Source organism: Kogia breviceps, chromosome 14 (assembly GCF_026419965.1).
Source record: "Kogia breviceps isolate mKogBre1 chromosome 14, mKogBre1 haplotype 1, whole genome shotgun sequence".
Lineage (NCBI taxonomy): Eukaryota > Metazoa > Chordata > Mammalia > Artiodactyla > Physeteridae > Kogia > Kogia breviceps.
Genome location: NC_081323.1, coordinates 14072736 through 14125011, shown reverse-complemented (window position 1 = coordinate 14125011; position 52276 = coordinate 14072736). Strand labels below are relative to the sequence as shown.

Below are 52276 nucleotides of genomic sequence, written 5' to 3'. Positions count from 1 at the left end.
AAGCTGAATGTTATCATTATACGAACCCAGCACAGTGTCTGGCAGCTGGTATGGCAAAATAGTTACGATCCCTAGGCCTTGTAATTATACAGAGCCCTTTGTAACTGTTGGACTGCTCCTCGCAGGCCCCTAAGACCGAAGAAATTGTCTGGAGACAGAGACAGAGACATCTATGGCTTATTGGGCAGGGGTCTCTTACACAAAGCGTCCCAGAGTGACACCCCACTGTGTGTGGCAGATGGTGGGCAAGACATGGCATTAGTCTCCCTCTGCAACCTGGGGGAGAAGGAGGGTACCATTTATAGGGGGAATTGGCACATCAGTTACCAGGGACTAATTAAGCCCTATAATTAGGAGAATTGGATAGTCATGTGAGTGAAGCAGGACCTGGTTGAGCAGGTCCAGGGATGTAGAGAGAGCAAGAAAACAGCGATCTTGAATGGCCTAACCATACAGTTACTTACCAGCTGTGCGTTCTTGGGTAAGTTACTAGATCTCTCTGAGGCTCAGTCTCCTCATCTGTGCAATGGGGATAATAACAGTACCAACCTTGATGCATTGTCATGAAATTAAATGAGATACAGTGAATGTCCAATACTTAGCAGGGTGCCAGGCACATAATAAGTGCTCAATAAATTGTATGTAGTTTTAATAATTATAGCAGGCCTTCAATAAGTATTCATTGTATTTTTTTTAGTTCCTCTAAAATCACATCTGAAACTGGGGCATATCAAAATACTTCTCCCAGTTCTCTAATCCTTTGACTTCCACATTTGTGTAGTCTGCCTTTTGTGGCCTCACTTCCCCCCTTACCCAGCTCACCGCCTTCCCCTGTTTTTCACTATCATCACGCCCTTGTGTTCACCCTCAACTTCCGTGCCCCCTTCTCTCTCCATCTGCTCACCTGCAGAATCCCAACTCTGCTTAAACCTACATCACCACCTGTCACACCTGTGCCCAGCAATTAACTGGGGCCAGAGAAAAATACAGACCCTCAAATGGGTCCTCCCCATCATGGGGAAATCCTGGCCGATTCACTCTCACTCACCCAGAGGCTATCTTGCATCTTCTCTCTTCTGCCCTCAACTCCTTACTCTTAATTGATGACCTTCTTATCTCTCTGACAAAAAAAAAAAAGAAAGAAAGAAAGAAAGAAAAAGAAAAAAGAAAGGAACAGAAACAATAAGAAGAAAACAATCTCATCTTCTCATTGCAAATCCACCAATCTACCTGCATCAGAGCCTGAGTGTTCTGCGTCTCCTCCTCTTACAAATGCACCTTCTCTGATCCTCCGTAAGGGCAATCCTATAGGTGCAGGTGTATTTGATCTCCTCTCACCTACCTAGAAATTTTGCTTCTGCAGTCATCCCCTCTCCCCTACAAATCGATGCTTTGGTTATTCCTATCAGCATCCACCTATGCCGTACTGTGGTCCATCTTTAGAGTGCTGGGGGGCTTAGACAAAATTGTCACCATCATCTAAAAGACTTCAGATGATCTGGCACTTGACTACTTTCCACTCTCCCGTAGCTCACTCTGCTTGAGTCTTACAGGTCTAATTTCCCATTCTTTGAACACAGTTTCTTCCCACCTCTGTGCCTTTGCACTTCTGTTCCCTCTCCTGGAATGCTCTTTCCCCAGTCATCACATGGCTTACTTCTTCACTTTATTCAATAGGTCATGCTCTAATACCTCCTCGGGCAAGTCTTCCCTGACCACCCTATCTTCTCTGATCCAGCCCCTCCAACCCCACTCTGTTTCCTTATCCTGCTCCAATCTCCTTTATTGCACTTGATGTCATATTACTACTTTGTTTTCTGACTTCCACATTACTTATAGACTCCATGACAGCAGGGATGTTGATAGTCTTGTTCCTGGCTATATTCCCAGCACCTAGAGCATATCTAGTACATAGTACATGGTCAATATCTTATGTATTGCACCATCAAATAAACGAAAAGACATCATGGATAACTAGTCTCTATGAACTTGACTCATGCTATGTTTGAATCTTCCTAAACACTCATAAGTTAAGCTTATCCCTTCTCACAAACAATTATTGTTGAAATACAATTCCTGCCACCGTATCAGAAGGATTTCTGGTATGGTGGCTCATAAAAATCGAAACCTACATTTATCTGCCAAAAGAAATAGAACCCATATTTATTATGGGTCTACTATGTGCCAAGACTTATGTTGGGGACTGTTACATACATGATCTCATTTAAAACTACCAATTTTAGGGACTTCCCTGGTGGCACAGTGGTTAAGAATCTGCCTGCCAATGCAGGGGACACAGGTTCAAGCCCTGGTGCAGGAAGATCCCACATGGTATGGAACTACTAAGCCCATGAGCCACAACTACTAAAGCCAGTGGGCCTAGAGCCCGTGCTCCGCAAGAAGAGAAGCCACCGCAACGAGAAGCCCATGCACCACAACGAAGAGTAGCCCACTTGCTGCAACTAGAGAAAGACCGCGTGCAGGAGTGAAGACCCAACACAGCCAAAAATAAATACATAAATAAATTTATTAAAAAAAAAACTGCCGATTTTCAATGGAGCTCTAGGGTGTCCTTTTATTTATTATTATTATTTTTTAAATTTCATTTTTGGCTGCGTTGGGTCTTCGTTGCGGTGTGCAGGCTTCTCATTGCGGTCGCTTCTCTTGTTGCAGAGCACGGGCTCCAGGCGCAGGCTTCAGTAGTTGTGGCATACAGCCTCAGTAGTTGTGGCTCGCAGGCTCAGTAGTTGTGGTACACGGGCTTAGTTGCTCCACAGCATGTGGGATCTTCCCGGACCAGGGATCGAACCCGTGTCCCCTGCATTGGCAGGTGGATTCTTAACTACTGCGCCACCAAGGAAGCCCCAGGGTGCCCATTTTACAGATGAGGAAGACTGAGGTTTAGAGATGCAAAGAAACTTGCCACACAGCCTGTTTTGTACCCAAGTCAGTCTGACCTCACAGTACATGACCTTCTCTTTATACTCATCACTGAAAACAATACACCCGGGCATTTCACTCTTTGTCAAACACTTGTTAGGCCGGGATACTTATGAGACTTTGCGCTAAGGTCTTTACATGATTTATCTCCTTCGATCCTCACATTCCTATGAGGTACATACTCTTATTACCTTTATTATACAAATGAAGAAACCGAGGCACAGAGAGTTAGCCATTTGCCCGGGGTTATTTGGTGGAGTGGTGAAGCCAATATTAAAATCCAATTCTAATTTCAAGACGTGGGTCTCTCCTGCAACATTGCGCTGTCTCCCTTAAGACATCTCTCTGCCTCAGAAAGAGAAGAAAAATGACTAAACCAGGCGACTAAAGCGTCATTAAGAGAAGTCATGGTGACTTGGTTCTTTCAGTGGGAAGCAAAGGGCAGGAGGCAGACAGCAAGTCTAGCTTCAGCTCTTGCAGGTTGGGGGTTCACATAACTCATGATAACTTAATTTGCAAAGATCGTTCTTCCAGGAACTGGGGGCTTACCTTGTATGTGTGTGAGCGGAAGTGGAGTAGGGCGTGGGAGGTGGAGGCCCTGGTGAGCCGTCAGCTGTCAGCCCCAGCAGGGACCTGCTCCAGCCACTTGTGTGAGCCCGGAGCCCTCTGCTGGCGTAGAAAATCATCTACCAGCAGCCGTAGCTCCGTCTGTGTGTGTGTGCGCGCGCGTGTTGCGGCAGGGCATCAGGGGAGCGTATTCAGTGAGATTTGCAAAATGGCTAGTACACCTATAAACAGAACTAATAGCTACCACTTACCAATATAGCATTAGGGTAGGGACACGCACTGTTTTAAGGATTTTACATTAATTTTATTTACTCTTAGGGACTTTTACATACTGCATCTTATTGAACCTTCACCCCAACCTGCCGAAGTCAGAATTATTATTATTATTGCTCCCATTTTTCACCAGAGGAAACTGAAGCACAGAGAGGTTAAGTCATTTGTTCTATGGCTCTTAAGTGGCAGGTCTGGGGCTTGAGCAAGTGGACTGTAACCTTGGCGTCCATGCCCTGGAAACCACCAAGTGGCCATTCTTTAGACCCGGAGCGCCCTCCCCGCCCCGGCAAGTACCCTGTAAATGGCTTCATTGAGAGCAGACACAGAGCAATGGCTCAATAACTTCTTAGAAAATGGTAAGCATACTAGGATTTGGTGGTGAATCTGCTGCTTTCTGGACTCAAGCGGGGCCGGGGAAGGGGGCGGGGGACTGCTCTTACAGCCCACTGCATCCCTCCGAACCGGAGATAAGCCCCCTGGCCAACGCGAAGCTGGGCTCCCTGAATCTACTTCTCCAGCGGGAAGATCTTAGTTACAAAAGAAGCAGAGCATCCTAAATAATTATGGGAAATACTTAGCAGCCAGTGAGGCAGGACTACTGATGGATCAGAACAGACAGCTCCTGGAGAAGATTCCTAGAGGATTTCTCTGCCCCTTCCAGGGCCGCTTTGCTTTAACCCTTTAGTTACTGGAATGTGGGGAGGTGAAGGGGTTAGACGTGGCAGGAGAGGTCAGGGCTGCTGAGGGAGTGGAGAACACGCTCAGGGGTTTGAGGCATCTACTGTTTACCAGCTAATGCGTGGGAATTTCACTACTTCAACGATTGCTATGGCTATGCAGGCTGAGTATTGCCATCTTTACCGTGGGTCCTCAGGCAGTTTGCTTGACCTCTCTGAAATGTATTATCCTCATCTGTAAAATAGGGATAATACTAGAAATTGATTCGTGGGGCTGGTGATGGAGTTATATGAGGTAAAACCAAGTAAAGTTTCTGCTTGTACCTCTGAGTAGGCGTTCAGTCATTGGGGGTTGTTATTAATGGCCAAACAGATGTGGGGTGTGTGTGTGTGTGTGTGTGTGTTGGGTGTGGGGGGAGAGTGAGGTAGTCTTGCTGACCCACGGCCCCCTTTGCTCCCTAAACAACTCCATGAGTGTTATTGAACTGGCCTGGTGTGTCTGGAGCAGGTGCCTGTTTCTGGAGAAGCTGAGGTGACCACGGTAGAAGAAATGAAGACCCACTCTTGGGACTTCCCTAGAGGTCCAGTGGTTAAGACTCCATGCTTCCACTACAGAGGTCGCAGGTTTGATCCCTGGTCGGGGAGCTAAGATCCCACATGCCATGGCCAGAAAATTAATCTTGCTAGAGGGCCTTGCCATGGAGGTCTGGCTGGGGGAGGAGACCATGTGGAGGGGCTCCTGTTTATTGTAGGAAGACTCTCCTACTTGAGAGTTTATCTGTTCTTTCCACAAATATTTGCTGAGTGCTTGGTGTACGCCAGCCACTGGTTGTATAGTGGCGAGCAAAACAAACGCGGTCTCTGCCCTCAGAGCATTCATAGCCCTGCAGGGGAGATAGACAGCAAATAAACAAGCAAATAACTAGCTAAATTAATTAATTAATTTAAAAATGTGTTATTATAAACAGGGATAAATGTTATAGGAGAATGATTAGGTTCATTTCCCCACATTTCAGCAACTAAAGCAGGAGGACTGGACAGTCATGGAGGTCCTCTCTGAGGAGGTGATGATTATATTGAGACTTGATGGATGAATAGGAGTTTTCCAGGTGAAGGGTGAAGGGGAGAGTGTTCCAGGCAGAAGGGCCAGCAACGTGGGAAGACCTGTTGGTAGGAGAGATCCTGACTTGAACTGGGTCGTTAGATCAAACAAAGGGAAGAGAAGGGCAGAGAGAAGCCAGCTAATGCAGGTCTTGTCAGCTCTGCTGTGGAGAGTTTCAGTGTTGTTCTACGTGCAACAGGAATCCACGAGAGGGTTGGAAGCAGGGGAATGACACGATCCAATCTGAGTTTTGCAAAAAGATCTCCTGGGTGCTGTGATCAGATTGTGTTGAGAATGGCTGGTAGGATTCAAAGATGGAAGCAGGAGGACCAAATGGGATGTGAATATTAAAAAGCCTGCGCACTCCTAGGAAAAGACTGATTTTTCTATAGTCCTAGTAATAAATAAACAACAGAACTGGTCTTAAACCTGTCTAACAGGTTAAGGGCAACTCATGTCACTGATCCTGCCTCTGAAACCAACCAGTCAGTGACAGTCTGTGCTTTGAAAACCAGCCAATCTGCACTGGATTCACTGAAATGAACATGCTTCTAAGGCTGGCATCACCCCACTCCCGCTTTTGGAACCAACGTAATCCCGAGGCAAACTCTTCCCCAAACCTATGTAAGATGAACCGTTTGCTTTGCTCATGAGGCTATGCTGAGCAGCCAGGTGCTCCTGCACGTAAGGAAACACTAAATCTAGCTGGTTGCCGTGCTGAGTGGTGGTCTCATCCTCCAACAGAGCTCTTTACAGTCATCCAGGCTACAGATGACGATGGTTTGTCCTCTTGTCACTGCTGAGGATGTCCTGCTGGGGTTTGTGCTGCTGGCTCTTGCTGGTCCAGTCTTCAATGGCTGACCAGTCCTCTTTTGAAGTTCACCCACTTCCACTGGAGATTTTATGTCTTCATTTAGGTGTACGGTCGCATCTTGGCCTGGGGGATGGTCCCCCCCTTCCAGGCTATGTATGAGTCAGGGTCTATCGAGTCAGGAGTTAGGAACCACACCAGTTATTTAAAAGAGATCAATCAATATAAAGCATTGTTAACTAGGTATAAAGTTGTTAAGTAGATAACTAAAAAAGGATCAAAAGAACTCAAAGTTCTCACAGAGGCAGTGACTGCAGGAAGCATCTACCACCTCTAAGGCTCAGGGAACAAAGGAAAGATGTTGGCGTTATATTAAAACTTAGACGTGGTTTCAGAAACCTCTGAGGAGGGGTTCCTGGCCAGCTTGTGCTGGTGTCTGAGCTCAGAGGAGGGGCTATGAGGGTGGGATGCAGACCTTTGACGACAGCGTGCTGCACAGCAGGTGCTGGTGTCTGCAGGGGCATGAGAAGCCTTCTGTAAGTGTTTAAAAACCTGCAAACTGGATTCAACTGGTGTTACAGGAAGAAATGGCCACTGCCAAGGTCAATGAGTGATGCTGGAGTGATGCTCACAGGAATCCCAAGAAAGAAAATGGCAGGGCTCCCCTGGTGGCACAGTGGTTAGGAATCCGCCTGCCGATGCAGGGGACATGGGTTCAAGCCCTGGTCCGGGAAGATCCCACATGCCGCGGAGCAGCTAAGCCCATGCGCCACAACTACTGAGCCTGCGTTCTAGAGCCTGTGAGCCACAACTAATGAGCCTGTGTGCTACAACTACTGAAGCCTGCGTGCCTAGAGCACATGCTCTGCAACAAGAGAAGCCACTGCAATGAGAAGACTGCGCACCGCAACGAAGAGTAGCCCCCGTTCGCTGCAGCTGGAGAAAGACCATGCAGCTATGAAGATCCAGTGCAGCCAAAAATAAATAAATTTAAATAAATACATTTTTAAAAAAAGTTAAAGCATTTAAATCTCTTTGGGGCTTGGGAAGCATGATGTAAAATAATTACAATCGGTCATCTTAATGTGAAGAAATAGATGGTGTTTTTCATATAATGGAAGATTATATAATTGTGATTATGTATTTTTTTTTCTGAATATGAAAAAGAAAAGGTAATTGCTAGCTCTATAGAACACCAAAATCTAAAAGAAAAACAGAGGGAATTCCCTGGCTGTCCAGTGGTTAGGACTCCATGTTCTCACTGCCAAGGGCCCGCGTTCAATCCCTGGCTGGGGAACTAAGATTCCACAAGCCGTGAGGCCCAGCCAAAGAAACCCCAAACAACAACTACGAAAAACCCTCATTAAACTGTATACCTAATATGTGTGCAATTTGTTGTATGTAAATTATACTTAAAAAAAAAAAGAAAAACATAATAAATGGCCATATTATCAAGCCAGCAAAAAACAAGAAAAAGGAATAACAAAGTAAATAAATAGTAAAGTCGAATTAAAATGGAAGGAATAAAATAAAATAAATCCATTTTTACATTAATCTCAAAGGGAATGAATCGTCCTATTAAAACGCAAGGTGTGCTAAATAGGATTAAAGAACAAAACCCAGGCATATGCTATTGTTAGGACTACTGTATCAGCCAGAAATGCATGTAACAGAAACCTGAATCACAGTGGTTTGAACATATGAGAAATTTGTTTTTCCTTGTGTAACAAGAGGTAGGTGCAGAGCTGGGGCAGCTGCTCAGAAAAGCTCTAATCTGTACTGTCAATTCTAGATTCCCCTCACCCTTGACACCTCTGCTGGATATGGTGGCTTACCTGGTGGGGTGACCTTCAACCCTCATTCCTAAGGGATCTGAGCCCTTCCTGGTAACTGTGCTGTTCTCAGTTTGAGGCCATGATGGATGGATATGTCTATCTACCGTCAAAATTGGGCACCTCCTCCATATACCAAGCTCAGGTTTCTTCCTCCTCTGTCAACTGGTCATAAAGGACCCACATCCCACTGCATGCAGCCATAGGTTGTTTTTTTTTTTTTCTTTTGGCAGTGCCAAGTGGCTTGCGGGACCTTAGTTCCCTGACCAGGGATTGAACCCGGGCCCCCAGCACTGGAAGCTTGGAGTCCTAACCACTGGACCGCCAGGGAATTCCCTCAAGCCATAGGTTTAAGCCAAGGAGCAGGCAACAGGTGGATGAAATGGGGGTCAGGGTTGCTTACTCACTCAGCTTGCTTGTGCCCTCTGGCCCTCCTCTGCTCAATCTTGGCAACTCTGGTGGGAGGGTGAGGGCATGCGGCATCTCTGAAGAAGCCCTCCCAGGAGAGACTCCTTTTGAATCACTGAAAGTGGTGTCTCTCAGAGGAGTCGGAAAGGGACAGAGGAACATTCTGAACAATGACAAGACCTCCAGCTAGGAATTGCTGCGGTTGGACACTGCCATGGCAGTCCCCAAATTACAGGAGAAAGAATTATGCTACGTGTCCCTAACTTCAGGTGTGGTACAATGATGGCATCTTCTCTTGATTCATCTCCCCTTATTCCAGTGTTTCCCAACCTGTTTTTTTAAGTTATAGCTCCTCCAAGGGCACTTTTTAGATATTATTTTTCCTAATTGTCCTCCCCATAAAAATTTAATACCACAGATATATTGCATATCTGTTTATGTAATATGGTCCTTTGAGGGCCACAAACCATTGTAATAGCTAAGAATTTTTTCAGGCTCCAAGAACAAACTTTCACGCCCTTGGGGGCAATACTGCCCCTGTTGAGAATGCATGTCTATTCCATTAAGAAAAAAATTAAAGCAGGCAGGAAAAAAGCAGTATTATAATTTAAATTATCTGATATGTTTCTTTGACAGAAACGCAGTGTACACACGTAACTGTGAAAAATGTCTCCCCAGCACTGTGCATTAATATGGGTTAATGAAAATGGGTGGCTGAAAAGAGGAGAGTGGGGATTGGAAGGCAAACCGCTTTCGGCGGGAGCAGAGACGTGGTGGAGTCTTTCATGTGCGACTAGAGCCCTCTGCTGGCCATTTTGGGAACATACCCTAGTAAATTAAATGTAGCCCATTCATTTATACCTTCTATTTCCCCAGCATCCCTAACGTGTCATTGATGAGCTCTAGGCTTGGGTTTGAGGCTCAGCAAGGTTTAATAACCTTATGAGAAAAGGTTATTAAAGCCAGAACCACACAGTGGTGAGTGGTAAAGCTGGCATTCAAAGTCAGGTTTGTCTGAATCCAAAGCCCATACTCTCCTCCTCAAGAGGTTGAGGTTCATTTACTCACCTATAGCTGTCCCACTGCTCCAGCATCATTTGTTGAAAAGTCTATTCTCCTCCACTGAATTCCTTCTGCACCTCTGTAAAAAACCAGTTGGGCATATTTGTGTGGGTCTATTTCTGGGTTCTCTATTATGTTCCATTGATCTATATGTCTATCCACCCACAAAAACCACACGGTCCTGATCATTGTAGCTATATAATAAATCATTAAATCAATAGACTGATCATTCCATTTCATTCTTATTTTTCAAAATTGTTTTAGCTATTTCAGTTCCTTTCTCGTTCCACATAAACTTTAGAATAATCTTGCTTATATTTACAAAAACATTCCTGCTGGAATTTACATCGGGATTGCATTAAACCTATATATCAATATGGGGAGAATTGGCATCTTTACTGTGTTGAGTTTTCCAATCCATGAACATGGTATGTTTATCCACTTTTTAAGATATTCTTCAATTAGCATTTTGTAGTTTTCAGCATGCAGGTGTGGACATGTTTTGTTAGGTTTACACCTAACTATATAATTTTGGGGGCAATTAAAAGATGATATTGTATTTTAAATTTTGATACCTATGTGTTCATTTCTGGCATATAGACATGCATGTTTACCTTGTAACCTGAACTCACTTGTTAGTTCTAGGAGGTTTTCTGTTTTGTTTTGTTTTTTGGTAGATTCCTTGGGATTTTCTTCTTAGACAATCATGTCATCTGTAAATAGGACAGTTTTATTCTTTCTTTTCTGATCTGTATGCCTTTTATTTCCTTTTCTTGCCTTACTGTGGTGGCTAGAACTTCCAGCACTATGTTAAATAAGACTGGTGAGAGCAGATATCTTTCCCTTGTTCCTGAACTTAGGGGGGAGGCATCCAGTCTTTCACCATTAAGTATAATGTTAGCTGCAGGTTTTTATAGATGCTCTTTATCAAGTTCCCCTTTATTTCTATTTTTCTGAGAGTTTTGTCATAAATTTCAAATACATTTTGGCAAATACTTTTTCTTCATTGGTGGATATAATGTGATATTTCTTTGGTTTGTTAATTACAGTGATTGATTTTGGTGGATTACATTGATTGATTTTGAATATTGAATCAGCCTTGTATCCTTTCAATAAATCCCATGGTATAAAATTCTTTTCATACATTCATATGTCTTTTCATATAATTAATAAATAATTCTATTTGCTAATATTTTGTTAAGGATTTGTGTGCCTAATTCATGAGGAATATTGGTCTGTATTTTTCCTTTTTTGTACTGTATTAAATTTTTCTTTTCTTTTTTTTTTGTTTTGATATCAGTGAATGCTAGTTCATAAACTGAACAGGGAAGTGTTTTCTCTTCTTGATTTTCTGGAACAAAATGTGTAGAACTTGTGTTATTTCTGCTTTAAACATTCGGTAGAATTCTCTCGTGACACCATCTGGGCCTGGAGATTTCCTTTTTGGGAGTTTTAAAATTACAAATTAAATTTCCTTATATTGGGTGAGTTGTGATAGTTTTTATTTTTGGAGGAATCGGTCTATTTAACCTAAGTTGTCACATTTATACAAATATAGTTGTTCACAGATTCCCCTATTATCATTTTGATATCTGCAGGGTCTGGCATGATATCCCACTTCATTACTGATATTGGTAATTTATGCCTTATCTTTTTGTCAGTCTTTTTAGAGGCTTTTCAATATACCACATCACCTAAAACCCAGACATGTATTTTAATAACCGTCTTTGAATTCTTCAGAGCACTTAGCCTGATGAAATGCCCTTCAGTGACCCCAGGAAACCAATGTTGAATTAAAACTGACTCCTGCCTTCTACTCCTGGAATATCTTGGTGTTTCTTTGGAGTTTGAGGCCAAGCTGCATTCCTGTAGCTTGAGGATGGCTCATGGACTCTCCAGCCTGTTTTTTCTTTGTTTGTTTGTTTTTTGTTGTTGTTCTTAGTGGCTCTGGTTTGAGTTTGTCAGAAGATAAGTTTGAGATTCCAGGGGCCAGTGGGTGCCATTAGAGACAGACATTGGTTACCAGGGTGGAGGTTCCATCTAAAGCAAAGTTGTGCTTGGGGCCCAGATACTGATGGCACATAATACACCAGCTCTTGTATGTTAGGAGACTCCAGGAAAAAAAATCCAGCAAGGGGACACACACACACTGAAATGAGACTTCTTACCAATACTCTGTAAAGAGGTAGAAGGGCCTCAGACAGGGAGCTGGGCCAGAAGCAATTCTTGATCCTCCTGTTCAGAGTGTGCAAAATTTGCATGGTGTTACTGTCTGTTAGAGAGTATCAGGACTGTATGACAATGGAAGGTTTAGGACAACTTTCACAGAAGTGAACTGAGCTCAGGGGATTGGCAGGAGACAGACTCTATAAGAAAAGGTCTATTATTGGGTGTCTGGGAGAGAACAATCTAGGCAGGAGGGCATCATCAGACCCAGCTAAGGAAATTCAATCTCTAATCCTCTCCAAAGACATATACTGTGTTTGCTTTATTCTCTTCTTCTTTCCAGGTCATCACCTTTGGCCTCTAAGTATGTGCTGATTGCCCCATAAACTGACATACAAAGTTTAGAATGATAAGACTGGAAAAACATTACAGTTGTTATGGACTGTTTGTATCCCTCCAAAATTCGTATGTTGAAATTTGAACCCCCCCCCCCAATATTATGATGATATTAGGAGGTGGGGCCTTTGAGAGATGCTTAGGTCATGAGAGTGGAGCCCTCATGAATGGGATTAGTGCCCTTATAAAAGAGACCCCAGAGAGCTCCTCACCCCTTCTGCCACATGAGGACACAGTGAGGAGATAGTGGTCTATGCACCAGGAAGTGAGTCCTCACCAGACACTGAATCTGCTGGTGCCATGATCTTGAACTTCCCAGCCTCCAGGGCTGTGAGAAATCAATTTCTGTTGTTTATTAGCACCTGTCTATTGTTATAGCAGTCTGAACAGACTAAGACAATAGTATTACCTAAATCTGCCTCTTCCTTTTTATTTTTTAAAAAATATGTATTTATTTGACTGCACCAGGTCTTAGTTGCAGCACTCGGGACCTTTGTTGTGGCATGCAGGATCCTCTAGTTGTGGCATGCAGGATCTAGTTCCCGGACCAGGGATAGAACCCGGGCCCCCTGCAGTGGGAACGTGGTATCCCAGCTGGACCACCAGGGAAGTCCCTGCCTCTTCCTTTTTAAAGATTAATAAAATTGGGCAATGTCAAGGTTAAAAGTCAAGTTACCCACTCTCAGTGCCCTCTTCATTATTCCAAATAAAGCCAAAAAGAGTGTCTTAAACTTCCTACTAGGGAGTTCCCTGGCAGTCCAGTGGCTAGGACTCCGTGCTTTCACTGCTGTGGCCTGGGTTCAATCCCGACGAACTAAGATCCTGCAAGCTGCTTGGTGCGGCCAAAATAAAAAAAAAAACAACACAAAGTTTCCAGGCCTCCCCTTCCCCGTGGATTTTCTGGCATTAACGTGAACATATTTTCATATCAATGGATATGCCCCTACAAGGTCATTTTTGATGAGAGGCTGAAGAACCAAATGGGTTAAAAGCACAGTTGGATTAAACGATACAATCAGAACTTGCCCTTAAGTGCTTACACTTTAGTGGATTAAAAAAAAAAAAAATATATATATATATATATACACACACACACACACACTTTTGCCCAATCCTTTAACTTTCAAATTTCCATTTCCTTTGTCACCTGGTTTTAGATACTTTTTGGTAAACCACACATAGTTGGATTCAGTTTTGTAACTGACTTCTTCCTCTGCCTTTGATGTGTGAATTCAACTTGTTCACATTATCTGTGATAATTTTATTTTTTTTCATTTTTCCCATGTTTACTGTCCTTTGATTTTGTTTCTTTTTCACTTTCTTTACTTTTTATACCTTCATCAATGTTCACTGTATTTTTTTTAATTAGGAGAATTTTTTTTACTAGGAAACAAAGGGAAAAATACAATCAAGAAAATCAATCATACCAGCACAAGTGACTAGTGGTATGGTTATTTGAAAAAGTCATTATGGAGATTTTGGATACAGAAAAATAGATGAAAGAAAAAAACCTTAACCTTAATTTTTACACTGAAACACCACTTTTGCTAACATTACAATGCAATTATTTCAACCTGTTTCTTGAAAATTAAATAGCTTATAAACAGAAATATGTATGTATATATATGCATATATAATATAAAGAAAAATAATAAGAAATACTTGTATACTCATGACCCATTTAAGAAAAATAAAGCTTCCTCCCTAGTTGTAAGCCCCTCCTTCCTCCACAGATGTAACTGCTATCCTGGATTTTGTGTTAACCATCCACTGGCTTTCCTTTGTAGTTTTACTACTTATATATGTATCCCTCAACAGTGTACTGTTGAATTCTTTGTTTTTGAACTTCATATAAATGCAATAACATGGTATTTATATTTTCCTTTTTTATTAAATATTATTAAGATAACAATCTTGATATGTACAACTGAGGTTCATTTTCATTGATGTATGTTATTCCCATTGTATAAACATACCAATATTTATCTAGTCTATTGTTAATGGACATTTGCTACTTTCTCTTTTTTTTTTCAATTGTGATTACGAAACCCTGAAAGGTTGCAATGAACCTTCTTGTACATGTCTGTTGGTGCAGATGTGCAAGAGTTTCTTTAGTGCAAAGTTTTCCTGTGAAAACTGCTCACATCCTGGATGAGCCCCTTTTCCTGTCCTTTCTCTGACATGGTGCAGGGTATTGGGTATCTTTGGTCCTCCCACACACTAAATGCCTGAAGCACCCTCAATCATAGTGACAACTAATCATCCCAGTATTTCCAAACACCCTTTAGAACACCCAGTTGTTTTAGGGTATGTATCTAGAAGTACAATTGTTGAGGCACAGGTTATGTCACTGTTCAATTTTCACTTATATACTGTATTGTTGAGATTCAGAGAGAGGTGGGTTCCCTATGTAAATCCAACATACATGTAATTCATGTTATATAATATACTCATGCACTATATACCTATCCATATACATCAGAAGGTCTTCACATATATATTTAACACTGCTGTGCCAATGACCTTAACTTATTTCCAACAAAAGCTCCACTTTCACATTCTATTAAGAATTGAATATTTTATTATTTTTTTGTAACAAGTTTGGTATCACATATGAAATATGACTTCTATTTCCACAAGAACATTTTCCCACAAGAACATTTTTATCCATATTCCTTAAAATAATACATTTGCCCTCCATTTTTTTTTTTTTTTTTTGGCGATACGCAGGCCTCTCACTGTTGTGGCCTCTCCCGTTGCGGAGCACTGGCTCCGGACGCGCAGGCTCAGCAGCCATGGCTCACGGGCCCAGCCGCTCCGCGGCACGTGGGATCTTCCCGGACTGGGGCACGAACCCATGTCCTCTGCATCGGCAGGCGGACTCTCAACCACTGCGCCACCAGGGAAGCCCTGCCCTCCATATTTCTGAATACTTCTTGAGAGCTTTCACACAATCAAAAGCATTCATAGAGAGCTCCTATATCACTTCTCTAATTCCAATTAGCTCTAACCTATTGATAAAGACCTTCCTACATGTGTTGACATCTAAGCGGTTCTGTCCTGTGATTTTCCTGATGTTCAACGGCTATGAACTGCAGAGGATGGCTTCTGCACATGGAGAGTACTGGTGGGAGTTTTCTTCTTATGTTTTTTTTCTTTGATGTTTGGTGAGAGCTGACCTCTGGCTGAAGGTTTTTCTACATTCATTACATTCATAGGGTTTTTCCCCTGTGTGAATTCTCTGATGTTTTGTGAGGGCTGACTTTTCATAGAAGGTTTTCCCACATTCGGGACATCTGTAGGGTTTCTCTCCTGTATGAGTTCTCTGATGTACAATGAGGTTAGATTTCACGCAGAAAGACTTCCAGCATTCATTACATTTATAGGGTATCTCTCCTGTGTGGGTCCTTTGATGTTGAGTAAGGTTTGACTTCACACAGAAGGTTTTCCCACATTCATTACATTTATAGGGTTTCTCTCCCGTGTGAGTTCTCTGATGTACGGTGAGGGCTGACTTCTGGCAGAAGAATTTTCCACATTCATGACATTTGTAGGGTTTTTCTCCTGTGTGAGTTCTTTGATGCTCAGTGAGGTTGGACTTTACAAAAAAGGACTTCCCACATTCACTACATTCATAGGGCTTTTTTCCTGTGTACACACTCTGATGTTGAGAAAGGTCTGTTTTCTTAGGGAAGCTGTCCCCACATTTATTACAGTCATAGGTTTTCTTCCCTTTGTGAGCCCTCTGACTTTGAGTGAGGTGTGATTGCTTACTTAAGACTCTCCCACTTTCACTACACTCATTATTTGGTTCCCCTGAGCAAGTTCTCTGATGTTGACTGAGTTTCAACGTCTTGTGGGAGGATTTCTCACACTTACTACCTTTAAAGCTTTTCTCGCTCGTGTTAATTCTCTGCTTTAGAGCGAGGTAGGACTCCTTTTCCACAGCTCTCTCACTATCATTACACTTACTGGGTTTTTCCGTTGTGTGAGTTCTTGGATGTTGAGTCAGGTGTGGCTTTTTGTGGAAGGATTTCCCACACTGGTCACAGTCATAGATTTTCTCTACTGTATGAGTTCGCTCATTTTGACTGTGGGATGACTTCTGCAAGGCTTCTTTACTTCTGTTATACTCATCAGGTTTTCCTCCTGTGTGCATTCTCTGATGTTGAGTAAGGTTCAACTTCTCGCTAAAAGATTTCTCCAATTTGTTACATTCACAGTGAGCTCTCTGATGTGCACGTTTTGACTTCAAGCATGAGGATTTCCTATTTTTAGTGGATTCATGTGGTTTCCTTTCCTTAAGAGTTCTTGGATAAGCACCAAGCTTTAACTTTTGGAGGAAGGCTTGTTCATATTTGTTACCTTCAGAGGGTTTCTCTCCTGTATGAGCTCTCTAACATGCAACAAAGGCTGTTTTTCTGTGAAAAGCTTTCTCACAATGATTATATTCAAGACATTGTTCCAAAGCTGAATTATTCTGACGTTGAATAAAGTCCTCAATTTGTCTGTGGGATTTCCTCTTTTGATCATTTTCACTGGGCTTGTTCCCTGTATGGGTTTTCTCATGCACAGTAGTAAGGAATCAACATCCATTGAAATCATTAGATTTTTTTCTCACACTGCTTCTGTTACTAATAACTAATTCAAAAACACTTTTCAAGTTTGTTACAAATGGGTCACATTGATGGGATATTTTTTTTGAGGGTACTGGATATGTGGTCATATTAAGTGTTTCTCTGAAGGTCTTATTTCTCTCCTCAGTCAATGTTTTGTTGTTGATGAATAAACCTTGCCTCAAATACTTGTCTTCATTTTCTTGGCTTATCTCTTCCATGTTATTGGTTCTTTGAACTTCTAGAAATATAAAAACTTAACATACATTATAAATCTTAACACATTTCTTAAGGAATAGGCTTGTATACAAATGCCCTAAGTTGAGTTAATTCTTAGTTTTCAGACACACTCTCCTGGGATGAAAGAACTCCTAAGCACATATTTATCCTACTCTTTTAGTTGGTACATGAAAACAAAAACAAAAACACATACTGCAGTAGAAAAAGGGAGAGAAAGCTGAAAATTAATACAAGTAGTTTTGGCTTGTTACAAAAATTACCTCAAAATGGGTAGAGAGTTTGAAAACACAAGGAGTAGTGAAGTGAGTCCAAAGGATGTCAGGAAAACAACTGATCCAAGGATGGAGGGTATTAAAAGAATGGGGCAGGGCTTCCCTGGTGGCGCAGCAGTTGAGAGTCCGCCTGCCGATGCAGAGGACACGGGTTCGTGCCCTGGTCCGGAAAGATCCCACATGCTGTGGAGCGGCTAGGCCCGTGAGCCATGGCCACTGAGCCTGCGCATCCGGAGCCTGTGCTCCGCAACGGGAGAGGCCACAACAGTGAGAGGCCCGCTTACCGCAAAAAAAAAAAAAAAAAAAAAAGAATGGGGCAAAGATAAGGGACACTGAGTAGGGAGACGAGGAAGACTAAAGGATGATCAAGGGAAGAGTCAGAGCAAAGATAGAGGATAAGCCATGCTTGCATATCATTTGATTCTATCAGAGCTAATCAATAGTTAATTGTCTTGACTGACAACTCTACTTTTCCCTCTTTCAATCTGCTGATATACTGTACCAACTGACTGTGCCCTGTCACAATACTAATTTTTAATTTCACTTTTAAAATACTGAAGTATAGTTTATTTACAATATTGTGTTAATTTTAGGTATACAGCAAAGTGATTCGGTTATGCATGTACATATGTATATACCTATATTCTTTTTTCAATATTTTCCATTATAGTTTATTACAAGATATTGAGTATAGTTCCCTGTGTAATACATTAAAACCTTGTTGTTTAATTCTACTTTCACATCATTTTTTCTTCCTCTCTGATTTCTTTTTTTGTGAGAATTCAAGCACCTGGCTATTCGACTTGGTCTTAGGACCTTTATTAATCTTTGTCTTAAAAATTTTTGGCTATGAATGATTATTATTATCTTCTACTATTTTCATTTTATGCAATAACATTGGTTGTATGCTTAAAAACTTAAGACTTTCCTGTTGCAGATAAAACAAATAGAAGCCAATATGCTAGCAAGAAAAATCTGATATTGGATTTTCATACTTAGACTTTATACTAGATTTTTATACCTAAATTCACAACACATGTTCAACTGATCATCCCACAAGTCTACAGTAATGTCAGCTCCTATCAGACCAGGGTATTTAATTCCATCAATTGTGTGTTTCCAACAATAAATACACTCTTATGGTCTTCCCTTAGCACATATTATATCCTTAGCTCTACTCAGAACCTAGATATCCTTCAGAGTAATGCTACTATACCACTGTTAAAATAAATCTCAACACTTTAAGTACCATTTGTGGTAAAATCGGCAAGTAAATACTGTCTGTATAATATGTTCTAACACTATTTCCACAGCTACAATACTTTATATTTTTGCAAACAAGCCTGACTTTCATTGCTTTTGGCAGTTTTTTCACTTTTTTTTAAAGTTTGGGATTTCAGCTGCCTCCAACCTATAAAAAAATGCAATTGACGTTAAAACTTTTTCCTTGTGGCCTTTGGATAATTTGTAGGGGGAGAAAAAGGGTGATGCTGACTACATTTGCATCTGCATATTGTGAATTCACTCTTTCCTTCCAAAAAACACTTTTTTTTTCACATGGCTCCTAGGAAACCCCTGACTCCTGATTCTCCCTCTACCATAGTGGGTGCTCCTTCTTGGTCTCTCTTGCTAGAGCCCTATGTCTCCGTGACCTCCAAATGTAATGCTCAAGGGTGCAGTCCCTGACCTCTTCTCTTACCTACTATCTTACTCAGAGTAGAATTCAGTCTTACCAGGCTTATAAAGCTGTGCCTCTAGCTAACTCTCTGACATCATCTGCTGCTTTCTCCTCACTGAACCCACTCTGGTCCCACCAACTTCCTTGCTGTTCTCTGACTACACCAGGCATGGTCCTGTCTCAGAGGCTTGGCATCTGCTGTTCCTTGATCTGGAATCTCTCAGATAACCCGTCGCTCACTCCATCCCTTCATTCAAGACTCCATTCTACTCTCCTGTTCAAATGTCCACCTCCTCAAAGAGGCCTTCCCTAACTTCTTTCTGAAAAAGGACTCCTTGTTGGTCTCCATCCCTTTCATCTGACTTTAATTTCTCAGAGTGCCAATTACTACCAGACATGTTACATATGGATCTGCTATTCGGATCTACTGATAGGAGCAGAGACTTCGCTTTTGTGTCTCCTGTGACTTAGAACATGACTGGTGCATAGCTGGTGCTTCGTAAATATTTATTGAATAAAATGATCCCTCAATAAATGCATATTTACAGAACATTTGGCACAGGAGGGAACGTAAAGGATGGCCATTATTGAACAGAGAGAAAAACAGAGAAATGAAGGTCTAGGATGATGAAGGCAGCAACTGGATTCTACAAAAACCAAGCGAATCTCTCTCTATAAAAGTCAAACAGAAAACAAAGAGCATTTATATATGAGAGTGATATATGGAAGCTTAATATCTAAGGTATGGTAGTCATCTGCCCTTAGTCACACCTAAAAGTCTGGAGCCTCTAAAAGAGATTCCTAAAACCCATTTCAAAGATAGTACCCCCCCGAACTGGCCACTTTGGATACAGTTTTCCCCGGCTGCCTTCCAGGTGACCTCATTAACTCACCTGGGTGGCTCTCACTTGGGAGCTGTCCTTTTAATATCCATGGTTCTTCTTCTTGTTCCAACTTGAGTATCAGCTCAGGTTTGGAAACACAGTGACCTGTTGTGGGAAATGTCATGGGACTTGGCAAAGTTGCTTAGCAGTCAAGCCCTTTGAAGAATCAGAAGGGAGAAGCTTTAGGAGCTGTAGAATGATGGGGACCCTTTCACTAGGGAGGTGAGAATACAATATCCTTTCAAGTTCCCTAAAAGGTTTTTGAATCTAAAATCTCAAATCCAAAATGCATGATGCGCTACAGTGACTTGGTTCCTAAGACAGGAAATGCATGCTGTCGGGAGCTGCACGGGAAGCTGGGCTTACCCAGGGACACCAGGTGCCCGTAGTTCTCCAGCATCACATCCCTGTACAGGAGTCTCTGAGCACGGCCCAGCGACTGCCACTCCTTCTGCGTGAAGTCCACCGATACATCCTCGAACAACACCGATCCCTGTAATAGCCCAAGGCTGCTCAGTCTGCAGTGCTCAAGACCAGATGGCACGGGAAATATGTAGGGGGTACTGATCCTACCGTATTCACTGTAAAGAGTTGACCAGAAAATGTTATAAAGGTCGTCTACCCCATACCTTCTATCATGTTATACAGGCAGACCCCAGAGATATTGCAGGTTTGGTTCCAGACTACTGCAATTGAGTCACGCGAATTTTGGGGGGATTCTCAGTGCATATAAACATTATATTTACGCTATTTACTAAGCGTGCAATAGCATTATATCTATAAAAGCAACTTACATGCCTTAATTTAAAAACACTTTATTGCTAAAAAAAAATGCTAACAATCAAGCCTTCAGCAAGTTGTAATCTTTTTGCTGGTGGAGGGTCTAGCCTTGATGTTGGTGGCTGATCAGGGTGGTGGTGGCTGCTGAGAGCTGAGGTGACCATGGCAATTTCTTAAAATAAGACAACAATGAATTTTGCCACATTGATTGATTCTTCCTTTCACGAACGATTTCTCTTTTTAGCATGCAATGCTGTTTGATAGCATTTTACCCACAGTAGGACTTGTTTCAAAATCGGAGTCAATCCTCTTAAACCCTGCCACTGCTTTATCAACTAAGTATGTATAATATTCTAAATCTTTGTTGTCTTTTCAACAATCTTTGCAGCACCTTTCCCAGGAGTAGATTCCATCTCAAGGAACCACTTTCTTTGCTCATCCAAAAGATGCAGCTCCTCATCTTCTAAAGTTTTATCACGAGATGGCAGCAATTCAATCACATCTTCAGGCACCACTTCTAATTTTAATCCTATTGCTATTTCCATCACCCCTGAATTTACTTCCTCCACTGAAGTCTTGAACCCCTCAAAGTCATCCTTGGGGGTTGGAATCAACTTCTTCTAAACTCTTGTTAATGTTGATATGTTGACTTCTTCCCATGAATCACAAATGTTCTTTATGGCATCTAGAATGGTAAATGCTTTCCAAAAGGTTTTCAATTTATTTTGCCCAGATCCATCAGAAGAATACCTATCTATAGCAGCTATCGCCTTATTTTTTTAAAAATTAATTAATTTATTTTTGGCTGCTTTGGGTCTTTGTTGCTGTGCACAGGCTTTCTCTAGTTGCGGCGAGCAGGGGCTACTCTTTCATTGTGGTGCACAGGCTTCTCATTGCGGTGGCCTCTCTTGTTGCGGAGCATGGGCTGTAGGCACATGGGCTCAGTAGTTGTGGCTCACGGGCTCTAGAGCGCAGGCTCAGTAGTTGTGGCACACGGGATTAGCTGCTCTGCGGCATGTGGGATCTTCCCGGACCAGGGCTTGAACCCATGTCCCCTGCATTGGCAGGCGGATTCTTAACCACTGCACCACCAGGGAAGCCCAGCTATCACCTTATGAAGTGTACTTCTTAAAGAAATTACTCCTTGCCCCATGAGCTGCATAATGCATGTTGTGTTAGCAGGCAAGAGAACAACATTAATCTCGTCGTCCATCTCCATCATAGCTCCTGGGTGACCAGGTGCATTGTCAATGAGCAGTAATATTTTGAAAGGAATCTTCTTCTTCTTCTTCTTCTTCTTCTTCTTTTTTTTTTTTTTTTTTTTTTTTTTGTGCAGTGGGTCTCAACAGTGGGATTAAAATATTCAGGAAACCATGTTATAAACAGATGTGCTGGCATCCAGCCTTTGTTGTTCCATTTATAGAGCCCAGGCAGAGTAGATTTAGCATAATTCTTCAGGGTCTTAGGATTTTCAGATTGGTAAATGAGTACTGGCTTCAACTGCAAGTCACCAGCTGCATTAGCCACTAACAAGAGAGTCAGCCTATCCTTTGAAGCCAGGCATTGACTTCTCCTCTCTAGCTATGAAAGTCCTAGATAGCAGCTTCCTGACCTCTCTCAGCCTTCATAATATTGAAGAGAGTTAGGGTCTTTCTCTAGATTAGTCTTTGGCTTAAGGAAATGTTGTGGCTGCTTTGATCTTCTATCCAAACCACTAAAACTTTCTCCATATCAGCAATAAGCTGTTTCACTTTCTTATCATTTGCGTGTTCACTAAAGTAGCACTTTTAATTTCCTTCAAGAACTTTTCCTTTGCATTCACAACTTGGCTAATTGTTTGGCACAAAAGGCCTTGCTTTCAGCCTGTCTCAACTTTCAACATGCCTCCCTCGCTAAGCTTAATCATTTCTAGCTTTTGATTTTAAATGAGAAACATTCAACTGTTCCTTTCACTTGAACACTTAGAAGCCACCGTAGGGCTATTAAGTGGCCTAATTTCAATAGTGTTGTATCTCACGGGATGGTGGGGGTCAAAGGAGAGGGAGAGAGATGGGGGAAGAGCTGGTCAGTGGAGCAGTCAGAACACACAAAACATTTATAGATTAAGTTTGCCATCTTATATGGGCAAAGTTCGTGGTGCCCCAAAACAATTATAATAGTAACATCAAAGATCACTGATCACAGATCACCCTAACAAATGCAATAATAATGAAAAAGTTTGAAATATTGCAAGAATTGCCAAAATGTGACACAGAGACACGAAGTGAGCAAATGCTTTTGTAAAAATGGCACCAATAGACTTGCCTGATGCAGGGTTGCCACAAACATTCAATTTGTTAAAAAAAAAATGCAGTATCTGCAAAGCTCAATAAAGAAAAGTACAATAAAATGAAGTCTGCCTGTATTTTGTTGGAGAAAGAGAAATCATACCAGAAATACTCTGCCTCTATCTTTAGTTGGTGATTCATAAAACAATTTGAGTTCCTCTACAGGCCTACAACTGTCCTAGCCATAGAGGATGCTAAGGTAAGACACTTGTCCTGTTTTTTGTTTTTTTAATTGATTTAATTGAAGTATAGTTGATTTACAATGTTGTGTTCATTTCTACTGTACAGCACAGTGATTCAGTTATACATACATATATACATACTTTTTCATTCTTTTCTATTATGGTTTATCACAGGATATTGAATATACTTCCCTGTTCTATACAGTAGGACCTTGTTATTTATCCATCCTATATATAATAGTTTGCATCTGCTAACCCCAAACTCCCAATCCATCCCTACCCCCTTCCCCCTCCCCCTTGGCAACCACAAGTCTGTTCTCTATGTCTGTGGGTCTGTTTCTGTTTTGCAGATAAGTTCATCTGTGTCATATTTTAGATTCTACATATAAGTGATATCCCATGGTTTTTGCCCTTCTCTTTCTGACTTACTTCATTTAGTATGAGAATCTCTAGGTCCATCCATGTTGCTGCAAATGTCACAATTTCATTCTTTTTTTACGGCTGAGTGGGATTCCATTGTGTATGTGTGACACTGGTCCTGTCTTTAAGGAGTTTACAGAATGATGGGACTTTCTACATAAACATAGACATGCAGTAATAAATTACAGGAACCATGAAAAAATGTGCGTACGAGGTAGAGTGAGGTTACCGAGGGGGAGGGGGGTTAAATCTCAGTTTTTTCAGGCTGTGCTTCATGGAGGAGAAAATGATTTGACTGCACAACCTAACCTCCTCTGCCTCCAAAACTACAGCAGGGAGAGTCATAAAAACACCAATATACTTCTCAGAGCAGAAGAAGTTTCTGGAAGATATAGAGTAGGAGGCAGATACTGGAGGCACTGTGCTTGCCCCTTAATGCAAACACAGAATGCGCAAAAGTCTCAAGTTCTGTTCAGAGCCCGGAGAGACCTCCCAGCTCAGCAGCAGCTGTAGCTGGAAGTCGAGATGGGCTCTGGGCTGAAGAACAGGGAACGTGAGTCACGGAAGGGCTGCCACACTCCTGACCCCCAGGAGGGGTGGGCTGAGGGTTAACACTCAGGAGAAAGTTCCCTGTAAAAAGCAAGGAACTTCAGCAAGGACTTGCTGTATAGCACAGGGAACTCTTCTCAACACTCTGTAATAACCTGTATGGGAAAAGAATCTGAAAAAGAATAGATACATGTACACCTATAACGAAATCACTTTGCTGTACACCTGAAACTAACACAACATTGTTAGTCAACTCTACTCCAGTATAAAAAAAAAAAAAAAAAAAAAAAAAAGCAAGGAACTGCCTCTAGGTGTCTGTGTGAACTTTGCATCCAAAGAGAGGAGCAGGGTACTGTGCTCAGTCCCCTGATTTGGTCACAGCTTTTGTTTTAAGGCAACTCTGGGGAAACAGACTATCATGCTCTTCCATCAGGTAAGGCACTACCCCCTTTGGCAGGCGGAAGGGGGTCCCCTCAAGCTTTGTCCCTCTCTGGAGAGCCTCAGTGAAGCCTGTTCTGTACATATAACCCAATAATCCGTATAAGAGGCCCCATGTCAGTCCTTTCGTTCAAAGGAAAATCTTGCCAAGGAAACAGACCTCTGCCTTGCTGAGCATCACACATCAGCTGCCTACATTGATCTAATGAGGTCTTTACCTTTCTCTTCACACAGAAAACAGCAAAGGGTCCAGATGCTGGAGGGAAAACAACGATCTGAGAAAGGAGCATCAGGAATAACAGATTTGAAGACTGCTAAACAAATTTAATGCCAGTAAAAAGCAACAGCCTGAAAGATAAGTACCAAGACCAACAGGCTGAAGACTATGAAAACAAATGTAAGTAACGATACTGAAGAGAATAATTTGTAAGTATTCCCATTGGTGTCTGCAAATCATATAAGAGAGTCTTATTTCCCTAAAAGGAGAAAAGTTGGCTATGAACACAGAAAAAGGATACAGATATTAAATATTCTTTTGCTGGCTTAGGACAACAACAAAAAACCCAAAAACTCTTAAGACTTGAAAACAAAATGACCCAAATGACAAAAATGAGCAAATCTCTCAACGCATAGAATAAAGACACAGAAAAATGGAAATGATGAAAGTAAAGGAGCACAGAGGGCCGACTGGGGAGAGGCACTGACCGTCTCATGGGATTTCTGGGTGGCAGGAATAAAGAGGCTGGAGGGAAGGAAATAATCACAGAAAGAACCGAAAATGTCCCACAGCAAGTCACTCTTCATCTCCATAGGATCCATCCAATTACCAAGCAGGCACTCTGAAAAAAGACAGGCAGCCAGACACACTGCCTGCGGAAATACCTGAAGCCCAAGGATAATGAAAAACTTGCAAGAAGAAAAAATAAAACCGGTTACTACAAAGGAATGAGAATCAAGCTGCCACACGACTTCTCCTCAGTCTCCCCAAATACTAGGAGATAATGCAGATCATCTATAATCTTCTGAAGGAAAGGGATTTCAACCCCAAATTCTATAACCAGTCAGTCATTCATGGAGTGGGGCAGAATACAGGCCCTTTCAGATACCCAGACTCAGAAGGCCTAAAACCACATAGTGATACTGTAGACCACTCAGGGGCCTCTATCAAAACTCAGCAGAATCTGGGAAAGAATGTGTGCCATGCGGAAATCGCGGTGGACAGACAGAGCTACAGGAACTGGTTCTTGGTACAGCCAGAGAGGGTGGGTGACTTACAGATTGTGAAAGGGAAGCGTGCATGGAGCTAACGCAACAGGAAACATCTTTTGGAAGTTATTTATGAATGGTATGCAGGCAAGGATTTTACATTTTTGGACAAAGCTTCATATTGTGGGTACCAAGACTGAGACTGAAACTTTGGAAGAGGAGCTGTTACCGTGATTGACAGTGATGTTGAAGCAGGCCAGGCCCAGTTCAACAATAGGCCATCTGGAGTCAGGTAATAAAATCAGCCACTGAAGACAGAACGGCTGGTCCTCTGGATGGGCTGGGGCTGCCAGAGCAGAGGTCAGCAGAAGGCACCTCAAACTGTCTTTCTACTTAAGCAGGGTTCCCAGATTTAGTAAATAAAAATACAGGGCTCTCAGTTAAATTCGAATTTCTCATAAGCAACAATTACATTCTTTGTATAAGTATGTCCCATGCAAGGTTTACTTTATTTTTTACGTCCTATGTCTTATCTGGCAACCCTAGGCCTAAGAGATCTCCCATTCCAAGATCTTGGGCTGGTTGGAACACAAGCAGATGATAATTTACTCCCAATAAAGGGTGGAAAGTTTGCAGTGGACTTGGACTCCAGGTCTCCATCTGGCCAAACTTCTAATGATGTATGCTTAGAATGACTGCAGTTACAAGCTCTTGAGAAGTTATTTACTTTTACTTCAGTGAAAAGGGGATAATAAAAGTGCCTACCTCCTAATGCTATTGTCAGAATTATATGAGCTAATCCAGGTAAGGAATTTAAGAGTGACTGGAGCATAATAAGCAGCCCTAAATTGTAGGTAATATTATAACTGATTATTATAATTCTGTCACTTTATCTTCAAACTTGGGACCGCAAAAATAAGCAGGAAATGTATATTAGAATTGAAATCATTATTGCTCAAGTAGCTAGAAGATGTGATACGATCGTTAACAAAGGATTCTAAGAATACATAATTATTATGTAAAGAGAAAATGAAAAAAAATATTTAGAGCATTTCCCCAAAGCCCGAGGTAAGGGAGGAGTGTATCTTATTTGGATGAAACTACAGATGAAAATGATTCCCGCTGTTGGTAGAAAAATGTGTTCACATATGTGTTAAACACATCAAAGGTAATAATGGAATAAAACTAAAATGTAGACCTTCAAAACCAGTAGAAGAAGGAAAGTAAAATAATAAAACAGGAAAACATTGGGAAATGAAAAAATGAAGGACAATTGACAAGAAAGCACGGTTATTAAAAATGCAAAGCAACTCTTAGATGTCACTGAAAAATATTGAATAATAAGTAAACAACTCACCTGGGCTGTGTTCATTTTCTCCTGCTCCTGGAAAAGTTTAGAGAACTATGAAGGCAGAGCTGAAGGAAAGGGAAAGAGCAAAGAAATTGTGAGAAATATGATCAGCCTTGAAGGTCCTTATAGCACTTGCCTAGAACTCCCCACGTACTAGCGGACAGTCACATGGTGGGAGATTGTCTCTGACCTTTCAGAAGGGGCAGGCATGCTGAGGGGACTCTTGCAACGCTGGTATAACCAGGGGAGCTAAAAGAAGCAGGCTTTTCCTTGTGGAGAGTAAATATTTTTTCCTTATTGGTTTCTTACAATTTATAGCCTTCTTTGATTGAATAGCAGACAAATATAAAATAAGGTAAAATCCAACTAAGAAAGACCTGGTTAAACCCAGATAGCATAGCAAGGATGCCACGCTTTGCTTTTGGCTGTTATTAAACCTGTTACATTTTTGAAGTTTTTGATGTCTGGGACTTACATTAAAATAATCCAGTAGAGGGCTTCCCTGGTGGCATACTGGTTGAGAATCCACCTGCCAAGGCAGGGGACATGGGTTCGAGCCCTGGTCCGGGAAGACCCGTGGAGCAACTAAGCCCGTGCACCACAACTACTGAGCCTGCGCTCTAGAGCCTGTGAGCCACAGCTACTGAAGCCCGTGCGCCTAGAGCCCGTGCTCCGCAACGAGAGAAGCCACTGCAATGAGAAGCCCGCGCACCACAACGAAGAGTAGCCCCCGCCCACCGCAACTAGAGAAGCCAGCGCGCAGGAACGAAGACCCAACGCAGCTAAAAAAAATTAAATTAATTAATTAATTAATTAAAAAATAATAATAATCCAGTAGAGGAAGGTGGAGGGGGAAAGCGTATGCATGCGTGCGTACGTGCATGCGTGTTGGTGGCGGGGAGGATATATATGTTGATAATTGCTGAAGCTGTGACAAGTATATAGAGTCATATTATTTTCTTTACTGTTGTGTGTTTTGAATATTTCCATTTTAAAAAGTGTATAAAATGATGCAGCAACCAAAACCTGATAGAAATTCTACTGATATTTTTAACTCCATGAAGTTAAAGAATTAATAGGAAATTCTGACAACAGGAATAGGGATGCTTTAACAAGTCTATTTTTTTAAAAAGGGATTTATTCTCCTTTGGTTCCAGTGTCTTCAAAGGATGTTTTACTAAGACACTTGTTTTGACTTAACTGAGATGCAGTGGGCAGAACAGTGGCTGGGGAGGCAGGGGCCCTGGATACACCTTTTGGTTCCACCCCTTATGAATAATACAAAGCTAGATTATAAGAATGTGGGTATAATAATATTAGTGATACCAACAATACTTGCATAGTGCTTACTATGTAACAGACATTGATCTAAGTCCTTTACATATATTACCTCATTTATTCCTTAAATGGAGCAAGATGAGGAATTTGCGAATAACATCTACACACCAGTGTATATAAAACTGATAAACAATAAGGACTTACTGTACAGCACAGGGAACTATACTCAATATTTTATAATAACCTATATGGGAAAAGAATTTGAAAAAGAATATATATACGTATAACTGAATCACTCTGTTGTACACCTGAAACTAACACAACACTGTAAATCAACTATACTTCAATAAATATATATATAATAGAAAAAAAACCCGAAACAAAAAATAAATTAAAGCAGAAATTAAAAATTTAACACACACCTACAAAATTCCAAGTCCATTTGTGTAAGCAATTTCCCCCAAACCTTCAAGAAAAACAATAATCTACAGAATACATGCCAGAAACAGAAAAATAAACTTCCCCAATTCAATCTGTATGGCTCCTGTACTCTTGAGGCCAATGTCAGTTTAGGATAAGTGGAGAAAAACTTGTCACTTGTCTCCCCGTATAAACTTAGATGCAAAAATCCTAACAAGGATTAACAAACTAAATAAAGCAATTCAATTAAAAAAATTTTTTAAAGAGCAAGCTATAGGTACTATAATTATCCCATTTTGTAGATGAGGAAATTGAGAAGTTAAAGTAATGCTGTAGAGCTGGGCTTTGAAGCCTGGCGGTGTGGCTCCAGAAACCCTGTATTTAACCCCATGCTAATTACTTCCTCAGGCCTCCAACTGAGGCAGGATTACAGAACTCCTGAAAACTCCTCCTGTACCCGGATAAAGTCAGGGATGGGGGGTGGGCAGCATATCTCTAAATTCACGTGATGACGGGCATGGCTTGAGGGCTGTGCAAAATCCCGGAAGAGGGGCTGGAGAATTAAGGGCTTCTGGGAGGAGTGAAGAGAGTGCCTCCCTAGCCTTCCTCCCAGACGTGTCCTCACCAACCGTCATCAGAATTTCCTCTTCCTGAGAAGCCTGCCTCCTGCCCACCACCCTCAGCCTAATTCCCCCTCTCTTTGAAAAGTTGGCGCACACCTCACGGCCCAATGGTTCTCCACAACCTCTGGTGTGGTGGTGTTAGTCAGGACAGAGGATCAGGAATTGCTTCCAAGCAAGCAAATAGAGAACCTGCTTGTTTCTGGGATCTCTGCCCTGCAGCTGTGGTGAGCGTGTCCGGGTAGCATGAGAATCTCCCAGGTGAGAGTCCTGCTCCTGGTACCCCCTCCTTCTTTCCTCACAAGAGCTGTGTGATCCAGGGAAAATTTGTTCCCTGGAGGGTAAATTCAAACAACTGGAATCTTCAGCCCCAGTCCCAACTCTCTCTTGCAATGAATTCACCATCCTCTGCAACAGAAATTCTCACAGAGTGGTCCCCAACCAGCAGCATCAGTGTCACCTGGGAACTTGATAGAAATGCAAATTCTTGGGCCCTTCCCCAAACCTCCTGAACCAGCAACTCCGGAGGTGAGGCCCAACAGAGCTACTGGGTTTTTAACAAGCCCTCCAGCTGTTTCTGATACATGCTTTTTTGAGAACCACTGCCAGAAAGTACGGTTTGGGAGTCTGTAAACTGCTGCGGGCAGAGGACAGATGGACAATGAAAGGAGAGTCTAGAAGCCTCGATTATGCAGTGACCCAAGGGCTCTGAACAGATACCAAGAAATCTCCAGAGCTTCTGGAGAAGACTCAGTCCCTGTGCACTCCAGGTCCTTCCCTGTGGCTCTTGGGGACATGCCACTCTGCTTAGTCCTGTGAAGGATGTGCTGCTAGACAAAACCCAGCATGGGATTTGGAAATAAAACTGTTTGAGGTTTGTAATCCCAGCTCCTTCAATTACCGGCCTGGAGACTTCCCCTCCAGAGTCTTGGTTTTCTTGTCAGTTAAAATGGGGTGGGTAATACTGACTTTCCAGGGGGTCTTTGAGAACCAATAATGATCTTAATGAAAAGAACAGTGATAAAGGCAATTCACATTTCCCGGGTGCTTAGTGAATGCCAGGACCGCTGCTGAGTGTTTACAGGTTCTTAATTCAATCCTCAAAACGACTCTGAGAGTTTTTTGGAATAACTTCCCTTGGCAGATGGGGAAACTGAGACTTAGAAGCTCATCATTTTGTCCATGGAGACTCAGTGGCCAGGCTAAAATTTGAACTTGTCTTAGTTCAAATTCAGGCTCTTAAATCAGCCTGCACATAATAAATGTTAACAGAATTTATTCTCACGCCCGCCGGTGTCCTGGATTTGACTCGATAATGAATGGCTGGCCAGGGCACACGCAAATTTGAGGAGCTTCTGGAAACAGCTCGTTACCATTTGGATGCTTTTTCTCAGCGCACTTCATTCTGACCTAGTAACCCGCGCTTCTCCCTTAGTCTCTTCGTGGAACCTGTAGGTCCGTAGCCAAGCTGCTGTCACTTGGCTTTCTTTAGCGGCAAATGCAGACGAGACTCAGGAACAAGTGCTATATAGGGTCTCAGCCTGCGTGGGATTCGCGTAAATTTTTGCTTCCACCAGGTGTGGGCACAAAACCTACCCCAAGCTGGGCAAAACCCCCCTCCAAACTAGGTTCTCACCTGTAGCGCACACCCTTCGTGCAGGACCCCTCACTGAGCAATGCGTTGACCGGGAGGCTCCGGAATTACCTGCCGAGCGAAGCTGGAGACCAGGGAGGGGGCGAACAATGAGGAGAACTGCACATGCGCAGAAGGAGCTGTGAGGGGCCAGTTCCCTGCGCTCTCCTCCCGGTAATCCATCAAATTCGGGACTCCGTTTCCCATAAGTCTCAGCGTCCCCCTCCTTAGAGAATGTCAGAAGAGTTCCTGCTGGTGAGTTGGATAATTTGTCCACCTACACTCAAAACTGGATTTCAAAAGTAATACACCAAAACTGTGGCAGATACACATAAATCAAACGAAGATTTGATCAAAGCAGAGTACTCATAATCTCCTCTCCCAGAAATGACCATGTTAGGTGATACCTTTATTAAAATAGGACCCTAAAAGTGCAGTGTGTTATTTTGACCTTGTTATTAAACAAGTGATTAATAATTTTCTTATTCTTTTTGCGTTTTTATTTTGAAAAATTTCAAACTTACAGAAAAGTTGCAGGAATGATTCATTACGAATGAACACCTGTAAAATGTTTACTTAGCACCAATTGTTATTATTTTGCCACATTTGCATTCTCTCAATTCCTCTCTCATCTTCCTTACCATTTGAGAGTAAGTTCAAACACGAACTATCACCCCTAAAATTAGCATATATTTTCTAAGAGTAGAACATCCTTTTACATAACCACCACAAATCAAATTCAAGAAAGTGAACACTGATATACTATTATCAAATATGTAGACCATATTCAAATTTCACCCGTTGTACCAACAATGTCCTTTATAACTTTTTTTCTGATCTAGCATCTGATTCAGAGTCATTCCTTACATCCAGTTGTCATGTCATTTAGACCTCTTTCATCTAGTTCCTCAGCCTTTTTTGTCTTTTATGACATTGATAACTTTGAAGAGGACAGACTTTTTTTTTTAAAAGATGATGTTGGGGGTAGGAGTTTATTAATTAATTAATTTATTTTTGCTGTGTTGGGTCTTCGTTTCTGTGCGAAGGCTTTCTCTAGTTGTGGCAAGTGGGGGCCATTCTTCATCGCGGTTTGAGGGCCTCTCACTATTGCGGCCTCTCGTTGCGGAGCACAGGCTCCAGACGCGCAGGCTCAGTAGTTGTGGCTCACGGGCCTAGTTGCTCCACGGCATGTGGGATCCTCCCAGACCAGGGCTCGAACCCATGTCCCCTGCATTATCAGGCAGATTCTCAACCACTGTGCCACCAGGGAAGCCAGACAAACTTGTTTTGAAGTGTTCCTTCATTTGGATTTGTCTGTTTCCCCACAATTAAATTCAGGTTATACATTTCTTGGCATAACATAATGGATGTTATGTTCTTCTCAGTAAATTATACCAGATCAGTTTCACACACATGATGTCAGTTTGTCCCACTTTTGGTAATATTAACTTTGATTCCATGATTAAGATGATGTGCAGGTCAATGTACTTTTATATCAATTGTTTCTCTTATCCAATAGTATAGTAATAGGAAATAAGTTCCCGTCACAGTAGCAGTCAGTATCTAGGACTAGGTTAACAAGAATTGGGCAGAACTTACACAAAAGAAACTATTACACTCTACTGTGTGACATTAAAATGTGAACGGAGACATGTACTGTCTTCCTAGATAGGGAGACAACATTCTTTAACAAAATTCCAATCAAAATCTCAATAAGTTGAGTGATGTGGCTTCTTTCTTTAATTTTAATTTTATTTAACTTTACAGAACACATCTAAATTTCATCTGGAAGAACAGAAAGAAAAAAACCTAGGAAAACAGCCAGGACTTAAAAAAAATCAGAATACCTGTATTTCCTATCAGATATGAATATGAATAATATTAACATAATATTCAAAAAACTGCCTCTGGCTCATTAAAGAACAGGTACCCAAGAGTTCATAAGAATTTACAGCATGATAAAGGTGGAATTTCCAAGTAGGGCACCATGGGGGGTGGGGAGAAATGAGTTAGTCAAGAAATCATGTTAGGAAACTAGAGGTAGTGTGGGGAGAGGGGAAGAATCTCTCTCACCCTTTAAACCACATAAATTTACCCTTTATACCACATAAATTTCATATGGATTTTTGATTTAAGGTTTCAGTAGTTAAGCCACCAAGTACCTAGAGAAAATAGAAAAGAATTTTCTCATTTAATCTCTGTGTAGGGATGGCAGGCTGTCAAGCCATAAAAGTAATGACTATTGAATATTTTTAAATTAATTAATTTATTTTTGGCTGCGTTGGGCCTTCGTTGCTGCGCGCAGGCTTTATCTACTTGCAGTGAGCAGGGTGGTTACTCTTTGTTGCGGTGCGCGGGCTTCTCACTGTGGTGGCTTCTCTTGCTTCGGAGCACGGGCTCTAGGAGCGCGAGCTTCAGAAGTTGTGGCTCCCGGGCTCTAGAGTGTAGGGTAAGTAGTTGTGGCACGCGGGCTTAGCTGCTCCCCTGCATGTGGGATCTTCCCCGACCAGGGCTTGAACCTGTGTCCTCTGCACTGGCAGGCAGATTCTTAACCACTGCGCCACCAGGGAGCGCAGCGGCCATGGCTCACGGGCCCAGCCGCTCCGCGGCATGTGGGATCTTCCCGGACCGGGGCACGAACCCGTGTCCCCTGCATCGACAGGCGGACTCTCAACCGCTGCGCCACCAGGGAAGCCCAGGCCCTGTGTTTTAACAAGCCCTCCAGGTGATTCAGATGCCGGCTAAAGTCTGAGAATCTTTAGGCTAAAGATACCCTAGGCTAACATCCGAGGGTCTCTCTCAAAGAGTGGCCCCAGCAAAAGGAGCATCACCAGGGAGCCTGTTCGAATTGTTAGAACCTGTTAGAGTTGCAAATTCTCATGCCAGAGCTTGTATCTGTTGCTCTGAAACTTCCTGTTTATCTGGAGCAAAGCAAACGGTCAATTAGGAAGAATGGAATGAACCTGTTACAACTCCAGGATGCACACATACGCTACCAACTTATTTTATTAGTATCACCAAGGTACGAGGTCGAGAGGTAAGTACAAGGACAGTGAGAGTTCAGAAACAAATCAATGTAGACAGAAAAATTAGATAAATGATGAAAGTTCTATTTAATATCAGAAGACAAAGTTTAGTCAGTGCATGGCACAAGAACTGGAAACAGAACACCCACATATAGAAGATAGGACTCCATTTAATTATTCTTAATTTGATCAAAATATTCCTTGAAATGTTCTAGAGATTTTCATGAATAGAATATACATGACATTATTGACAGTAGGGTGTAGTGGTTATTAGGCTGGGTCTCGAGAGTCATACAAAGCTAAATCGACCAACCCCTGGTACCTATGAATGTGACCTTACTTGGAAATAGGGTCATTGCAGATATAATCAAGTTAAGATGTGGTCATTAGGGTAGGCCCTAATTCAGTATGACTGGTGCCCTTATAAGAAAGTTTCATGTGCACAGAGAATAGACTTGTGGTTGCCAAGGGGGAGGAGACTGGGGGAGGGATGGAGTGGGAGGCTGGGGTTAGCACATGTTAGCTATTATGTACAGAATGGATACACAAAAAGGTCCTACTGTATAGCACAGAGAACTATATTCAATATCCTATGATAAACCACAATGGAAAAGAATATTTTTTTAAAAAATGTATATATCTGTATAACTGAATCACTTTGCTGTACAGCAGAAATTAACACAACATTGCAAACCAACTATACTTCGATAAAAATTTAAAACTTAAAAGAGAAAGCGTCATGTGAAAATAGACACACAGAGAGAGCAGAACACCATGTGAAGTCACAGACACCATGTGAAGGCAGAGGCAGACTGTGCTACAAGCCAAGGAATGCCTGGGGCTACAGAAGCTGGGAGAGGCAAGGGAAGATCCTCTCCTAGAGGTTGCAGAAATAGCAGGGCTCTGTTGATACCTTGATTTTGGACTTCTAATCTCCATAACTGTGAGAGAATAAGTTTCTGTTGTTTTCAGTCACCTAGCATGTGGCACTTTGTTACGGTAAGTCCTAGGAAACTAATAAAGTAGATCACATTAAGTTTTTCAAATATGGGATCAGCCTTGCATTCTTGGAATAAAAATTCTGAGAATCAACTTCAATTTTCCAGTGTTCTCTAACTCTAGCATCTGATCTGTCATTGCAACTTAAATCAGAATTTACAGTATTTGATCGTCTCTATTCCTGCTGCTTCTGACCTAGTCCCTGTCGCATTATCTATGGCTTGGGCATTTGTAAGAAACACAGGCTTCAAACTTTATCTGAGCAGTTCCTTTTCCAACTCTCCTTAGGAACGGTTATAACCTTTACCGTATTTCACAGGCTATTTTCACCCTCTTGATGTTTTCTCTTTTTTCACAGATCGTAAACTCAGGCAGTCCCTCGGAATCTGATCTTCCATCCTCCATTTCCAGCTTCATCTCCATTCTTCAACGTCTCTTCCACTCTTCCATTAGAGGAAGACATTTCCTCTTGTTTTGTATCAGAATATATTAAAAAAATCTTATACTCGAATACAGATAAGCTATAGCTGGAAATAGGCTTTATTTCCTATAAGTTCCTGACACTGAACTCTCATAACATGCAATTCGATCACTTCCAGGTCACTTCCATCCAATTCAGTGAATGTTTGCTCAGCCCCTTCAATTTGATGACAGTCATGTTCAGGATCACTTCCTTCCTCACTTTCCCATACTTTAATTGTGCTTTTAAAAATTGAGACCCTGTTCCTAACTGCTGCTGATATATCCATTAAAGGGCAGGTCACATTCTACTCCTTTATGGAATGTTCATTGTAAACCATTTACAAATCTATAGGGTAGCCAAAAAGTTGGGAAACATGGGTAAATATCTGATTTATGTGACCATGTTACATAATGAATGCCTCCACTCCGACAGGGTAGGAGGAGGTCACAAAACGTGAGTCTAACAGAATGATGTGCTACCTCATTATGCCAGAATGGAGAGGAACTGGTTGGATAATTAATTTCCAAAGCCGGGTTGGATGATATGGTCATGTGGAATTGGCTGCACATTGTCTAGATCTGAAACTCTGACTTCTGAGGGATGCTAAAGGCAAGGATTAATCTTGTGAAAGAGACACAAATCAGCTGAAGGATGCACCCCATATGCAATTAGAAAGACTGATGAAAATGCTATGTTAATGTCCTGTGTTCAATGCAATTTTGCAAAGCATATTGAACCACATGTTGCTAATGAGGGACAAGAATTTGAATATATCACATAAGCCATTAAATATATCATGTATTATAACACCAATAAACCATTATATGTATCCAGAACTTATTGCCACCATGTATATTGATGGGAAGGAGTCAATAACCAGAATAATTAGATTATGCTGGTTAAAGTCCACACCTATAGGCGTTTAAAGTCTCATAAGAAGCCCTACCTCTCTGCAAGATGCTTGAAATCTTCTTGCTTATATTCTTCATTTACACTCTGGGGCTAGTGCATATCTTAATCAAAGCTCTCTTGTTAAGGCTAAGGGTAAAGTGCGTAAAAGAGTAAAGTGCTTAACAGAAGGTCTTCAATAAATAAGGTGACTGTATAATTTATTGCTCTAACCAGAATACCTTTGAGACAGAAGTAATAATTTCACCAAGCAGCATAAACTTTTATTGCCTTGGTTAAATCAGAATATATGGCAACCCTATCAATAAATGGTAGTTCAGTGAGGGAAGTTCGTGAGAGACAGAGATAAGAGACTGGGAGGGACAGAGAGAGACAGAGACATGAAGAGATTATCAGAGCTGACAGGAACCCTCAATATCATCCAGCACTTATTCTCACATTGTGATTTACATGCCCTAAGGAACTGGTGGACCTATGCAGCAAATAAAGAAAACCACAGGATTTACTTGACACATCATCTTAGATGATCAACTTTATTTTATGTCACATAATATAAGCCATGGTTTTATGAAAAATATAAACATGGAGTAAGTTACAAGATCATCATGCACTTTTAAAATAAAACCAAACCTTTTCAACAAATGCTATTGGAGCAATTGAACATCCACAGGCAAAAAAATAAACCTTCACCTCAACTTCATACCCTTATGCAAAAATTAATTCAAAATGAATCATGGACTTAAATGTAAAACTATAAAACTTTTAGGAAAAAAGTCTTCAGGATTGAGTACTAGGCAAAGAATTCTTAGACTTGACACCCAAAAAAGCATGATCTATAAAAGGAAAAATGTATAAACTGACTGCATCAAAATTAAGAAGTTTTGTTCTGCAAAAAGAGCCTGTGAAGAGGATGAAAAGATGAGCTACGGACTGGGAGGAAATATTTGCAAACCAGACATCTGACAAAGGGTTGGTATTTAAAATATGTAAAGACATTTCACATCTCAACAGTAGAAATAGTCCAATTAGAAAGTAGGAAAGTGTCAAGGTTATTTCACAGAAAAGGATATTCAGAGAGAAGATAAGCACATGAAAAAATGTTTGACATCATTAGCCATTAGGAAAATGCCAATTAAAACCACAATGAAGTATCACGACACACCTATCATAAAGGCTAAAATAAACAATAGTAACATCAAATGCTGGTAAAGCTGTGGTGACACTGGATCATTCATACATTGCTGTAGGGAACATAAAATGGTATAACCACTTGGAACAGTTTGGCAATTTCTCCTATGCAACTGTCATACAACCCAGCAATTTTACTCCTGGGCATTTATCCCAGAAAAATAAAAATTTATGTTCACACGAGAACCTATATACTAATTTTTATAATAGCTTTATCTGTAATAGCCCCAAACTGGAAACAGCTCAGATGTCCTTCAAGAGGTAAATCATTAAACAAACTATGATACATCCATCCCATGGAATACTACTCAGCAACAAAAGGCAAATTATTGATACATATAACAGGTTAGATGACTCTTCAGGGAACTGTGCTGAGTGGTAAAAGCCAATACTATATGATTCCATTTCTATAGTTTTTTTTTTTTTTTTTGCGGTATGCGGGCCTCTCACCGTTGTGGCCTCTCCCATTGCGGAGCACAGGCTCCGGACACACAGGCCCAGCGGCCATGGCTCACGGGCCCAGGCGCTCCGCGGCACGCGGGATCCTCCCGGACCAGGGCACGAACCCGTGTCTCCTGCATCGGCAGGCGGACTCTCAACCACTGCGCCACCAGGGAAGCCCTCTATAGTATTTTTTTTTTTTTTTTTTTTTTTTTTGGGGGGGTTTTTGCGGTACGCGGGCCTCTCACTGTTGTGGCCTCTCCCGTTGCGGAGCACAGGCTCCGGACGCGCAGGCTCAGCGGCCATGGCTCACGGCCCCAGCCGCTCCGCGGCATGTGGGATCTTCCCGGACCAGGGCGTGAACACATGTCCCCTGCATCGGCAGGCGGACTCTCAACCACTGCGCCACCAGGGAAGCCCTATAGTATTTTTGAAATGAGAAAATTTTAGCACCTGAGATTAGTGGTTGCCAGGGATTAGGGAGGGGGTGGAGGGAAGTGGGTGTGGTTATAAAAGGGCAACACCAGAAATCCCTGTGGTGATGGAAGTGTCTGACATCATTATAGTGGTGGATACACGAACCGACACATGTGATTAAATTGTATAGAACTAACACACATGAAGTAAACTGGGGAAATCTGAAAAAGAATGGAGAATTTTATCAATGTCAATGTCCCAGTTTTGATACTATACTGTGATTTTGCAAGATGTTACCATTAAGCCAGGGAAAACTGATTTAATGGTACATGGGATCTCTTTCTTATTTCTTACAACTACATATGAATCTATAAATATCTGAATAAATTGTCAATTATTAAAAATAAAAAATAAGAGACTCAAAAGGTCTTCAGTTTTTTGTGCAGTCTCAGGTTACACCTGCAGAAGCTCAGGTATGTTTGTATCATGCTCCTGATAAACAATGTGAAAGAACCCAACACCTTTATTTTAAAGATGAGAAAACAGAGGTACATCAAGGTTAGGTACCTAAGCCCCTAAAGCTTGTTAATATTAAGCAGATTATCATGATTTCTGCCTCTATAATTACAATGATGGAGAATTTGGTGGCAACTGTCAAGATCTCCAGCCCTGGGTTCAAAGACCTTTGGGATACATCCCATCAGTACTACAACTGGCCATGTGATCTTAAAAAACTAATCTGTTTGGATTTTCTACTCATTAAAATGAGTTAATTGTACCTACACCAGTGGGATTTCAAGATGCTGAAATAAAATAATTCATGCTAGTACAATGGATGCGTGGTAGGAGACTCTCAAAATAACGCCTTTTTGGGGGGCATATTAAGTGCTAGATGCTAGAACTAAAGGCTTTGTATAGAAAGATAAAAGATACAGTCTTGGCTCCATGAGTGAAGTCCTGGAAGAGAAAATAACATCTATTTTTTAAAACTGTGCAGCACGAAGTATAAAAAATAAGTGGGTGCAGGGAGTTGATGAGCCTGGCTAAGAAAAAATATGGCCAGGTGAGGAAAGGACAGCCTTAAAATGTGAACTTTGCCCAGGATTATGCCCTTAAGGGGAGTGCCAAAGAGCCCCCAGTCTTTTATATTTTTAATTAAAATTTTTTTTTCCTATTTTTTTTGCCACACTAAACAGCACGAGGGATCTTAGTTCCCCCACCAGGGATCGAACCTGCGCCCTCTGCAGTGGAAGTGAGAAGTCTTAACCACTGGACCGCCAGGGAAATCCTGAGCCCAGTCTTTTAGAGTCGGGCAGATCAGCGGGTGAAGCCCTGTGCTGCCCCTCAGTGCTATGTGACCTTGGGCAAATCGCTTATATCTTGAATCCTCCCTTACTTTGTCTGCAAAATAAGAAAAATGATTTCCTTAGAGGGCGACTGTCAGGAAATGAGATCACGAGTACGGCAGGGCTTAGCACCTGCTAGGTTCTCAGTATCTTCCTGCAGCCGGCTAAAACGGCCACAGTAGATGCAAAACATCACCGTCTTTACTTTCTGTATAATCCAACTCTATTTGCTCAGCCACAAATGATGGCAGGAAACATGTATTTATACCACTCTCAGGTAATTTCACATCTTCGTTCTTAAAAACAGATTCCTCTGAAGTTGCCAGTTGATTGAGAAACGAGGTTCTGATTTTAGAGATGCTCTCGGGCACATCCTCTCCCCACATGTGCTCTTTCCCTTTCCTCCTATTGTGCCTCTGAATTGTGTTCCCTGCATGAAGGCCAAACAAGTGAAGGAGAAGGCAGATGTCTCAGGGGTGGGTGCTGTCTGATTGGGCTACTAGAACAAAATGTCATAGACTCGGTGGCTTATAAACAACAAACATTTCTCCCAGTTCTGGAGGCTGGAAAGTCCAAGATCAAGGTGCTGGCAGATTCAGTGTCCAGGTCCGGCTGGCCTCTGCCTGGGGCATCTCACCCTGCTTGGGCTTCGGTTTGGGCTTCTGTCCCGCTGCAGCGTTTGGTCCCCCTGGCTTTTAGAGACAGTGACCATCTGGACCCGACATCCCCCTTCACGGCCTCTGGTCCACGAATCCACCCACTATGCCCGCCTCATCCCAACCTAGGCCATTCTCAGTCTCTGGCCCTCTGCACGTTTCCCCTGCTGCTATCACAACCCCCCACAAACATAAGGGCCTTAAAACAACATTTCTTTTGGATGCCCAGCAGTGGGATTGTTGAAACATATGACAGTCCTAATTAAGAAATTTTTTTTTTTCTAATTACAATTTTTGAGGATCCTCAGCCAACACTTTCAAAGTATTACTCCATTATCTTCTTGCCAAACTGCTACCACTGAAAAGCTTCACATCAATCTGACTCTTACCATTATTGGTGATCTGTACCTTCTCTCTAGGAGCTTTTAGAATTTTCACTTCTGTTGTTCTTATGACTCATGATATTTTTACCTGGTTTGGGTTTTCCTTTTCTATCTTGTTTGGTGGTCAATGGGGCTTTTCAATTTGCAGTCTTTTCACTTTAATTCTGGGAAATTATCAGGTTATTTCTTGTTTTTAAAAACATTTTTATAGTTTGCCCTCTTAGCACAGCTGGCAGTACATCAGTCTCATAAAATTTTATTGAGGTATAATTGACTTAAACTGTGCGTATTTACAGTATACAAGTGGATAAGTTCTCACATAAAGATATACCTGGGAAGCCATCCCACAGTCAAGATGGTGAACACAGTAACCATCTCCAGAGGTTTCCTTGTCCCCTTTCAATCCTCCCCTCCTGCCCCCTCATCCCCAAGTGACCACTGATCTGCAGTCACTCTAGACTGCATTTTCTGGAGTTTTATATAAATAGGATCATGCAGTACACATTTTTTGTTTTTGATTTGTCTAGCTTCTTTAACTCAGAATAATTATTCTGAGTCACCCATGCTGTTGCATATATCAGTAGTTAATTCTTTTATACTGCGGAAAGTAATCCATTGTATAGATGTACAAAATTTGCTTATCCATCCATCTTTTCACAGGCATTTGGGTTGTTTCCAGTTTGTTTGTATTTGGAGGATGTCTTTCTTGTGGTTTTAATTACTCCTTTTCACCTAGAGTGAAAACACTGCATTGCCTTTGGCACCTTAGCTAAAAAAAAAAAAAAAATCAGTTGTCTATATATGTCTTCATAATATACCCTTACTACTCTTTTAATGGCTAGAGAATCTGTAGTTATGTCGCCTCTTTCATTCCTGACATTGATACTTTGTGTCCTCTCTTTTGTCTTCCTGATCAGTCTGGCTAGGTTATCAATTTTACTGATCTTAAAGAACCAGCTTTATGTTTTATTGTTTTTTTCTGTACTGATTTCTTGTTCTCTATTTCATTGATTCCTGCTTTGATTTTTTTTATTACTTCCTTTCTGACTTTGGTTTAATTTGCTCTTTTAAGATTTTAAGGTGGAAGCTGATTGATAGTTGTGTTCAACTATATTTGATATTGTGCTTACCTCTTGAATCAATTATTGAGAGTGGGGTATTGAAATTTCCAACTATAATTGTGAATTTATTTCTCTTTGACATTCTTTTTGCATCATGTATTTTGAAGCTCTGTAGGTTGCATAAACAATGCTCCTGATTAATTGACCTCTTTATCATTATTAAACAAACTTACATATTTAGCATGTAGTTATGACTGATTTTTTTTTTAATTCCTTTGGTTAAATCCAAATTTTGTATGTCTGATTTTTTTTGCTTTCATTAAAAAAATTATTTCTTTAGGGCTTCCCTGGTGGCACAGTGGTTGAGAGTCCGCCTGCCGATGCAGGGGACACGGGTTCGTGCCCCGGTCCGGGAAGATCCCACATGCCGCGGAGCGGCTGGGTCCGTGAGCCATGGCCGCTGAGCCTGCGCATCCGGAGCCTGTGCTCTGCAACGGGAGAGGCCACAACAGTGAGAGGCCCGCGAACCACGAAAAAAAAAAAAAAAAAATTATTTCTTTCAATTTATTTTTATTATTTATTTATTTTTGGCTGCATTGGGTCTTCGTTGCTGTGCACGGGCTTTTTCTGGTTGCGGTGAGCAGGGAATCTCTTCATTGTGGTGCATGGGCTTCTCCTGGCAGTGGCTTCTCTTGTTGCAGAGCATGGGCTCTAGGCTCGTGGGTTTCAGTAGTTGTGGCACATGGGTTCAGTAGTTGTGGCTTGTGGGCTCTAGAGCACAGGCTCAGTAGTTGTGGCACATGGGCTTAGTTGCTCCGTGGCATGCGGGATCTTCCTGGACCAGGGATCAAACCCATGTCCCCTGCATTGGCAGGTGGATTCTTAACCACTGTGCCAACAGGAAAGCTCCTCTGCTTTCATTTTTGAAAGGGTTTAGCTGGGCATAGAATTCTGGTTGATAGGTTTTTGTTTTCTTTTTCTTTTAAACATTAAAGATCTTGTTTTTTTGTTTTTTGCTTACAGTATTCCGTGAGAAATATGATGTCATCCTTATCTTCATGCACAGCATTTTTCCCCCCTCTGGTTGATTTTACAGTTTTCTCTTTATTACTGACTTTGAGCAATTTGATTATGGTATGCCTTGCTGTGATTCTCTTCATGTTTCCTAGGCTTGACTTTGCTGGGCTTCTGAGATCTGTGTGTTTATAGTGTTCATTGTGTTTGGAAATTTTTTGGCCCTTATTTCTTTAAATATTTTTCTTTCTGGTCCTTCCATCTCCCTTTCTCATCTCTTTCAGAGATTCCAGTTGCCCATATATTAAGCCACTTGAAGTTGGCAAATCTTCTAACATTTTTTTCCCTTATGGGACTTATATTAATGGGTGGTGATACTTCTCTCTCTTTTTTTTTTTTTTTAACATCTTTATTTGAGTATAACTGTTTTACAATAGTGTGTTAGTTTCTCTTTTACAACAAAGTGAATCAGTTATACATATACATATGTTCCCATAACTCTTCCCTCTTTTGTCACCCTCCCTCCCACCCTCCCTATCCCACCCCTCTAGGTGGTCACTAAGGATATTTCTCTTTTAATCCTGACTGTTCTAACTTTTGAGTTACATATTCCATTTCTTCAGTCCTTTTTCCTCTGGGTTCTCCAACCAGGTTTCCCAGGTTACTGTGCTGTCTTTGTGTAACTTTGTCTTTGGCCATACGATTTTTGTATACATGTGAACTATTAGGTTTATTTAAATATTGTATCTTCAAATCAATTTCCACTTTGTTCTTTTTTTATTACCACCTGATTTCATCTTATGTTGCAATGTCTTTTAGACAGTATTAGTCATGTATATCTTTAAACTATTCCTCTGTAGCCATACATTTTCTAATTACTTCAGTAGCATGTTAAGATCTAGAATGATGAGGGTAAAAGAAACACATGCTAGTTTTCCATTGTTAATTAACCTTTTTAATTAAAAGAATTTCCTAGCAATTAACCCATTTTCATTTAGATTTATTACCCCAAAATATAAATGCTAGAAATTATCTTTTTGTCAAACTGTGGGGTCATAAGTTTGATAGAGTCTAGGGTTATCAAGATACTAGAAAGTAAAGATGTGCTCATGCAATATAAGAACTTACTTGAGTGTGCTGTGTGCATACATAAAAAAAATAGGACTCCTTTTCATTTCTAAGAATCTATGCCTAGACTACACTTCAACAAATTAACAAAGATGTGTATATATGCTTGTTCTTAGTGTTCTCGGCAATAACAAAAATAAACAGAACTCAAACATCCAAGTAGAGCACTGGCCTAATCCATAATAACCCTGTCATAAAGTTAAATATTAGTAAAATTGATAAACCAGGTTAATATTTACTCATAAAGAAATCCCCAGTTTTGTTGTTCAAAGGAAAGTATTTAAAGTATAATCACTTTCACAAATTGCTGTATCTATAGAGATTTTAAAGGACCTTAGGGAAAATAAAACTTTAATCCTTGCTTAGAATTTCATGTGGCTCTTTTTAGAGTCTTTAAACTTTTCTGCTTTGGTGATTACAATTTCAACACGTCATTTTTCAGTTACAAATATCAAGTATTTCAAGTTGAAAGAAATTTTTCACTGGATACGTGTTGATCACTTAAAGTATCCTTGCACTTGGAGAACACTTCTCTCTCATTCTTCCCCTGACAAACTCCAGCTTCTCCTCCTACCCCTCCAAAGTCCTCAGTCACTGAACCCTTCTCTCCCTGCTACCCTACTAACTAGTGATCTCATTTGTTGTGATGCCTGGATTTAATTTTATTTTTCTCATACTGTCTTCCCCTTAGCATGTCAACCATCAATGGCGAATTATCATGCCCTTTATGAATCTGTGAATACCTTCAGGCAAAGCTCTCACCATGCAAAATATCAAAAACCTTCTACTTTTGTTCAGCGTTATGAATGTGGTGACTGCAGCATGGCTCTTAGCTACAGATCACAACTTACTGAACACCAGCGAATTCACAAGGTAAAGAAAGCCCACAGATACGATGAAAATGCAAAGGACTTTAGGCATCTCGCATCATTTACAATGGTCGAAAGAATTTATATTCTGGATAAACACCTTGAGTGTAACCAATGTGGCAAAACCTTTAACAGAGCTTCAAAGTTTATTCAACATCAGAGCACACACGGCGGACTGAAACCACACAAGTGTGATGTGTGTCAGAGGGCCTTCAGGTTTCTTTCATCCCTTCTTACACATCAGAGATTTCATGCTGGCAAGAGATCAAATCTGACTCAGCATCAAAGAGTTCCTCCACAAAAGAAACTCTTCGTCTGTACGTTTTGTGGAAGGACCTTTCACAGTTTCTCAGAAAAAATCAACACCAAAAAACTCATACTAGAAAGAAATATTACACATGTAATCACTGCAGAAAGGACTTCAATCCATATTCACAGTTTCTTTTACATCAAAGAGTTCATACTGGAGAGAGACCCTACAAATGTAATGATTGTGAAAAATCCTTTAAAAGCCAATCGAATGTTAACAAACATCAGAAAATTCATACCGGAGAGAAGCCCTTTTCATGTAATGAATGTGAGAAGACCTTCGCCCAGCTCAGATCTTAATCGTCATCAACAAATCCATACTGGGGAGAAACATTACATCTGTGAAAACTGTAAAAAGACCTTTGTCCATTTCTCAGATCTAACGCGACACCGAAGAACTCATACTGGAGAGAGACCCTACAGATGTAATGTTTGTGAAAAAACCTTTAAACATCAGTCAAATGTTATTAAACACCAGCGTGTGACCTGAAATGTTCAGTGAGGGCTGACTTCTAAAAAAAGGTCTTCCCACATTCATGACACTCATAGGATTTCTCCCCTCTGAATTTTCTGATGCACGACGAGGGCCAGTTTGTCAGTGAAGGTTTCTCCACATTCGCCGCATTCATAGGGTCGCTCTCCAGTATGAATTCTTTGGTGTCAAGTAAGGTTCGTCTTCACACGGAAAGTTTTCCTACAGTCATTATGAACATAGGGTTTCTCCCCTGTATGAAATCTCTGTGTACAGTGAGGGTGGACTTCTTAGAAAAGGTTTTCCTACATTCATTACATTAATTTGGTTTCCTTTCAGAATGGATCCTCTTCTGTGTGAAGAGGACTGCCCTCTTGAAGAGGTTTTCCCACATTTGCCAAAAGGTTGCTTCAAAGCCTGAATGTTCTGGTGCAGAATAAAATCTTCATTTTGACTTCTGGCTTTCCTAACTGGATTATATTTGTATTGTTTCATTCCAGAACGACTTTTCTCTTGCTTAGAAACGAGTTGTGTTTTCCCACATCTACTGTATTCATCAGGAACCTTTTTAAAAGTAGCTTTTCTTTGCAACGATTACTTCTGAATTAGCTTTCAAATTGTTTCCACATGGATATCTGTAGGGTGTTTTTCTTGAGGGAACAATATTCGTGCCCCGATTAAATGTTTTCCCAAATATAGTAGCTCTCTCTGTAATCAGTGTTTTATTGCAGAAGAATACAATTTGCCTCAAATGTTTGCCTTGGATTTCCTTGTCCTCCTTTAAGGCATCATCAGCTTCTAGGAGGGAGTACCATTAATAATAACTTGTGATCCGTGACACACTTGCTATGAAATGAGAGTTCCTTACGAATGCCTTGTTGTGGACTGGCCCAGCTCTTCAGGATTAAGGAAATGTCAAATACAAACATCTCCTACTGATTTGGGGGAAAGAAAAAAACAAACAATAGAAAAAAAGCCAGCCCACCCACACCAGCCTGTTTAACAGGATGAAAGGAAGAGGAAAGTAGCAAAGAATACGAGTACCTCTGCCATGGAAAAAGGAAAACAGTCACAAGGAACAGTAAGCACAAAGTATACTGCAAGTGTGTCTGACACAGTATTGAATAAGACAGATGAGACTCAAAGAAGCACTCAGAGACAGTGAGACCAGGAGACACAGACTTCAGAGAGACAGTCAGAGTTACAAAGAGACACAGAAGGAAGGGGTGGGTCTCAAGTTTTGCCAGTGACATGGGAACTTCAGAATTTGCACAAATACAAAGAAGAGAAAGAAAGATTGTGGGCTGAGCAGGGCTGGAACTAGGGTGAGGTAGGCGTGACCTCTAGGGCACCTGCACCACCCCAAGAGTGAGTGTCTTCTTAAGTTTTGTATCTGAGGCACCTTGGTTGTCTCACCCTAGTCCCCCTCCAGTGGGGCTGAGCGTGGAGAGTGAAACTGATCTCTCAGTTAAAGGATGGAGAGAAACGTGGAATGCAACTAGATTTGCAAATAGATTGTGTAAATCAATCAAGATTTATTTTTTTAAGACTGACCTATGAATGTCTGAATATACAGCAAGTTTATGTTAAAGGAAGGTGGGATCAGGTAGGCAAAAGAGAATGCCACAGAACTGAAGTTCAGAGTACACTAAAAGAAGGTCTGTATACCAGGGAGGGATAACTTGGCAGCAAAAATCTTTATAAATTTCGATTAAAGAAGTACCCTTAGGACTTCTCTGGTGGTGCAGTGGTTAAGAATCCGTCTGCCAATGCAGGGGACGTGGGTTCGACCCCTGGTCCAGGAAGATCCCACATGCCGCGGAGCAACTAAGCCCGTGTGCCACAGCTACTGAGCCTGCGCTCTAGAGCCCACGAGCCAAAACTACTGAGCCCGTGCGGCACAACTACTGAAGCCCGTGCGCCTAGAGCCCGTGCTCCGCAACAAGAGAAGCCACCGCAATGAGAAGCCCATGCGCGGTAACGAAGAGTAGCCTCCACTCGCCTCGAGTAGAGAAAGCCCGCACGTGGCAACGAAGACGCAACACAGCCAACAATAAATAAACAAGCAAACAAATAAATAACTAAATATTAAAAAAAGAAGTACATTTATTCGGGGACAATGTTTTTAAGTATCTATAGCATGACAGTCATTTGTCCTCAATTACTTCCCCAGGTCTGGGGCCTATAAAAAGAGATTCCTGAGTATTAAAAAGATTAACATTAAAAAGATGCCAACTATGATCGCTAACCACCATAGAACTCTCATTTCCACTGGTTTCCACCTGCTTAGTTAGCACTCACCTGAGTAGTTCTGACTTGAGAATTCCTCTACTGTCCATGGTTCTTCTCCTTGCTCCAGTCTGAAGATCACGTCTGGTTTGCTAATGTTGATACCCTGTTAAAATGATATAGAACGTGGAGCAAGCCCTCTGGACTTTGGGGACTTGAAGGATGAAGAAAGACAGCTTCAAAAGCTGTGTGATGAAGATGTCCAGCAACAGGTCATGAGAGCTAGAACGTTCAGGGGAAGGGTGGAGCGAGGGCAGTGAGCGCAGGTGCAGCACTAATATTAACCCTAAAAGGGTTTAATCATCTGACACTCTCCCCTGACGCTCAAGGCTAAATAATGAAATTCAACATGTTTTTGCAACACAGAGCAAACACATCTCTTGGTAGTTACACAGGGGAGCTGTACTCACCCACTGAGATGCGGGTGCTGTAGTCCTCCAGCATCACACCCCTCTACTGGAGCCTCTGAGCACGGTCCAGGTGCCGCCGCTCCTCCTGGGTGAAGTCCGCAGTCAGGTCCTTGAATGAAACCAATATCTGAAAGAATACGTTTAATCTGAGGTGAACAGAAGCCCAGTGGATCCCTGGGGTGCCCCCATCCTCCACTTTGGAGACCACTGTTGTGATCATGGAAATCCATAAAGAGATATTTGTCAGCAAGGACTGTTAAGATTTGGGATCAAATTTGCATTTTGGAAGCAATGCTCCAGAGCACAGGGGTTGGCACACTACAGCCTGCGAGCCTAATCCAACCCACTAAGACCCAAATCCGGCCATGCCCATTTGTTTACACGTTATCTATACTGCTGTCACACCACAGCAGCTGTGCTGAGTTAACCTGCCAGAGACCATAGGGCCAGCAAAGCCAAAAGTAGTTATTATCTGGTCCTTTACAGAAAATGTCTGCTGTCCCCAACTCTAGAAAAATGGGAAATGGCTTAAAGATCAAATTAGAGGGGAAGAAAAGTAGGACGCCACGCTGAGACGTGACCACAGGTAGCTCTGGTAGGGGTGGGAAGGAGGAATCAATCCTACATGATGAGGAGCCAGAGGAGCTGGCCACTAATTGGTTGTGCATGGGAGATATAATGTGCAGATTATTTTGTTCCAGATTATTTTGGTAGCATCATAGGCTGAGATTAGGAATACAAGACAAAACCAAAAAGAGAATTGAGCGTAGGAAACTGATGCCATGCTCGAGTCTGTGAAGGATACAAGTAGAGATATCCAGTGGGCAGTTGGATATTTGGTTCTGAAGCTCCGAAGAGACAGTGGTGACCAAAAGCAATATTAGAAGGCATAAATAATGGGGAAGGTCTCTATGGACCAATATGGAGCGATTCCATATTGGTTATATTGGGAAGTGAGAAACAGTATCTATAGTATGCTACCTTTTATGTAAGAAAGGGGATGTAAGGAAATACACACGTATCTGCTTATGTGTACAAAAGGAAATACAGAAAGGGTAGACCAGAAACCAAAGAAACTGGTTACCTTCAGGGGACAGGTGGGAACAGCTGGAAAGAATGGGGGGCGACGGGAATGGGGTAGAATGGGATGGGGGGAAAGCGACAACTCTCTAAGTGTAGCTTTGTCTGTGGCGTCACAGACATTCTCAGAGATGCATTTCAAGGAGGGTGTGGTCAGACTGTCAAATGCAACAAAGAGTTCAGTAAAGCGTGAACTGGAAAATACCCACTGGATTTGAAAATATCTACTAGAACAGATTCATGAGTGTGGTGGCGGCCGACACAAGACTGCATCAAGTGAGTTGAAATGACATGAGCAGGTGAGAAACGTGGTTCAAGCAACTCAGAACAATGAGAAAGTGGAGGGCACTTCCCTGGTGGGCCAGTGGGTAAGACTCCGTGCTCCCAATGCAGCGGGGCCTGGGGTTCGATCCCTGGTCGGGGAACTAGATCCTGCATGCGTGCTGTAACTAAGACCCAGTGCAGCCAAAAATAAATAAATAAATGAAAATAAAACCTTAAAAAAAAAAAAAAAAAAAGAAAGACAGAGTGGAGATTGCAGGGAATGACATGTATGTGTTTAGGAAGTAATCTCCTTAGCTATGCCTGGTACCCCTGGCCTCCAACTCACAGCCTCACCAATCCTCCAATGAAGTGTCTTTTCCTGACAAATATGTACCCTGCCCTTCCCCTTCCACTGCAACTCACATCTTTCTTCTGAAAGTTGAACTGAGGCTTTGCTTAGTCACAATAATCAATGGTCTTTGAATATGGTATGAAAACCCAGATTCGGCTCATCCTGGAGAGGAAAACTCTGGTCCAGTAACTCTTGAATATGCTCCTTGCAGGAATTCTGTCTTGGCCTTCAAATCCTAGGGGAGAGATTTCAGTTCAGAAACATGTTCTTCCAGGTGTGATTTCTGTCCTTGGAGCCATCTGCTTTTTCCTTCACTGGGATGGTTTTGTTTCCACCTGGGCATAGCAGCCACATTTCCATTAGCTGGAATCTGCACTTGGGGTCCCAAGGTTCAAGTGCCTGGTGAGGTGGACCTTTCCTAAAATCCAATCAAGGCTGCTGAGAAGTGAGACAATACCGCAGGAGGCAGAAAGAGCCTAGAAGCCTCGATCAGGCCTTGTGACCTAAGGAAAATAGGTCCAATGGTTTGATTATCAAAACACATAGTATAACTGCTTTCTAGGGCACACAGAAGGCAAGTCATCATGTCAGAAAAAACCCAATGGGTGTAGGCAGAGGGGAATGCATATTACAAAGATCATGAGACTGGGAGTAAAATAGACTTCATTTTAAAATCAACTCATTCACCAGAGAATAAATCACTTTAGCTCTCTGTAAATGAGGTTTTAAAATGTGCTCTAACAGGGGGCAGTAATGCCTACTTCACAGCCTGGTTGGGAGGATTGAGGGAGATATCTAAAAATCTTTGTAACACTGATTGCAAGGGATACGTCTCGAGGGTGTATTATATTCTGGGCTTGCTTTTTACTTCAGAACAACCTTATGAGGCAAATATTATTCCTAGGCTCATTTTACAGATGAGAAAACAGGATGAAATAACATGCCCTGGGATGCAGTGCTGTTCTGTGGCAGCACCTGTTCTGAACACAAACATCATGCTCTTAAAACCTCATGTAGCACTGCAGACATCACTCCCCCCAGCGCCAGCCCCCTGAAATCTTTTCCAGTCATATCTACACCCGGGCCATTCTCTTCAACTGAAGCTCACATCTTTCTTCTAATAAATGCTTAGTATAAAATAACTAATATAATGATTACCATATTTGTTTCTATGATATTCCTTCCCTTCCCTAACGTCCTCCAGTATTCTTCAACCCAGCCCAGCAGGCTGCAGATCCAAGCGCCTCTGCCGAACTTTGGGGATCAGATTTTAGCCATTTGGATGTACAAACCTTGCACCTTCACAGAGCACCTTCTTCAGGTAATGAAGGACTGCAGGGAGCGCCCGCCATGAGGCCTGCAGTTCAGGAGCCCGACCCTCGCTCCCCTTCTCCGGGACCATGGGAAACCCGGCTCCGGGCTTCTCTGGAGAGGGATGCGGGGGAGAGCGCGCAACCACTCCCCGCGGACCGAGGCCAGCTCCGCCGAGCCACTTCCCCTCCAGCCCCCGAGGGCTCGGAGCTCCCCGCCAGTCATTTAACTTGTGGGTGCACCCGCTTCGCTCCCAGTTCACCAGGCCCAGGTGACCACGGAACGGCGCGCCCCGGAAACTGCAGGACCCTCCGCGGGAAAAGCCTAGAGGAGAACAAGTAAACGCGCCCACGTAGAGAGCCGAGGCCCCACATGCGCAGAAGAGGCCGCCGGGCCGTCCTTCCCAGGTTTCCAAAGGGCGGTCGAAGCTTTTCCGGACTACATTCCCCATAAGGCACCGCGGCCACCGTCCACAACGGAGGGCTCCTTAGAGGAGCCTCTGTTGTCCTTACTCAGCGTGGTTGATTGCTGGGAACCATTAATACAAAAAGAAAAGGTGCATATGAATTTCACCGAAGACTATAGATGAGAAGCGAAGGTTACAGACTATGAAGTGTCCACCAAAATGCTAATGATTCCCCAATCCTTATCTTTCTCCTAAACTTCTCTTAGGAACACCAGAGGTGTATAGTCCCTTATTCTTCCTACTGTTTTTCCCACTCAGCATCAGAACACACACTGGGGAGTATACCCAATGAGCA

General features: G+C 41.9%; 1 protein-coding gene across 6 annotated transcripts; it reads right to left on the bottom strand.

The window, feature by feature from the left end:
* Positions 1-6464: 6464 nt before the first annotated feature.
* LOC131741206 (zinc finger protein 436-like) lies at positions 6465-51892 on the bottom strand. Of its 6 annotated transcripts, none has more exons than XM_067013467.1 (8): positions 51497-51851; positions 50276-50439; positions 48509-48635; positions 48111-48204; positions 27184-27242; positions 20291-20417; positions 19934-20029; positions 9641-9751 (listed from the first exon to the last, which is right to left on the bottom strand). In XM_067013467.1, the coding sequence occupies exons 5-8, from the start codon at positions 27196-27198 to the stop codon at positions 9720-9722; spliced, it is 270 nt and encodes an 89-aa protein (XP_066869568.1). In that variant the 5' UTR covers positions 27199-27242; positions 48111-48204; positions 48509-48635; positions 50276-50439; positions 51497-51851; the 3' UTR covers positions 9641-9719. The 6 variants fall into 6 exon arrangements, with proteins under 6 accessions (XP_066869567.1, XP_066869568.1, XP_066869566.1 ...); XM_067013464.1 differs by lacking the exon at positions 9641-9751 and adding an exon at positions 14953-17106; XM_059037874.2 differs by lacking the exon at positions 9641-9751 and adding an exon at positions 15293-17091 and having other exon boundaries at positions 51497-51892.
* Positions 51893-52276: the final 384 nt, after the last annotated feature.

Bases quoted from the DNA above. Each gene is read 5' to 3' on its own strand.
- LOC131741206 (XM_059037874.2), bottom strand. From the start codon at position 16,393: ATGCACACAGGAGGAAAACCTGATGAGTATAACAGAAGTAAAGAAGCC.